At 26.5% G+C, this 65,136-nt stretch overlaps 9 protein-coding genes and 1 non-coding gene across 14 annotated transcripts; 4 read left to right on the forward strand and 6 right to left on the reverse strand.

Moving 5' to 3' along the window:
• Positions 1–251: 251 nt before the first annotated feature.
• LOC122502270 lies at positions 252–9,440 on the reverse strand. Of its 3 annotated transcripts, none has more exons than XM_043612223.1 (6): positions 8,552–9,440; positions 5,922–5,995; positions 1,175–1,293; positions 937–1,102; positions 625–741; positions 252–558 (listed from the first exon to the last, which is right to left on the reverse strand). In XM_043612223.1, the coding sequence occupies exons 1-6, from the start codon at positions 8,586–8,588 to the stop codon at positions 274–276; spliced, it is 798 nt and encodes a 265-aa protein (XP_043468158.1). In that variant the 5' UTR covers positions 8,589–9,440; the 3' UTR covers positions 252–273. The 3 variants fall into 3 exon arrangements, with proteins under 3 accessions (XP_043468158.1, XP_043468156.1, XP_043468157.1); XM_043612221.1 differs by having other exon boundaries at positions 8,483–9,440; XM_043612222.1 differs by lacking the exon at positions 8,552–9,440 and adding an exon at positions 6,362–6,424.
• LOC122502271 lies at positions 1,797–3,908 on the reverse strand. Of its 2 annotated transcripts, XM_043612225.1 has the most exons (6): positions 3,630–3,908; positions 3,413–3,523; positions 3,181–3,271; positions 2,365–2,501; positions 2,023–2,155; positions 1,797–1,876 (listed from the first exon to the last, which is right to left on the reverse strand). In XM_043612225.1, exons 1-6 carry the CDS (start codon positions 3,791–3,793, stop codon positions 1,823–1,825), a joined length of 690 nt encoding a protein of 229 aa, XP_043468160.1. In that variant the 5' UTR covers positions 3,794–3,908; the 3' UTR covers positions 1,797–1,822. The 2 variants fall into 2 exon arrangements, with proteins under 2 accessions (XP_043468160.1, XP_043468159.1); XM_043612224.1 differs by having other exon boundaries at positions 3,181–3,523.
• Positions 9,441–11,641: 2,201 nt separating the features above from the next.
• LOC122502246 lies at positions 11,642–20,977 on the reverse strand. The gene is made up of 3 exons (XM_043612191.1): positions 20,812–20,977; positions 13,836–15,176; positions 11,642–11,938 (listed from the first exon to the last, which is right to left on the reverse strand). Exon 2 carries the CDS (start codon positions 15,133–15,135, stop codon positions 13,840–13,842), a length of 1,296 nt encoding a protein of 431 aa, XP_043468126.1. The 5' UTR covers positions 15,136–15,176; positions 20,812–20,977; the 3' UTR covers positions 11,642–11,938; positions 13,836–13,839.
• On the reverse strand, positions 15,885–15,958 carry Trnai-aau. The gene has a single exon. It is a non-coding gene; the product is annotated as a tRNA-Ile (tRNA).
• Positions 16,065–18,802, forward strand: LOC122502248. Its single transcript, XM_043612195.1, has 5 exons — positions 16,065–16,193; positions 16,823–17,261; positions 17,515–17,754; positions 17,908–18,072; positions 18,275–18,802. Exons 2-5 carry the CDS (start codon positions 16,890–16,892, stop codon positions 18,698–18,700), a joined length of 1,203 nt encoding a protein of 400 aa, XP_043468130.1. The 5' UTR covers positions 16,065–16,193; positions 16,823–16,889; the 3' UTR covers positions 18,701–18,802.
• A 170-nt stretch (positions 20,978–21,147) lies between the features above and the next one.
• Positions 21,148–23,618, forward strand: LOC122502247. Of its 2 annotated transcripts, none has more exons than XM_043612194.1 (4): positions 21,148–21,844; positions 22,064–22,303; positions 22,431–22,595; positions 22,859–23,618. In XM_043612194.1, exons 1-4 carry the CDS (start codon positions 21,473–21,475, stop codon positions 23,180–23,182), a joined length of 1,101 nt encoding a protein of 366 aa, XP_043468129.1. In that variant the 5' UTR covers positions 21,148–21,472; the 3' UTR covers positions 23,183–23,618. The 2 variants fall into 2 exon arrangements, with proteins under 2 accessions (XP_043468129.1, XP_043468127.1); XM_043612192.1 differs by having other exon boundaries at positions 21,153–21,844; positions 22,757–23,618.
• Positions 23,619–23,686: 68 nt separating this feature from the next.
• Positions 23,687–29,191, forward strand: LOC122502280. The gene is made up of 9 exons (XM_043612236.1): positions 23,687–24,301; positions 24,499–24,738; positions 24,793–24,957; positions 25,046–25,467; positions 25,507–25,552; positions 26,643–27,095; positions 27,287–27,526; positions 27,827–27,991; positions 28,090–29,191. Exons 1-9 carry the CDS (start codon positions 23,930–23,932, stop codon positions 28,513–28,515), a joined length of 2,529 nt encoding a protein of 842 aa, XP_043468171.1. The 5' UTR covers positions 23,687–23,929; the 3' UTR covers positions 28,516–29,191.
• A 1,911-nt stretch (positions 29,192–31,102) lies between these two features.
• On the forward strand, positions 31,103–33,104 carry LOC122502253. Its single transcript, XM_043612200.1, has 4 exons — positions 31,103–31,702; positions 31,793–32,032; positions 32,188–32,352; positions 32,508–33,104. The coding sequence occupies exons 1-4, from the start codon at positions 31,337–31,339 to the stop codon at positions 32,931–32,933; spliced, it is 1,197 nt and encodes a 398-aa protein (XP_043468135.1). The 5' UTR covers positions 31,103–31,336; the 3' UTR covers positions 32,934–33,104.
• Positions 33,105–33,334: 230 nt separating this feature from the next.
• LOC122502268 lies at positions 33,335–34,721 on the reverse strand. Its single transcript, XM_043612219.1, has 4 exons — positions 34,563–34,721; positions 34,135–34,311; positions 33,945–34,049; positions 33,335–33,428 (listed from the first exon to the last, which is right to left on the reverse strand). The coding sequence occupies exons 1-4, from the start codon at positions 34,663–34,665 to the stop codon at positions 33,391–33,393; spliced, it is 423 nt and encodes a 140-aa protein (XP_043468154.1). The 5' UTR covers positions 34,666–34,721; the 3' UTR covers positions 33,335–33,390.
• A 1,084-nt stretch (positions 34,722–35,805) lies between these two features.
• LOC122502256 (trypsin-2-like) lies at positions 35,806–38,606 on the reverse strand. The gene is made up of 5 exons (XM_043612202.1): positions 38,468–38,606; positions 37,987–38,164; positions 37,032–37,170; positions 36,630–36,743; positions 35,806–36,208 (listed from the first exon to the last, which is right to left on the reverse strand). Exons 1-5 carry the CDS (start codon positions 38,508–38,510, stop codon positions 35,885–35,887), a joined length of 798 nt encoding a protein of 265 aa, XP_043468137.1. The 5' UTR covers positions 38,511–38,606; the 3' UTR covers positions 35,806–35,884.
• Positions 38,607–65,136: the final 26,530 nt, after the last annotated feature.

Consider the following 65,136-nt stretch of genomic DNA (forward strand, 5'->3'; position numbering starts at 1 on the left):
AATTCGAAGCTTGTACTGTAGTCTTTTATCCAATTGAAAATAGTTATGTTAATCTATATTATGTGCAAAGTTTTTAATAAACTTTCTGTAATATTCAACTATTCCTAAAAATGATTTCACCCAAAAAAAAATTTTACTTTCAATTTTATCCGAAGAAAAAATTTTACCATAAAAAATGAAATTAGGATTTTTTTTAAATCTACAACAAATTGATTAGTAAAGATAATTTTATAAATAAATTAATTATTGCGTCGTTTTCTGTTTCCAGAATTATTAATTTTGTATTGTCTTCATTATCCAATCGTACATGTCAGCTGTATTAATAAATATTGCATAAGTAATGTTTTCCGAATTAATATACGTTACAGAATTGGGATCAAAACCCACTAATTTGTTATTGAACACAACAGAAGTGCCAGGAAGAAAGTGTGAATAATTCTCACTGGAATTGTAATTATATTCAGTTGTGCAGAAGCAGTCATTTTTAATTTCCGGAAGTCTATCGTAGCACGCGTTTGTTATCGATATAAAAGCGCTTCCCAAATTTTCCGTTTCGATCTGAAAAAATTGAAATGTAAAATAAGTTCCTTTGATTTCTAAAATAAAAATTGAAGAGACATAAACCTTTCTATTGAATTTGAATCCAGTTAATTCCAGACAATTCATGTTTTCCGGTTTCTCGGTTGGTTTTGCTAATTGAATTGGCTTTTGGGACTCATCAAAATTAATGGGCTTTATCAACTGGAAATTTTATTAATATTTTTTTTAGGCTTAAAATCAGAAAAAGAAGACTTCTCACTGATCTACTAACATATGTGGAACAAGAGAACAGTATAACCAACAGATAGTCGAAGAATAACTAATAATAATTAAAAAAAAATCTTTACTTAATAATAATTTATAAAGAAAGTGTTGGGTTATTAAAACTATACTTACTTTGATTAAAGCGAAATTTTCAGAATTAACACTGATACTGTTATTTCCTAGAACTACCTTCTCAATTTTATGAGTCACTTTGTCAGTGTCAGGAGGAATAGCATCTACTTTCGTAGCAATAAAAATATCCTTAGGACAAAAGTAATCAAGATCCTCATCATCATTTCTAGAAAAGGAATGAAAATTCTGCACTAACTTTTCATTTAAATTGCTATCGATTATTTAAAAATTCTCATACTCATTTATTGTACTGAAGCATTCAGCTGAAGAAAGGATCCAATGCTCAGACAAAATAGTGGCTCCACAATATTTATCGTCAATATTACAATTCTCATTTCTTCGTACTGTCACTACGGCCTGTAAAAAAGGTTTACAGTTTATTTTATTCTGACGCGAATAATGAGTGAAGCAAAATTTGTTATAGAAAAAGTATAACAAACAAAATCTTTATATTTTTCATTTGTTAATCATAATTTTCTTAAATTCTCTAATTTCTAATAATATTTTATGAATCATGAATTTTGACGCACATTTGTAAAATTGTAATAATGATCTTATATAAATAAAAAAAAGGTATCAAACAATTGTTATCATTGAATACTATTTCAGCATTTCCGTAAAATTGTCTCTATATATAAATATATGTGAAAATTGATATCATTTTTAAACGTTATAGTCTATGATGTTAAGGTATATATGATTTCAAATAAAATGTATAACTTTCTTTTATTTTGAAAATAGCATTTATTATTCGCTTATTTATTACATTTGCAGGAGTGTGAAAAATTGAAATACAATTTTGTCTTGAAAAATATTGATGTAGTAAAATATGTACTCAGTAGTGAAATTTATTAAAAATAGTTGAAAAATATTTCTTTATAGAATCTTAACCCCTCAGTGATAGCAGAACTGTAAAGTATGATATGGACGTTTTCATCATCTTAAAATAAGCAAAAAGTTTGATTAAATTATCATTTTTCCATTTTAGAGGGTCATTCCAAGAAAGAAGAAATAAGGTAAAGTTTTTCTTCAAATACTTAAAATGACCCATTATCAAAAAACTATATAAAATAAATCCACACTAACAATACCGAAATTACTCATAGAAAATGAGTACAATTTTCCTGCTGTAAAATTAATGGGTTTTCTGCATCTCAGCATTATTATTTTCAGTAAATTTTTCGACGCTGGTGATAAATTATACCAGTAGCTTTCATATCTGAAATTTCAATATTGTTTTTAATATTGTAAATGTCGAAGCGATTACAATGTTACCGACAGAAAGTCACTAGAAAAAACCGGTTATTATTTAAATTCGCCAAGTTCGCTTTAAATTTACTTTTAGTATTTGAATTTGCCGCTCTTTCTAGTTACTTTCTGTCGGTAATGGTAATTTAAAAATTAGACATATTTTTATAAATAACTCACATATTCTGAGAAAGTTGATTACTTTGGTCAATTAAACGTTGACTGGGCAATGTTAAACAAAAGAAACGAAAGATTTGACCCATATTGTACGTAAAAGTGGCAAACGTTTCACTGGGTTCATTTGAATACATGACTAACTGAAGATTTATTAAATTTTCTCTAAACATTATATTAATACGTATATATATATATATATATAAATCCAAAAAGAAGCGTGAAATTAATAAAAATTGAAAAGTTCCTGATTAGAAAAAAATTCTGATTAAATTGGAATTGACGGTCTAGTGATAATCTAGTAACCTTTTGCCTACTTTTAATTGAAGAAAGATAAATAAGGTCAATGGAGGTTAAAAATAAGTAATCACCAGATGGCGCTACAAAATTTAGCCGATCCCAATTAATTAAATTAATAAAACTGAAACGTATAATAAATAAATAATAATAAGTATTTAAATATTTATTTTATAAAAATGATTGAATATGTAAAAAAATTTAGAATTAAACTTATTACCAGGATTATTCGAAAGTTCAAATTATTTACTCAAAAATATCTTACATTCAAGTTGTTGTTAGAAATATTTATTTCTACACCAGTTTTTCAAATGTTTCTTAATTTTTTTTTTAAATTTAAATAAAATAACTGTTAGAAAAATTATATTTTTTAAAAAATGAATAATTTTTATTAAATTTTGAAAAAAAAATCTTTTAAAGTAACAATGGCAATGAAAATTTCACATGCTAGTTTTCAATAATTTTTAAATACCTCGCTTCTTCATGGGGATTTGTATGAAAATTTTGAATTTTTTTTAACCATACCCGAACTCCTGTGAAGCTTATCATTAATACATTTAATCCCAAACTCAAAAAATGAGAAATTGAAAAACAATCACGAATCTCATTAACGAACCTTGTAAAAAATAATGTTATTACATTATAGAAAAGTAGAATTTTCTTTCTTACTTGAAAACGGTTGTCCATCCGTAGGCTTAATAATTTTGCAAATATAAAAAAAAAAAAAAAAATCAGTAATGGAATATAAAATACAAACATTATAACAGATTTGTGTCTTTCAATACAGAGCTTAATTTCCTTTTGTACAATTTTCTCGCCAGAAATTGATACACTATAATCTGTTTTAACAATATTTTTTATTTTTGCTCTGTGAATGAAAAAAAAAACTATTTTGAGACTAAATTTCGATTTTATAGAAAATTAAATGAAATATTATTTATATGATGGAAAATAAATCCACTGTAGGATATTACCCTAATATTTCCAATTGTCCACATGCGTGGCAAATAAAAACAATGAAGATTCCATCGACAGCTAAAATGAGTGTCATTATTGCAAAAGATACCGGCCAATGATGCATCGCTATTGCTATATAATTATTTTTGTCATTTTGATCTATCAAGTAATCGGTGTCCATATAAATGTTTCTTGGTCGAGATTCATTTAATGGTTTTATTATATCCAAAAAAATCGGAATCAGTGGTACAACAAGAAATTCTATCGTGGCTGTATAAAGTAAAACTAAAATACATTATTTTTGAAACTAGTGAACTTGTAAATAATTTTTTTCCCCTTATTTTTAAAAATATTTACTAATTTTAAAAATAACGCATTTAAAATTTTTTTTTTAATTTAATTTTTATTTAATTAATTAATTTTTTTTAGTTTTGCACTAAAAAATATACTTTTACCCTAAAATGTAATTTCAAATTTTGTTACTTACCAACTCGTGCCTTGTTTAGATTCTTCGCTAAAAGTCCATTTCTGTTTAAAATTTCTAATTCCACGTTTGTATTGCACAATAGCCAATCTGCCTTTATTTTAGAAAAAATTAGATGTATCTAAAAGAAATGATTTTTTATTTATTTAATTTAAATATAAAACAATTTTAAAGTTAATAACTTATATAAAACTCGAATAGAGAAAGTGGAAGTCAAATTACTAAGTTGCATCCCAAGTGAAAATTTTTTTTTTTTTTTTTGAAAATAATGTATAGAGAATTTTAATTTATTACTTTATTTTTGTTGACAGAGACAGCAATGTAGGAATTTATACTCGTAAGATTTACTAAGCAAGCTGGGAGGCATGTAAATAAAACGTCCTTTTCGTCCCAATTATTTATCACCGCCAGCAACTAAATAATATTAAACTGTTTCTTTAATTTCCATAATAATTTATTGTAAGCAGTTGTGTAACCCTTCTAGAGTCATTTTTATAAAAAATAAATGACTTTTATAAAAGTTGACAATTGGTTTGACAGCTGTCAACTTGTCAATTTGACATCAATTTATTCATAATCAGCAAAATTGCAAATGTATGCAGACTTTTTTAAAAAAAATCTTTTGAGGTAAAAAATAAATTTAAGAACAATTAAGAGTTTTTAATATTTCCTAAGGACCCTAAAAATTTTAAAATTTTTTTATCATTTTTTTATGAATTCCAAGAATTTAATTTTTTTCAGTACTTTTAATAAAGTTCCCTAACTTTTCCCTGAATTCCCTAACTTTCCTAAACTGTGGCAACCCTGATTTATAGTTTAGTTAAATATTTTCATAGGTGCATGTAGGTATTATTTAAAAACGTTTCGTCAATTATTTAAAAAATATTCAAGAAATTATTAAGAAAGCTATTGTAAAAAATTATTAAAAAATTTTGTATTGTGTACATTAGGCGCAAAATTTTACTTGCGGTATCAAAAAGCTTATAAGACAAAGCCAAAGAAAGAATGAAATTAATTTTTGAGTTGCTTTCGATTGAGAATGCCATAGTCCGATGGAACATGACAAATATTTAATGACTTTTATTTGTGAATTGTATGTTTCCATTAAGACGTCTAGTGTTGAAATAAAAGTGAATCTTTCAAACTTTTCCATACTATAGATAACATCTGATAGTTTTAAACTCCTATTAGTTTTGTATTCCAAGTACAAAATTAACCAGTCTTTAAGTGGAATTTTTGCTAGTTTCTGATGTAATATTCAGCATTGCTTAATGTAAATTTATACTGTTCTGTAAGATAATTATTTTTACCATAGAAAATTCCTGTCGGTTTTTGTGAATCTTTTAAATAAATAATGCAAATTAGTTGAGACTATGTACAGTGTGCATAATAGAGAGAAATCAATTTTTACCCCGTATGAAGTGTGGTCAGTCTGAATGCTGCCTTTCAAGGGAATCGTCTTGCGTGTTGAGGAGGAAAATCAATTTTCTTAGTGGGATTTCGGCTCATTTTTTTCACTAGTTAATACATTGTAGCAAATTTGAACATTTACTTACCTTCTTTATTTTATTTTTACAACTACAAAAGTCTGGATGATTTATCAAGTCACTTGTTCAATCACTCACCTTTCGCAATTTAAAGCACTTCGTGTACTCTATAGTACTATTCACTAATTCACTTAGTTAACTTTTATATTCGTATTGTTTATGGATTTTCACAAACAATACGAATCCTTGAACAATAGCATTTGTAACATATGAATGTCTTTTTTTTTTACCTAATTTGCATATCTACTCTTTTCATATAAGAATAATTTGTTTCTTACCACAAACGGTGATTCCTCTATAGCCATATATTGATAAGGCGCTTCTCTTTTCTTAGTGTCACAAGAGATGTTTCCTTCAAAGCAAACCAAAATTATATTATTACAGAATATAAGTTAATAATTAATTGCAAACACTATTTTACATGTCATAAGATGGTAACTTAGTTTTTTCCGTGATAATATTTATTATAAGATGGTAATTAGGTGAATTTTTTTTTTTACATATTTTTCACTACAAATTATTCTGGTCAACAACAAAAATACATCTTTTAATATAAGTTAATAATAAACACTGAACCGTGGAGCTGTTGACTCCTTGCACTAAACTAATTTTTTTTTTCTTTTTAAATGCTTTATTGAACTACATAATAATTAGAATTTATAAATGATGTCATGTAATATTTAATTTAAAAACCAAAATTAACAATACAAAAACTAACTTGATAAGAAAGCCATTGATTCAAATGTTGAAAAAATAAGAACGAAGTAAATCAACATCATGGCAATATTTTAAAAAAGACACTAATTATGATAAGATATATTGGTAAGTTTTATAAATGTATATCAACGAAGCAGGAAATTATTTTTCATATTTATCATATATTCTTCCGGAACAAATTTTTGAGATTATTCTCATCCAATTATAAGTTTTACTAGTTACTTTTAGAAACTTTTATTTATTATATTGTTTATTGTACCCGATGGCATAACATTCGAGCTCAATAATTGTGTCATCAATATTGCCGGACATTACTCAGACAACATTGCCTCGCAATATTATAATCATTATTTGGGTGATTTTCCACGAAATTATAACTTTTTTTTTTATTTGCAAAAGAGTAACTTTTGCTTAAGAAAAAAAATTTTTTTCGATTATGATATTACTAAAAAAAAATTAATTGTATAAAAGTTGAAAGCAGATTTAAAAATAATTTTTAAGTTATTAAATAGAGAACAGTAGGGAACCAAAAGTGCCCACTTTTTTTTAATATTGATGTATTATTCAACAATATCCATAAAAATGTGATACATAATAACGTAATAAATAACAAAAGAACGTTTGTTAAAATTTGTGACTTTCACATCTATATTTGGATCATTTTGTTTAATGATTATTTATAGTCGATTGAAATTTTTATTCTACCACTATGTTCTCTTTAAGAATGTAAGTTATGAATGGTAAATATAAAAAAATGACACAGGCTAACGAAATGCAAAATGTTTCTATAACTGCTAATAATGGTACATCAACAAACAGAACCTAATTGATAATCTGAATGTAAGAATCCGGTTTCAAATTGTATTACAAAAAAATTGTTTAAAGCTAGAAATTAATAAATTGTAAATTGTATCAATATTGTATTAAAAAAAAATTACCTGGATTTTTTGATTAATTTAAAAAAATTTTTAGAATACTAAAGGCGTAACGCTTAAAATTCTAAACAAACTCTACGTCAACAATCAATTTAAAGTGAAAACGGAATTTTCATCATTAGCAGAAAAATATTTACGATCATCAGTGGAAAAGATTGATTTTTCGAATAATATTAATGCAATAAATACTATCAATTCTTGGATTACAATTGACACTAATAATAAAATTAAACATCTGTTTAATGTCTTAAATTTTAAACACAGTTTTTTTTAAGGACATCAAATTGGGACAAAAAATGTCCCAATATCAAAATTGTTTAAACGCAAAGTTTTGATACTTTTTTTGTCTCAATTTAATATACTTGGAAAAAGTGAAAAAAAATCGCATTTTGAAGTGAGATTTTAATTTTAATTTAATTTGAAAATTAGCAAATAGTGATAACAATTTATTTACAGCTTTAGATAAATTTGGCGAAAGAATCAGTATGATTTTCACAATATGTCGTTTACTTCAAAAGGTAAATGAAAGGATAAATTCTTTCTTTACAAACCGAGATTTCCGAATTTCTTCAGAGTTTTTTTAGTAAATACTGTCCCAGTAATGTTTCATAAAAAAGTTGTAATTTATGGAAATCTTATTGAACTAAAAGGATCATTTGTCGAAGTACCTTATGAGGTAAAAACATGACAGAAACTTCATTTATCCACACAGAACTTAATATACTTTCAGAATATTTTCACTAACTTTAAGAATATATTATAGTTTCAGAATGTTTCAAAAAAAAATTTTATAAATATATGTACATACAAAATTTTTTGCATTAAAAACCCATTTTTACTTTTACATTAAAATTACGTGTCTATAATTTTACACATCGAGTAAATTTTTATTCTTAATAATTATAAACATACTAAAGGGTGAAGAAATATCAATTTTGATTTTTCTTCCGGATGAAATTAATGAAATTAATGAAATTAATGAAATTAATGGTCTTAAAAATATGGAAAGAAAAATGGAAAATTACAGTCTTGAAGATATCAGAAAAAAAGGATCTAGAAAATTAGTCCGTCTTCGTTTGCCTCGATTTAATGTCGAAAGCACAATACAAGTCAAAGACATCTTGCAAGAGGTAAATTTTAATTAAAGTATACTATTATTTATTTTTAAATAAAAAAATAATTATTACTTATATTGTAGATGGGTATAAAATCGATTTTTTCCAAATCAGCCAACTTCAACCGAATTTCAAACTCACCAACTTTTGTGAATAAAATTTTGCAAAAAGTTTTCATTGAAGTTGATGAGAATAGTGCCGAATCAGTTGCTACTAGTGGTAAAGTTAAAATAATATTTTTATTATTATATGTTAGAAAACATCATATTTAATTAATATTAAAAAATTTAATGAAATAAATTTCTTTTTATAGAACACCATTGAAGTTCGGCAGCATTCTTCTTTCCGAAAGATTTTAACGTTAATCATTCTAAGATTATTAAACGCTTTAGTTATAATTACAGAATTATTTTTTTGAATATTGTAAATTTCGATCAAGAGTAAAAAATAATAAATGAATGATTAAATTTGAAAATTGAAAATTGTTTAAAATTGAAAATTTTTTAATTTACAATTTACTGTTATCAAAACGAAGTAAATACAAAGAAGGACGTTGGAAGACTGACTATAGAAACACAATTCTAAAAAACGACAATCGACTTACATCCTTTTCTAGATAATAAAAATCGTTAAAAATAATTGTCACCCTTTACAGAAGGAATAAAAGATTTATTAAAAATTCATCTGTTCCATGATATTATTTCTAACCTATAATTACGTTTTACTCAATTCTATAGATCGGGAGGCGTAGGAATATTAAAATTTCTCTTTAAAGCAGTGAAGAGGGTAGCAAAGACAATGTAACTATAATTATAGATTCAGTATAATGCTTGACACAAAGAAGGAAAGAACAAGTTAAATCAAACTATTATTATTTTTCGTTAAGTTCTGTTTCCAAATAAGATCTTTGAAATGAATAAAAAATATGTTAATTTCCTCCATTTGTTCTAATTTATCGATCGACAAACTTTTTCCATAAAAAATCAGAAGTTTGAATTATTTTTATTCAACATTTAAAAAGTAAGTTTTAACTAAGAGAAGTAGGTAATAATTTAAATCATATTTTAAGTAATATTTTAAGTAATATTTGAAGTCATTTTTTAAATCATATTTCATGAAGAACATTTTTTGATAAAAACGAATGATTGTAGAAAATGGAAAATATAAAAATTAGAAATACTGACGTTATTGAAACGTTACTTCAAACAATGTCCTATGTTGGTGTTTGGAGACCAACATTTCTAACATCACTCTGGACCATTCGAATTTATACTCTTTATAGTTTTATCGTGATACTAAATTTGCTATTCTTTAGCATGACATTCATTATTATTTTATATCAAAATAAAGACAGACCAGATGTTTTTACAGAAAATATTTTTATTTCCACCTCTTTATGCCTACTGGCCTTCAAAGTAATATATTTCAACATTCATCGAAATGATGTGATAAATTTATTGAATTTACTTTTGCAAAACAATTGTACTCATTTTGGTAATAGTAAAGAAATTGAAATTTATAGAAAATTTCAGATTAAAGGAAGGTTAGTATAGGGGGAAATAATTTAATCCAATTATTACTCTTAAATATTCTCTCAAATTTTGCAGTTTTTCAGATTCATTGCACGGCTATTCTTGGCTTCTTCTTTATTTTTCTCAACAGTTTACTTAATATGGCCATTAAGAAAAGGGGAGGCAATTACTCTACCATTAAAGAGATGGCTTCCTTATTCTATTGTTTCGAGAAAGGCATTTTGGATGACTTATATATTTGAATGTATATCAGTTTATTATGGTGCTTTTACATACTCATCATTTGAATCATTATTGGCAAATTTTATGCAACAAATTTGCGCCCAACTTGATATTCTCACGGAGCGTTTGTTTCAAATTACGAAGATAAGAAATAATATTAATGAAAAGGTGGACATTTACAAAGAGGAATGTAAATTCGTAAGGGAATGTGTAAACCATCACGTTTGTATTTTTTTGTAAGTTTACATTATTTTCTAAAATGATAAAAAGAACAGAATTTTTATCAAATTCCTCGAATGAATTTTTAATTATTTTCATAAAAAATAAAATTCATCTCAAGAATTCAATTATTTTTTAAAAATTTAATTGAATTCCTTGAAACAATATTCAATTATTTTCAAAAATTTTTTATAAAAAGTTCTTAAAAAAATTTTAATAAAAATTTTTACAAGAATTCAATTATTTTCAAAATTATAATAAAAAATTAAAAAAAAACAGAGTCAACTTTTTTTGAATTCTTATTGTCTTATTTCAGAATGGAAAAAAAATTAAATGACATTTTTGGTTTTTTGGTATTCACCCAATTCTTTTTTACCACTTTCAATTTGTGTACTTGCGGATTTCATTTAACAAAAATAACCTCAAATGATGCGTATTTTTGGTTCTTTTGTATGCTTATATGGTGTTTTATATTCCAAATCTTCACTCAATGTTACTTTGGAGATGAAATGACAAATAAGGTCAAACAAATTTTGTTTATACTTTAAATTGATAATTACAAAAATATTCAGCAAATAGAAAAAATAAAATAAAAATTCAAATAATAATAATAAAAATGAAAATAAAAATAATATAATAATAATAATAAAAATTCAAATAAAAATTTTAAATAAAAATAAAAATTAAAAATCCGTATTACAGAGTTTATCTATTGTTGATAAAATATGTCAAATGGACTGGGATTTATTAAGTCTACAAACGAAGAAAAAATTGATATTCATAATGATAAGGGCTAGCTATCCCATTCAGCTTACCGGTGCTTCGCTTATTGTCTTTTCTATAGAAACATTTTGTAAAGTAATCCATTTTTCCTTTGTTTATTAATTGCAATATGTTCTATTTGTCTTTAAAAAAAAAATTAATATTATAAATTGTTATAAATTTTCTCTTTACAGATTATTAAAGCTTCTTATTCATCTTTCAGTTTACTAAAGAAAACAAATTGAACTAAATTGATGACATTTGAAATTGTAGCCCATTTTAACGACTTCAACTTTAAAATGTGAATTATTAAAAACTTCAATAAATATTTTGAAACAATATTCAAAATTTTTGGTAAAAATATAGTAAATAGATCTTATAAATATTAATTTCTCACCTTTCCATAATATTTTAAATATTAAAATACTTACTAAGTACTTCTGTCAAAAATTATAATAAATAAAAATTGGACAAATTTATTGTTTTCTATACTTGCTTCAAGTAATTTAGAAACAGTGATACAATTTTTATTTTTAATTATCGAATTACAGTAAACATAAAATAATTGAAATAATACAAACTTATATCTAGAAAAAAACTTGTTTTTAGAAAATTTTTCTGTTTAGAGAAATAATTTTAAAGTCAAAAATAAACAAAAACGGAGTTAATAACTTCTTTTAAATTTGTTAAACAAAGAAGAGAAAAATCGGTTTTACCTTTTTTTAGAAGTTAATTCATTATACCGTTTGAAAAATTCTTTTATTATTCTCAGTCAACGTGGCTCACAATCAGTCTGTAAGAAAATATTTTATTTTTATTTTATTTATATTATATTTTAAATAAAATATGAAAATATTTTTTATTTAAATAAATTTATTTAAAATACTATTTTATTCAATAAGTATTGAATGATTTATTTCTTAAAAAAATTATAATAAAAAAAAATTCTTGAAATTAGTTATTTAAAAATATTTTTAAATAATTTTTTTGAATGATAATCCCGTTTGTTGAAATAAATAAATAATTGAATTTTTTTTATGTATAATTGAAAAATTTGCAAATAATTGAAATTTGGTTTTGATGAGAACAATTGAATTTTTGGGAAATATTAAAAAAGAATAAAATTTTTGAAGAATTTCAATTGCAAAATCGAAACAAGATGATTTTTTCATAATTTTAATCATATAATAAAGCAGATTTTTAAAAATATTTTATTTATTTTTTTATAGACAATTATGTTAGTTTTCAAAAATAAATTTTTTAAAAGAATTTTTGGAAAACTTAAAAAAATAACCAATTTTTTTTGAAGAATTTTAATTAAAAATTTTGAAAATGATTGTTTTCTTCAAATTTTTAATAATAATTATAAGAATTTAGATGTTTAAAAAAATTTTAATTTAATTATTTTATGGAGATGTATTTTTTGGAAATATGTAAATAATTGAAAATAATTTAATTAATTTAAAAAAATTTGTAATTTAATTTTAACTAATTTAAAATTTTAATTTATTCTAAGAATTACTTTTTTTCAAATAATTTCTTAACATACTTTCTTTTAAACTAATTTTCATTTTGATTTTTCACTATAATTTTTAAAAATTCAATTATTTCTAAAATTTGCAATTAAATTTTTTCAAAATTTGTTTTTTGACAATTTTAAAGAAATTAAAAAAAAATAAATGATTTTGTTTTTTTACTACAATTTATATACCTAATTTTCATTTTAATTTTTCATTATAATTTATAAGAATTTAATTATTCCTAAAACTTGAAATTAAAATTATTTTAAAATTGTAATAAAATTAAAAAAAAAAATCAATTATTTTGAATTAAATTTATTTCTAAAAGTCGCAATTTAAATTTTTATAAATTTTTTTTCGAATATTTTAATGAATTAAAAAAAAAACCGATTATTTTCAATAAACTTTTACAAAATTTTAATTAGATATTTTAAAACTTTCTAAATACAAGTAATTTTTATTTTTATTTTTTCATTATAATTTTTGAGAATTTAATTATTTCTAAAAATTGCAATTAAAATTTTTAAAAATTTGTTTTTCGTATAAATTTTAATAAAATTTTAAAAAAATTATTTATTCTGGATAAAATTTTACAAAATTGAAATTATTTTAAAAGTTTTCAATTTTAATAAGTAATTTTTATTTTGATTTTTTATTATAATTTTTGAGAATAATTCAATTATTTCTAAAATTTTCTATAATTTATTTTTTTACAATTTTAATGAATTTTTTAAAGAAATCAATCATTTTGATTTTTCATTACAATTTTTGAGAAAACATTTATTTCTAAAATTCGCAATTAAAATTTTTTAAAATTTGTTTTTCGAATATTTTAATGAATTTAAAAGAAACCAATTATTTTCAATAAACTTTTACAAAGTTTTAATTAGGTATTTTAATGCTTTCTGATTCTAATTAATAATTTTTATTTTTAGTTTTCATTATAATTTCTGAGAATTTAATTATTTCTAAAATTTGCAATTAAAATTTTTGAAAATTTCTTTTTCGACAATTTGAATGAAATTTAACCAAAAATCAATCATTTTTATTTTTTATTATAATTTTTAAGAATTTAATTACTTCTAAATCTCGCAATGAAAATTTTCCAAAAAATTTGTTTTCTGAAAATTTTAATAAATTATTTAAAAAATCAATTAGTTTCACACTTGCCTTTTTAATTTTGCTGAACTTCAACTTCAACTTCAACTTTCGGTTTTGGTTTCAAAATGACCATAAAATTATTTGAAACTCCAGCTCGATTGTAATTAGTCCTGATGCTTAGATGACTCTTAAATGGATTGGAATCATCAAAAATATAATCGACATCTCCCAAAGTAGATTGAATAGTATTTTTCATTTCCTCGCGATATTCTTCCATAATTGTTGTCACTATTAAAGGACAATTATTGAATCGTGACCAAAATTTTAAAAGACTTGGCAACACTTTTACTTCCGAAACATCTGTTGTCTCAGGATCAACAATATCAGTTGCCATCAGAATATTCGGTTCTGCAATATTTCTTCCCTCACAATCTTCATAGCATGACGCCAGGAATCCGAGAGTAAGTTTCTTCTCCTTCTTTTTACATTCACGACAAATTTCCATTTGATCAGGTTTTATTCCCAATTCAGCGGCTGGATCAATGAATAAAATCGTGAGTTCCTTTAAATCAGGAATTAAATGCAACAGTGCCTCCCAGAATTCCGTGTAGTCAGGTTGATGTAAATTCTTCATGTAGATTGTCAATTTGGAAAGAGTTGTTAATTCGAGTATTTGCAAAGCATTAAAGGTTGATAGAATAGTGCCGAATGTGACGGTTAACCAATATTTCAAATCATCACCAACATTTAGAGAAAGATTCTTTGACTTTGAAAATTTTTCCAAAAAGTCCCCCATGTTGGTGATTTTTTCCAAAGTTGGGGACAATTGTATCGCGTGTAAAACGGACGTTGCTAGCATCTGTAACTGTACTTCGCCACCTTTTTTAATTCTGTTGGACAATTGAAGTCTTAGTTGGAATGATTTTTTTAAATTTGCACAATCCTTGTCGTGAATCGAACTGCTGGGATGATCCTTGCAAAAAGTCGCAACTGGACAACCCGGACAATTTTTTAATAAAGTTTGTCTACTTTCGTAGCATACAAAGCACGATCTTGGGAAATATAATAAAAACGCAGCGTTTGGATTTTCAAATAGTTTCGGGCAACGTGACTCAATTTCTTCCAATATGCGCATTTTTTCCTTACGCCATGTATGAACATCGCAACCTCGAAGCTTTTCATAGAGATGAGAAACGCCTTCTTCTTTCATCATTGCGTGAATTGTTTTACATAAATCCTTATGTTCGGGCCAATGATCCATTTGGTGCACTTCAGAGCAGTAGGAAATCATTTTACAACGACTGCATCTCTTTAAATCGTCTGTTGCTTGACAAATAAAGCAGGCATTCGGGTAAAATTCGATGTCCATTTTGTAAAATTTCCTATTTTCCTTGTTACGGCGTTTTAACTCTTAAACAAAAAAAATAATTCATTATTGATAAAAAAAAATGTAATCACTAAATAATTTATTTCAATTTATTAAACAAAGGAAAATAGGTATTACTAAAAAATTGTACATATTCCTTCTTGTTAATAGTAAAATTATTGCATTTAATGTAAATCATCTCGTAAATTAATCGTTTTTTTATAAGAAGTTTCATAATCCAAAATTTCTGCATCGTCAAAATTAAAAGAATGATTATATTCAATTTGATGTTTGTTCACAACAGAATCGAGGTTTTTGTTTTTGTTCACTAATTCTTTTTTTCAAAGTGCGTTTCGATTCACATACGTGGCTAGGCAACTATTACAATTAAATTTATAAACAATATCCCACTTTCACGTTAAGTCCATTCTTAATTTTATTACAGAGCTTAGGCTTTTTTCTACACTGCGAATCCGGGTAATAAGGCTTGAATAGAAAGGTATTAGAAATTATTTCATCATCAATAGGAAGACGAAAATTTGAAATACTTCTGAATTCCAGTTTTGTCTGCTAGATTTGAATACTTCTAATAAGGCAAATTTGAATGTAAAGCGAATCCTTTTCAATGCTCAAAGTTTACAATATTAGAAGGAACAGGCACAGGAAATCAATGGTTTGAACTTGGATCAATTAATTATTAGTGAAAATGGTAAAAAAAATTTGTTAAAATATTTTCAAAAAGAAAAAAGATTTGGCCCATGGGGGGATCGAACCCGCGACCTTCGCGTTATTAGCACGACGCTCTAACCAACTGAGCTAATGGGCCAACTGTATGATCAGGCTCCTGAATACATATTTTAGTAAAATTGAAGGTGTGGCCTTCCTCTGAGTGCACGCTGTGGAGATTCTGCTCCTTTCCCTCACTTCAAAGTGTTTCGTATAGCAACCGTTGCTATGTTGCACTAGTGACTAGACTGTAGCGAGAAGTCAGAAGTCTGCGCAATGTGAGTGAAGCCAGTTGACGCATACACGTGTACACTAGTTGGGAACGTGTTTTAAATGTAAAAAAATATAAAATTTAATAAATTATCAACTATCAAACTATCAAATTTGGTTCTTATTTCTTGTAAACTACAATCGTGATGTTTTGTGAAAAACGCTTAGTATCACTACAAAGTATTTCTCATCTTTTTGATCATTTGTATTTGTAAACATACCTAGTCTAACCTATAGCCTTCTTCTAGGCGTACATGTGACGTTGCATACATATAGATTGAAGTGTCAATTTCAAAATAATCAACATGACAGATTAATTGTTTCTGATATTTTATTTCGACTTTAACAAGTTTTTATATTACGTTTACAAATTTTTTGATATCGTTTTCTTTATTTACAACCTAAATATACCTAATTAGCATACGTGTCACCGGTTAACTACCAATATAAATTTTCTATTTTTTATTTACTTATAAATTCGAGTAAACCAAAAGTGGCCCTATTGTCTTTACTTATATTTTCTACAAAAAATAACAACTGATAACAAAAGTTAAATTGCTCTTAAACACAAGTGGTCAACATCAATTTAAACAATCTAAAATGATAGCCGGCGAAATCGTTTTCAATTGAAATTAATGTCAATAGAGATAATCTGCGATAAGTTAACATTTCTTTTTCTTTTTTTTTTTGATAGCGTAAGTGAATGAAAGTGAAAATTTCCATCAGTTGCAAAATAACGTACAACAAAAGTTATTTATTATATGCCATTTCAAGAAGCGATGGATTCATTGCAAAAACAGGTGGAGTGTCTTTTGAAAGATAGAAATCTTTCGAATTTAAAATTTAATTTTTCAAATGCTTGCAAGGATGGTGAAAATTATTTGGGTTCGGTGTATCGGGTTAAAGTTAACGGTGAGAAGAATGGTGAACATGAAGAATTGAATTTAATTATAAAATGTATTCCGGCCGATGAGGAATTGAGGGTGCTTATAAGATCTGCAGATATATTTATAAATGAAACTGCCTTCTATGAGGAGAGACTGCCACTTATTAATAATTTACTGAAAGAATATAATTTACGATATGAGGACTGTCCTGCTTACTATGGAGCGTGCAAAACACATAAGAAAGAGGTACTTGAATTTTTTAATTTTAGAACTGTTTTCTATCTACACTACTAAAAAATACATAAAAAATGGGTTTTAAAAGTCGCCAACACTAAATTTTAAGATGCTTCTTTACAAACATAACATAACTTAAGTTGTTTTTAATATATAATTTATAGAATATAAGATATCAAAGTATCTTAAAACAAGATGTCTTCTTTTCTACAATAATACTGTTATTTAAATTTATACTAATCTCACTTTCTACTTATAATTACAGATCCTGATTTTAGAAGATTTGAAACCTCAAGGATTTGTGTTGAAAAAAACAAAAATATTAGATTATCAACATGCTGTTATTACAGTACGACATCTTGGTAAATTTCACGCTTGCAGTTTTGCTCTGCGAGATAAACGACCAGCTGAATTCGAGTCTTTTCGAAAAATAAAAGAACCGCTCTTTTTCGAATCAGGCTGCTATACTAAAAATGTCGATCTAATTATGGAAGCTGCTATTATGGTAAAATTATGTTTTAACCTCTTAGTATTAAAAAAAGTATACTCTTTTTTAAAGCTTTAATCTTTAAACTAAAGATAACATTTTTGATTTTAAATTCATTTTTCTGCTATTATTTGGTATCTCTACGAAAATTAAAGTTTTACATTTCTTCAGGCGGTGGAAAATGATGAACAACATTACATCGATAAAGTTAAGCGACTCAAGAAAAATGCACAAGAAATTTTGGATTTCTCAGTTGATGGTAGAAATGCAGAACCGTATACAGTTCTTAACCATGGCGATTTATGGACTTACAATATGTTGTTCAAATACAATGAGGTAAGTATGTTTTCATTTCAAAATATAGAGCGAAACTATTGTATTCTAACATCCCATTTTCTGTCTGAAATAAATATTTAATATTTCTATTATGCCAGAGGAGACTAAATTTTATTCCTTAATTTCTTGGCAGAAAGCAGAAAAAAATTTGTTAAATGGCGATAATTTTTTAAATTATACAATGTTGCAATTATTCTTATAGAAATCAGAACCAGTAGATGTACGTCTCCTGGACTTCCAACTAAACAGATTCGTTTCCCCGGCAATGGATATTCATTACACGTTCTACACTTGTCTCACGCAGGAAATGAGAGACAATTATTACGACGAATTGTTACATCATTATCATGACTCGTTATCACAACAGTTAAAGGAACTGGATTGTGACGTGGAAAAACTATTTCCATTTGAAGCTCTTATGGAACAACTAAAACGTTTTGGCGGTTATGGCGCTTGCATGTCCATCATAGACATTTATGTTTTCACTCTTCGAGACGAAGAGAAAGCGGAACCATTTTTTTACATTGATTTTATAAGAAAACTACCGGCGCTATTGAAGACTAATAAATTTTATCATGAAATGCTGAGAAATGCAATTAAAGACATGGTACATAGGAATTATATATAAATTTTAACAGAATTTTAAATTTTAATACAAATTTTGTATTTTACTATTTGCAATTTAGTAAATTTTCAAAATCCTATATATACTACAAAAAATATCAAAAAACCAAAAAATTGGTTGATATTCAGTTTTCTTGAAAGTATCAAAGTGATGTTAAATTGGATCAAATTGATATAAAAAATTTAGATTAATTTGAGATTTGATCCACGTTGCAATTTGATACTTTTAAGTTAACAGTGTTGTAGTTATAAAGCAGTAGCTATTTTTTTTTTGCTTGTATATAAAATTTTATGTTAATTTTTAAGAAATTTTAAAAATAATCTTTTACTAAAATTTACTACAATCTTTTGTGTTGATTTATCTAATTATCTTTCTTTTTTAATTATAAATAAAACGTAGGTAGTTTCGATAAGAAAAAGATAGTTATGTTAAAAACACTTTACCGGTAAATAAATCTTGTTACATAATTGTATCAAATCAACTTTTTAATGAAAAAGCAAAATCTTTTCTAAGTATTTTGACCTTGATAAATGTTTTTATACATATAACAATATTAGATTTCATAGATAAGGTTTTATATACAAATATTAAAGTAATGTTGATTTATTTCAAAACAAACTTTTTAAGAAACAGTTGTGTTTCCTTATTACAAGATAATCTAATAACAAATATGTATTCTTTCAAATATTTGTAATAATAAAATAAGATTTTTAAAATGCGTAATTTTAATACTTTTGAATTTATTTTCAAAATTCTTAGTTTTAAATGATCGCTTTTCACGCTCGACTTTGTTACTTCTGCATTTTTATTCATAATAATAATAAATGTAATAATTATTCATTACTACAGTAAATGTTACTGTCCCATTTATTATTTGGCAAATTACAAAATTTTATATTTTCAACTAAAAACATCAATTTTTCAATAATTTCAGATTCAAAATTCAGGAAATTTACTTTATTAACTATTCTTTTTCGCAAGGATTAAATTATTTAAAAAAAGTTTTAATAAAATTCTTGATAAAGAATTAAGTTAATTTCAAAATGTTTAATAAAACATTCTTTGGAAGAATTCAATTATTTTTATAAACAGTAAAATTCATCGCAGGAATTCAATTATTTTCAAAACAATTTTAATAAAATTTCACGAAAAGATTCAATTCTTTGAAAAAAATTTTTAATAAAATTCTTGTTAAGAATTAAATTCTTTTCAATAATTTTAATAACATTCTTTCGAAGAATTAAGAATTTGATTCTTTTTATAAATAATATTTTTTGCGAGAATTCAATTTCAATACCTAAAATTTTAATTAAATTTTCTCAAAAGAATGCAAAAGAAATTAATAAAGTTTCGATATTTAAGCAAAAAGAAAAGTTTTTATTCCTTAGAAATTTTACTTTTTGAAATGTTATTTCTCCACAAAATGCTTAATTGAAATTTGATGTAAATTTGATTGATATCCACTCATGAAACTAAAAATTTGTACATACAAAAAAATCTCAAAAATGTTTAAAGTTAAAAATATTTTCCAAATTATATTTTTTTTATTTTTATAACAAAATTAAAAGTTTTTAAACTATGATTGTAAGATACGAATCGTTTTTTTAGGATTCAGGAGAAAATTTTCAAAAGCTGATAAAATCTATAATTATCAAAAAAATAGAGTTAAACATAAATTTAATATTTTAAGAGGATGACAAATTTGACCAGTCGCTGTTGAATTAAAAAAAATGTGTGAATAATTTAATTTTCAAAATATTATATTGAAAAAAAAGTTCCAAAATGATGAAAAATTAGGTACATTTGTTTTCGAAAGTAAATATTTTTCCTACTTGGAAAAGTTCAATGACGAATCTAACCTAAAATTTGAAAATTATTTCATGGTATAACCAATTTTTATTCGGATTTCTTACCCAAATGTAATATTTAATGTTTTCCTTATTATTAAGAATAACATTCTCCACATTTGTACGAAAAAATATTTACATTAAAATATTTTTTTACTACATTAAAGATCAAATTGACCAAACCATTAAAATTATTAAAGGTTTAGAACAAGTTTAAATAACATCAATTACATTGAGTGAGAATTTAGCTAAATATTCAAAAATTACCTTTTATAAACTATTAACTACTCCAGTAATTAATTTTTCGATTTCCTCTTTTCCTTTGAGCGGTCTAAGGAAAATAAAACAGCAATAAAATATTCGTTTCGCGTTCGTTGAGCAATCGTACAGAAAAGGCCAGTCCAGAGCAGAAGAGAAATATTTCAGTGTAATTCAGGGTTGTGAAAGTTATACAATTTAAGCTGATTCTACAAAACTAAGCAGTGTCGCTCCTGGACAGAGTTGGGCAAGTACAATATGCGAAGAATAATTTACTTACAACCAGCGCCATTGGTGGCGAATTTCAACAATTGTGTCTTTCTCAACTCAAGAATCACTCTCGAGTGGTATCGAGTGGTATGTATAGTGCATGACTCTACAAGTGTCAAAACAACACAATTTCACCGGTTGTAGAAAGATTTGTTTCTTTTGTTTAATTTATTTCTTCCAGGAAATTCAAAGCGGAAGCGGTTAAAGGTTTGTCAAACATTGCAAGAAAATTGGAGATCGATGCATCGCGATTATATTCTTAGCAATTTAAATGAGATTTATTAATTTGTATTCGAAGCAGAGATAATTATAGAGACCAGAGAGACTTAATTTCCGATTATCTATACAATAATTTCTTTAATTTTGAGAATTTATAAATTACCCGTTATATATATTGAAAATGTTAAATCAGGAGGTGTCGGAATTTTTACAAAACCAAATAGAATTTTACTTAAAAGACAAAAATCTTTCGAATTTAAAATTTAACTTTTCGAGTGCATGTAATGATGGTGAAAATTTTTTTGGCTCATTGTATCGCGTTAGAGTTAATGGCGAGAAGAATGGTGAAAATGAAGAGTTGAATTTAATTGTTAAATGTGTTCCAACCGATGACGAGTTGAGAGAACTTTTAAGAGATCGAGATATATTTCTCAATGAAATTGCTTTCTATGAGGAGAGATTTCCACTTATTAGGAATTTTTTGAATGAATTTAATTTACAATATCATGACTGTCCGACTTACTATGGAGGATGTAAGACACCAAAGAAAGAGGTATTTTAATTTTTAAATTTAGACGAAAAAATTTAATTTTCCTACATTTATTTATTTGATATTTGTGACGCGCTCCCAAGAAAGGTACTTGGTGTTTTGCTCCTTAGATACCATTCTTGGAAACACGGCATTTATTTCTCATTTATTTAATACAGAAGACCTTAATGTACAGCTACCTATTGAAAAAGAAGTTAAAAAAGCTATAATTTAAAATTACAGCTCCTGATTTTGGAAGATTTGAAACCTGAAGGATTTGTTTTGAAAGAAACAAAATTATTAGACTATCAACATGCAGTTATTGCAGCAAGACATCTTGGAAGGTTTCACGCTTACAGTTTTGCCCTTCGAGATAAAAAACCCAAAGAATTTGAGATTTTGCATAAAATTAAGGAACCTTTTTTCTTTGAGTCTGGCTGTTATACTAAAAATTTTGACCTCCTTATGGAAGCTGCTGTTAAGGCATAAAATTATTTTCTTGTTCTTTTACGTCTCATTTTCTTTCTATATATATAAGAGATTCTATAATTATTTATAAAGAAATAAACTCGAAAAAGAAATTTATTTTTAAAAATTAATTTAATTTCAGGCTGTGGAGAACGAAGAAAACCATTACGTCGACAAAGTTAAACGACTCAGGGAAAATGCACAAGGAATTATTGATTACGCATGTGTTGGAAAAAATGCAGAACCTTATGGTGTCCTTCTTCATGGTGATTTATGGACATACAATATGTTATTTAAATACAATCAAGTAGGTATATTTTTTAAAATAATCTAGAGAATTTAAACTTAAGTTAGTTAAATAATAATAACATAATATTCTAAACATAATGTTCCTAAAAATTTACGTTAAATATTCGAAACATTATCTGACATTCACATGGATACTTTATAAATTTTCTATTCTTGTAGAAATTGGAACCAGAAGACGTACGTTTCCTGGACTTTCAATTAAATAGATACGGTTCCCCAGCGATTGATATTCACTACATGTTCTATATTTGTCTCATGCAGGAAATGAGAGAAAAATATTACGACGAATTCCTACATCATTATCATGATTCATTAGCTGAGATGCTAAAAAAATTGGACTGTGATGTTGAAAAACTTTTTCCATTCAAAGCTCTTTTGGAACATTTGCAACGTTTTGGTCGCTATGGCGCTTGTTTGTTCGTCAGAGATATTTGTCTTGCAACCGCTCGACCTGAAGACAATCCACAACCAATTTATCATCTCGATTTTCTTCGAACCCTACCAATGCTTTTGAATACCAATAAACTCTATTTTGAAATGTTGAGAGATGCACTTAAAGACATGGTAGATAGAAACTACCTGTAAATTATATAATTTTAAAAAATAATAATTTATTGTCGAATTGAGATTCTTGTGATCACTATAGATGTCAACAATGGTATGAAAGTATGACTCATGTGTTAGAATTTTGGTAATTGAGATAAGACTTCAGTTCGATTAGAGTCGTCAAGCTGAGTGCATAAGACGATTGTTTTTCACAAATGTTAATTTTTTTTTATTTATTATTATTAAGTCCAACAGTTACAACCAATAACCAATTGTATGTCATTACAAAATCAGAAATAAGGAAGAAAATAATTATGTGCTATGGAAAGTAGAGTATTAATAATTCACAAAACTCAATATAATCTTTTTTTTAGAAATTTGAGGTTGAATATAAACTAATATAAAGATAATATTAAACCAAACGGATTGAACTGAAAACTTGTTACAATTAATAAATTCATTATTATAAACTCTATCTTTCAACCACGTCTCAGTTAAAGCAACAACTTTGTAATCATAAAATATGTCACTAAATAACAATGTTTCCAGTTTCGTATTCAAACCACGCACATTTTGATAAAATAATTTACAATCGATATCAGTGCGGTCAATATTATGAACAATTTAATGATACCAAAAGTCGTTTTCAATTGATATAAAAAAATACAGATAATCAGTGATTCGTTTCAACCAGTTTCAACATACAATCTCAGTAGATAAACAAAGTGTCATTACTTCTGAAATTCTCCAAGAGTTTAAAATTAAAACCTTGTAGGATTCATACAAATGTCTAATCAGGGAGTGCCGGAATTTTTACAAAACGAAATAGAATTTTTCTTAAAAGACAAAAATCTTTCGAATTTAAAATTTCATTTTTCAAGTGCATGCAAGGATGGTGAAAATTATTTGGGCTCATTGTATCGTGTTAGAGTTAATGGCGAGAAGAATGGTGAAAATGAAGAATTAAATTTAATTGTTAAATGTGTTCCAACCGATAAAGAGTTGAGAGAACTTTTACGAGCTCAAGATATGTTTCTCAATGAAATTGCTTTCTATGAGGAGAGATTTCCACTTATTAGGAATTTTTTGAATGAATTTAATTTACAATATCATGACTGTCCGGCTTACTATGGAGGATGTAAGACACCAAAGAAAGAGGTATTTTTATTTTCAAATTTAGACGAAAAGATTTTATAATAAATTCTTTAACGTCTTTAACGAAAAGATTTAAATTTTCCTGTATTTTTTATTTATTTATTTGTTAATTTAATTATATATATTTATTCAATACAGACGGCTTTAAATGTAAAAGTAACTATTGAAAAAGAATTAAAAGCTCTAATTTTAATTTACAGATCCTGATTTTAGAAGATTTGAAACCTGAAGGATTTGTTTTGAAAGAAACAAAATTATTGGACTATCAACATGCAGTTATTGCAGCAAAACATCTTGGAAGGTTTCACGCTTACAGTTTTGCCCTTCGTGATAAAAAACCTGCGGAATTTGAGATTTTGCGAAAAATTAAGGAACCGTTTTTCTTTGAGTCTGGCTGCTACGCTAAAAATATAGATCTCATTATGGAGGCTGCTGTTAAGGTATTAAAGCTTTTTTTACCGGGAGTATATGTTTAAAAATTAAATTAATTTTAGGCTGTGGAGAACGAAGAAAATCATTACGTTGATAAAATTAAACGACTCAGGGAAAAAGCACAGGAAATTATTGATTACGCATGTGATGGAAGAAATGCAGAACCTTGTGCTGGCCTTCTTCACGGTGATTTATGGACCTGCAATATGTTATTTAAATACAATCAAGTAGGTCTATTTTTCCTAAAAAACTGAATTTTAATATTCTAATCATTATCCACCATTTAAATTTTTTATAAAATTTTTTTTCTCATAGAAATCAGAACCAGAAGACGTACGCTTCCTGGACTTCCAATTAAATAGATACGGTTCGCCAGCGATAGATATTCACTACACATTCTACACTTGTCTCACACAGGAAATGAGAGACAAATATTACGACGAATTACTACATCATTATCATAATTCGTTAGCTGAGATGTTAAAAAAATTGGACTGTGATGTTGATAAACTTTTTCCATTCGAAGTTCTTTTGGAACATCTGCAACGATTTGGACGCTATGGCACTTGTACGTCCGTCGTAGATATTCATCTTTTCACTGTTCGACCTGAAGATAATCCACAAACAATGTATCATCTCGATTTTCTTCGAACCCTACCAATGCTTTTGAAAACCAATAAACTCTATTTTGAAATGTTGAGAGATGCACTTAAAGACATGGTAGATAGAAACTACCTGTAAATTATATAATTTTAAAAAATAATAAATTATTGTAGAATTGAGATTCTTGTGACCACTATAGATGTCAACAATGGTATGAAAGTATGACTCATGTGTTAGAATTTTGGTAATTGAGATAAGACTTCAGTTCGACTAAGAGTCGTCAAGCTGAGTGCTTTGCTGAGTGCATAAGACGATTGTTTTTTACAAATGTTAATTTTTTTTATTTATTTTTATTAAGTCGAACAGTTACAACCAATAACAGGACTACAAAATAAAACAGTAATTACAGTATATCAAAGTAATACAATTTCGTAGATTGTATGTCATTACAAAATCAGAAATAAGGAAGAAAATAATTATGTGCTATGGAAAGTAGAGTATTAATAATTCACAAAACTCAATATAATCTTTTTTTTAGAAATTTGAGGTTGAATATAAACTAATATAAAGATAATATTAAACCAAACGGATTGAACTGAAAACTTGTTACAATTAATAAATTCATTATTATAAACTCTATCTTTCAACCACGTCTCAGTTAAAGCAACAACTTTGTAATCATAAAATATGTCACTAAATAACAATATTTCCAGTTACGTATTCAAACCACACACTTTTTGATAAAATAATTTACAATCGATATCAGCGCCATCGATGGCGACTTTCGTCAACTTATCTTTTTCAACTCAGGAATACTCAATAATCGTACTTGAGTGGTATGTAGAGGACGACTGTAATCTGTGACTAAAAGTGTGAAAACAACACATTTCACCGCGGTTATGGAAAGATTTGTTTATATATTTCAGTTTTGATAGTTTTGTACCATAACAAAAAGTATAAATAGGGAAGATTTAGTTATTTAAATTAATACTTTTCTACATTAATCAAAATACAAGAATTTTAATAAACGTGTAGTAAATTGCGAACTATATTACAATACCAACAATAACATATTATGTTTCATCGAAATATTCAGTTTACTATAAAAATTTCATAAAATAGACCCTCAATTTGTAGTTATACATATTTAAACAATTTATTCCAAATATTTTTAAAAATTACTCCCTAATATTAGTGCGGTCAATATTATGAACAATTTAATGATACCAAAAGTCGTTTTCAATTGATATAAAAAAATACAGATAATCATTGATTAGTTTCAACTAGTTTCAACATACAATATTAGTAGATAAGCAAAGTGTCATTTCTTCTGAAATTCTCCAACAGTTTAGAATTAAAACCTTGTAGGATTCATACATATTTATTTAAAATGTCTAATCAGGGAGTGCCGGAATTTTTACAAAACGAAATAGAATTTTTCTTAAAAGACAAAAATCTTTCGAATTTAAAATTTCATTTTTCAAGTGCATGCAAGGATGGTGAAAATTTTTTGGGCTCATTGTATCGTGTTAGAGTTAATGGCGAGAAGAATGGTGAAAATGAAGAATTAAATTTAATTGTTAAATGTGTTCCAACCGATGACGATTTGAGAGAACTTTTACGAGCTCAAGATATATTTCTCAATGAAATTGCTTTCTATGAGGAGAGATTTCCACTTATTAGGAATTTTTTGAATGAATTTAATTTACAATATCATGACTGTCCTGCTTACTATGGAGGATGTAAGACACCAAAGAAAGAGGTATTTTTATTTTTAAATTTAGACGAAAAGATTTTATAATATATAGTCTTTAATGTCTTTAACGAAAAGATTTAAATTTTCCTGTATTTTTTAATTATTTATTTAATTTTATATATTTATTCATTACAGGCGGCCTTAAATGTAAAAGTAACTATTGAAAAAGAATTAAAAGCTCTAATTTTAATTTACAGATCCTGATTTTGGAAGATTTGAAACCTCAAGGATTTGTATTGAAGGAAACAAAATTATTGGACTATCAACATGCAGTTATTGCAGCAAAACATCTTGGAAGGTTTCACGCTTATAGTTTTGCCCTTCGGGATAAAAAACCCGAGGAATTTGAGATTTTGCGTAAAATTAAGGAACCGTTTTTCTTTGAGTCTGGCTGCTACGCTAAAAATATAGATCTCATTATGGAGGCTGCTGTTAAGGTATAAAATACCTATTTTTGATTTACAAGGATTTAAAAGGGTTTAGATAGATCACAAATTTATTCCACTTTAAAGTGATTAAAAAGTATTCACTCTAATATTGTGAACTTTGAGCATTGAAAAGGATTCGCTTTACATACGAATTTGACTTACTAGAAGTATTCAAATCTAGAGGACAAAAAAGGAATTCAGAAGTGTTTAAAATTTTCGTCTTCCAATTGATGATGACATGATTTTTAAAACCTTTCTATTCAAGCCTTCTTACTGGGATTATATTTTTAAAAATTAAATTAATTTCAGGCTGTGGAGAACGAAGAAAATCATTACGTTGATAAAATTAAACGACTCAGGGAAAAAGCACAGGAAATTATTGATTACGCATGTGATGGAAGAAATGCAGAACCTTGTTCTGGCCTTCTTCACGGTGATTTATGGACCTGCAATATGTTATTTAAATACAATCAAGTAGGTCTATTTTTCCTAAAAAACTGATTTTTAATATTCTAATCAATTCTAATCATTATCTACCATTTACATATTTTATAAAAAAAATTTTCTCATAGAAATCAGAACCAGAAGACGTACGCTTTCTAGACTTCCAATTAAATAGATACGGTTCGCCAGCGATGGATATTCACTACACATTCTACACTTGTCTCACACAGGAAATGAGAGACAAATATTACGACGAATTACTTCATCATTATCATGATTCATTAGCTGAGATGTTAAAAAAATTGGACTGTGATGTTGAAAAACTTTTTCCATTCGAAGTTCTTTTGGAACATTTGCAACGGTTTGGACGCTATGGCGCTTGTATGTCCGTCATAGATATTCATCTTTTCACCGCTCGACCTGAAGACAATCCACAGCCAATTTATCATCTCGATTTTCTTCGAACCCTACCAATGCTTTTGAAAAGCAATAAACTCTATTTTGAAATGTTAAGAGATGCACTCAAAGACATGGTAGATAGAAATTATCTATAAAATTATAAATAGACAATTTTTCGTGTCGCGGTCTGACAAAAGGTACCTAAGAAGACAAAAAATTTGGTGCTTTTTTATAATCAAAATATACAAAAAAAGAGGATCAATTTTCAATATAATTGTTTAATTCTTCGTTACTTTTAAAATTGCCTAAATGTATTAAAAATTTATTTCTGTTTTAAATTACAGAAAAATTTTTAATTAAGATTAAAATAATAAAAGTATAAAAATTAAACTTAAAGAAATACTCAACGATACTAAGTTGTTTGAAAAAGTGCGAAAACTATTTTAAACATTTATTTATTTAGTTGAACACAGTTTTATCAGTGTACCTTGTCGCTAATGACCCTGGTAGTCGAAGCGACGTTTTCAAATTCTTAGACAAAAGAAAATAGTCTTTAAATAAATTGCCTCTTAGGTACCTTTCTTCAAAAGCACATTTTATTGCAATTTAGTGAATTTTTCCGTTTATATTATTGTAAAATAATTTTAATTAACGACAAAGTATGACAAAGTTGTCTTTTAAAATATTTAAGTGTTATCTACAATACCTAAAGTGTTTATGAAAGCATTTTTTCAATTAAGTGTCGATTTGCGTCATAATCAGTTGTTATCTACCTACGATAATCGTTAATTTTTTTTTATCTAGTTAAAAAATAAAAAAATATATATTTTACATATTTTGTTTTTTTTTCTCGAAAAATTAGGTAGTTAAAATGAAAAAGAAGAACCCATTACGTCTAGTTTTTATTCGATTACTATTTTTTCTATTATAACATTTTATTATAAAATTTGTCTTTAATTTTCTATTAATAATCGACTTTTTATTATTACAGAGTTCGCACTCGATAGTTAATTTTAAAAAAGTTGCAAAAAGTAGCTTTAAAACTAAAAAAAGTGATTATCGAAAAATTAAACTTGATGACTAAAAAAACTTATTTTTAGAAATTTCACAGAACTGACAAAAATTCCATTCTATATTTTCTGAATTTTTCCTAATTTTCATAAAAAATATTTACTTCTTTCTTATCCTACTGCTAATAAATTTAATTCCTGCAACGAATTTTATTATTCATCAAAGAATTTAAATATTTATAAAAATAATTTAATTTTGCAAAGAATTTTATTAAAATGCCTCAAAATAATTGAATTTTCGTGAATAATTTTGTTATTCATCGACATAAAAAAATATAATTAAAATTGTATTTAAAATAAGTCATTGACTGCTTTCATACAATTTTATTGAAATATTTGAAAATAATTGAATTTCCGTTGGAAAATTCTAATATTTTTGTAAATAATTGAATTTTTACAAAGAATTTTAAAACGACATTTTTTTTAAATAAATGATTTTTTCGAGGAATCAAAATTAAATTTTTAAGAATAATTACATTTTTTGAGAAATTCCTTTAAAATTGTATTAAAAAAAATAATTAAAATCCTGCGATGAATTTTATTATTTATGGAAATAATTGAATAGTTTCAAAGAATTTTACTAAAATATTCAAAAATAATTGATTTCCTAAGAAGAATTTTATTATTTATTAAAATAATTGAATTATTGCGAAAAATGTTATTATAATGTTTAAAAAGAATTGAATTTCTGTAAAAAATTGTGTTATTTTCAAAAATAATTGCATTCTTGGGAAGAATTTTATTATAATCTAAAAGATGAATTGAATTATTTAAAAAAAAATGGAATTAAAATTGTATTTAAAATAATTGACTTCTTTCGAACAATTTCATTAAATTAATTGGAAATAATTGAATTCCTGAGTAGTATAGCTAGGCCGGTTCTGGCTCAAATCGGTAATGTAGATTCCTACTTACCGACCGAGAGGGTAAGTTACCGACCGTTGGTGGGGTATATGTGGGCAATTTACCCTCTCGGTCGGTAAGTAGGAATCTACATTACCGATTTGAGCCAGAACCGGCCTAGCTATACTACTTTCCTGTGAAAAATCCTAATATTTTTGTAAATAATTGAATTCTTTAAAACAATTTAAAAAAAATTTTTTTTTAAACAATTGATTTTTTCGAGGAATTGAAATAAAAAATTTTAAGAATAATTACATTTTTTGAGAAATTCTTGTAAAATTGTATTAAAAATAATTGAAATTATGGGATAAATTTTATTATTTATGAAAATAATTGAAAAGTTACAAAGAATTTAATTAAAGTTTTCAAAAATAATTGAATTTTGGGATGAATTTTATAAATTTTTTAAAAATAATTTAATTCTTTTGCTTTTTATGAAAATATTAGATATTGAAAATAATTGAATTTCGAATATTTTTTGAAAATAATTGAATTTCGAATATTTTTTGAAAATAATTATTTTCAATTAATTGAATCGTTATAAAGAATTTGATTATAATTTTTGAGAATAGTTTTTTGATTTCTATTAGCGAATTTAAAGTAGTGGAAATTTAAAAAAAGCAGAATTCGTAGGTTTTAGTGGCTGAAATCTAAAAAAGTACCCAAATAGTAGAATAACGTAAAAAAAGTACCAAATAATAGGTTTTAGTAGATGAGTGCGAAGCCTGTTATTAATATTTTTTTTTGATTGATTTTGAGTGTGCGATTAAAGAGAAAGAAGATTTTGTCTTCAAAGTACAGTTAAGAATTATAATCCGCGTGTGTGAGAGTAGAAGAGGGTCGGGAGACAAGTGATTATATGGTTGATAGCAGCCTCATTTTATTGGAACTCTTCATACACAGTTAAACAGTCATTAAATTCTACAGTTGAAACAAGTGCAAGTGTACCGAGCATATCAGTTTTATCGCGCAATTATTTTTTAATTTTACAATTATTAATATTATGGAACCACCGGATTTTGTGAAAAAGCAACTGGACATTTTTTTGAAAGAGAAAAATCTTTTGAATGGAAAATTTCAATTTTCAAATGCCAGCAAGGATGGTGATAATTTTTTGGGTACATTATATCGTACGAAAATTAACGCCGTCGAGAATAATGGTGAAAATAAAGAATTGCATTTAGTTGTTAAATGCTTTCCACTCGACGAAAGACTTCGAGGTTTTTCCAAAATTGACGATATGTTTCTTAATGAGATTGCATTTTACGAGGAGAGACTACCACTTTTTGTTAAAACACTTGGGGAATTTAAATTGACAATAAGAGGTGTTCCTTTTTACTATAAAGGTTGCAAAACACCACAAAATGAGGTATTATTTATATTTTAAGTGTTCTTAGTTCTTAAATTTTTTTTGCCTTTATTTATAAATACCTACAAATATCATTTTAATTTTTTACAGATCCTGATTTTAGAAGATTTGAAACCTCAAGGATTTGTGTTGAAGGAAACAAAATTATTGGACTATCAACATGCAATTCTTGTAGCTGAACAACTTGGAAGATTTCACGCCTACAGTTTTGCACTTCGGGACAAAAAGCCTGAAGAATTTGAAAATTTTCGAAAAATTAAAGAGCCGTTATTTTACGAGACAAATTGTTACGCGCAACAAATTGATATAATCACTGATGTTGCAATTGAGGTATTTTAAAAATAAAATAAATTTCATTTATTAGCGAATGATAAGTACATTTGTCGTACATCTAAATATTCTTTCATTTTAAGTTTATGTGATTTAACAAACTTTTTTAAAAAAAACAGTTTTTAAAAAAACTTTTTTTAAACAACATTATACAGGCTTTAAAAAATGAAGCTGAACACTACATTGAGAAAATTAGGGAGTTGAAAAAAAATATGGAAAAAATTATTCAGTATGCTTGTGATGGTCGAAATGCCGAACCTTACACCACTTTAAATCATGGTGACTTGTGGACACTTAATATGTTATTCAAGTACAATAAAGTGAGTCATTTCTTTCGTTTATTTAAATTTTAAGATAGAAGAGACCCACAGGCTTCGTACTCATTTATACTACTATTTTGATTCTTTTTTTTAGATTTGTGATAATTTAATAATAATTAATTAATTAATAAAAAATAATTAAAAATTGTTTCTAGAAATCCGAACCGGAGGACATTCGATTTCTTGACTTTCAACTGCACAGATTCAGTTCTCCGGCAATGGATATTCTTTACACTTTCTTCACTTGTCTTACTGAGGAAGTGAGAGCAAAACACTACGATGAATTACTACAGCATTATCATGAATCGTTATCTGAATTATTGACAAAATTGAATTGTGATGTGGAGAAATTGTTTCCATTTGAAGTTCTCACGGAGCATCTTAAACGATTCGGTGGTTTTGGTGCTTGTGTTTTGCTCATTGATCTTCATATCATAACTGCCCAAGAAGGCGATAATCCACAGCCTCTTTATGATCTCAATTATTTGAAAACTCTTCCTCAACTCTTGAAAACTAATAAACTTTATTACACTATGATGAGAGATTCGCTGAAATTTATGATCGACAGAAATTATTTATAATATATTTATTTAACCCTTTTGTGCCCCCGAGAAACCCAGCGAATGGATTTTATTGAAACTTATTACTCAGGGGTTCTTTGGAGTCGCTGATTACGAATTTAAAGTCAGATTTTCGAAATTTTGAAAATTCAAAATGGCGGATCCAATATGGCGGACGTTTTTTTTAAATTGCTCAAATTTATATAAAACTTTTCTTACTCGGGGGTTTTTAGGGTCGTTGATTACGAATCTGAAGTCAGATTAAAAAAATTCAAAATGGTGACCCCGAAAACTCTCGAATAACAAGTTTTGAGCGAATTTGAACAAAAAAAAATGTCCACCATTTTGAATTGTTTGTAATAATTATAATCGTACTTCGTAATTTTCAATATTGCTTGAAAACTATTTAAAAAAACATAAAATTAATTTGTTTAATAACTTTATTACAAAATATTGTCAACGACATTTTTCTAAATTATCAATTCTTCTTGTTTTGAACAGGACGCTTCTTTGGAGCTAGAAAAATATTAAAAACAATAATTAAAAATTATGCACTTGTGAGTATTGTAATAATATGAAATCATTAATAATTATTGTTAACTGTTAATAATTATTAACTATTAAGAATTATTATGAACTATTAAAAAATATTATTAACTATTAATAATTATTAATTATATTATTAATTAATATGTAACGCGCTTCGAAGAAAGCGAAGAAAGGTACCTATAAGGAGCAAACGAATTATAGGTTATGTTTGTATTAAATTTATCTTGCTTGAAACCCTTGAAATTTTCCGTTTGATTATTTAAATTTGAAACCAGTCTTTATTGAATATTTTTATTGTATTAAAGACTTGAACATCAATAATTTGCGCAATAATAATTGATTTTCTTTCTGTATTTTTACTTCAAAAATTATAAACATAACCTTAAATTTTTATTCTTGCGCGTCACGTTATTATAATTAATAAATGATAACATATTTTGGTTAATAAATAAAAATAAAAGTAATTTTTTCAATTATATTTACCGCAATATCCGTAAGTGTATGCAAAGTCTCGAATCTTCTTTCCAACTGCCAAATATTTCGCGTAGTCCGGGTATAAACGTTGAGTGTGGTAAGTTACGCGAGAGGCTAAAAAATAAATTTTATTTATTTTCAAAGTACGCTTTACACTTTTTTTTCTTATTATTTTTTGTTTCGTAAATTATAGAATTACCACAAAATCCATTATTTTCCACAAATTTTATTAATTCTTTGAATTCGTCGTAGTTCTCGAAACTTCTACTCGCCTCGGTTCCAAATTGTTCGGCGTATTTATTTAAAATTGTTGTTTGAAAAGTCAAGCAATAATAATGTCCTCCTCTCGATTGTATGTCGTGTGGCCAACAATTTCCTGTATAAATAAATAAATAAATGAATAAATGTGACTCATTTTTTCGGTAAAATGGACCTTACGCGACAAAAAATTGTAGGTTATGTTTAGGAGAGTTTTTGGTTAATTTGTAAATATTTATGTAACGAAGTAACTTTCTTCATCAGTTTTTTAAAAAATTTAAAGTTTCTTGAATAAAAAAAAAAAAAAATTGAACAGAGAAAAGAAAAAAAAATGATGATAACTTTGCTTAATAATTTTTTTGAACTTACTATTGGCATCTTGAATTGTAGAATAACCAGCACTGCTGTATGCATTCAATTCCCAGGCAAAAGATATTAAAAGAAAAATGGCGAAAATAATTTTATTTGACATTTTGAGTATAATTGTTAATTGACTGTCCTATAAAGTTATAATAAATAAAATTTTGCTTTGCTCATTTATATATACCACCAATTTTATACATTTTATTTTTAAAAATATTCTATTGTTGCAATTAAAAAATTCACAGAAATTTGCATAATTATCTAATGAATAAATGAACCAAAAACAGCTTATATAATTTGTATTTAGGTAGATATTTAATGCAAATAGATTGTATAATAAAATTACAATATAATTTAGAAAAATCTTTCATTTGTATCAAATTAGAAGATAATAGAGAAGATTGACGAAAATTATCATAATCATGTAATACAAACATAGATAAAATAATTCTTGTTGAATTCTGATTCTGGATATTCTAAAAATTTTCTAAGCTATTATATCCTAATTATAATAAATTATTAGAACTAATAAATTATTAAAATTTTTTTAATAAATTAATTAGTAAAAAATTTTTTTCAATAATTAATTTAATAAGTTAATTTATTTTTTTAAAACAGGACAATTTGTGTAATTATTGTTTATATCCGAAAAATAAAAATATATACAAATAAAAAATTTTATTATAAATATAAAAATTTAATTTTAAAATATAAAAAATGTAGATGTTGCTTTATTATACTTAATACTTTTAATATTAGATTTCAAAAAAATAAGGAAATTTGTGTTATTAAATAAACAAAAAAAACTTTGCAAACAAAGTATAACGAAAAATGGATGTTTAATAGAAATTTTTTTAAATAAAAGTTTTATAAAGTATAATTTCTGAAAGAGATTGAAATTGATAAAAAATTGAGATAAAATAAGCGAGAAAAATATTATAAAAAATGATGAAATATTATTTCAGTATTTGGATAGGTGGATGAATTTCTGCTTTTTTTCATTTGTAAATTATTTTATTGTTTAGCATTTAAACACTAAAATTTGAAGTACAAACTGGAAAAAATATTCAATATATATATATATTTATTTTTTATATTATATATATATTAAAATTTTAAAATTCATAAGCAAATTCTGAGAATAAAATTCTTTGCAGAAATTCACTTATGTTAAAAATTTTTTTTAAAATCTCTTCAAAATTTCAACTACTTTTAAAAATATATTTTCAATTTTATTAAAAAAATTTTTTTTTTTAAATAAAAATAGAGAAAAACTACGAAAAGGTTTGAAGCATTTTTCTGAATACGAATGAATTTTTTAAAGAATATTAAATTTTAGCATTCTTTTTAATCCACTTAATATATTTTGCGACGTGAGTATAAACTCCGGGATAATTTTTATTACCACAACCCTCACCCCAGGAGACAATTCCATAAAGTTTTCTATTTGCCACCATTGGTCCACCAGAATCATTGATACATGCGTCCTTGCCTCCAAATTTCAAATCACCAGCACAAATCATATTTTTAGTGACAAGACGCTTTTTTTGTTTATAATTTGTTTCACATTCCTTATGATTAACAATCGTAACTGAAACTTTTTTCAAACTTTCAGAATCATTTACGCCGCCTGCAATTTTGCAGTTTTTCTCCTAAAAAAAACAATATAATAAAAATTGTATTGTTAAAAAACGCTAAAGTAAATTATACTATTTTATAGAGTTTTTTTTTTATTTTATTTTATTTTTTTTTATATTCTATTCTATTATTTTATTATTTTATTATTATTAATTTATTATTTTATATTCATGCTTAGCCTTTTATTGACACAGCTATATTTTGCAACGCCATTGACACACTAGCGATTTTGTAATTTGACTTTAAAATTAAAATAAATTAAATTAACAAAAAATAAAATTAAATAAAATTAACCTTAAAAACTTTGACTTTCATTTTCACTCTGACTTTGATTTTGAAAGTCGAAGTAAAAGACAGAATGAAAATGAAAGTCAAAGTCAAATTAAAATTACAAGGTCAAAATGACCTAGTGTGTTAATAGAAGGTTAAAAATACCTCTGTGCATCCCCAACCGGAAACTGTCACTTCTAAACCAGAGGGGGGCTCAAAAGTTGCCTCTGGAAGCTCTACAGCATTAATGAATTCACCGAATTTAAATTCGCCCTGAATCTGATGAAAAAAATTAATTTCATAATAAATTACTTTATTGACAAGAAATTTTTTCTTAAATCATTTTATTGGTAGTAAAACTTCTTAAATCATTACTTTATTGTTTTTCAATATCAAAGAGATCAAAAAATAATAATAAATAAATTTCTTGAAACAGAAAAAATTCATTCAAACCTATAAAATTTTTAAAATAATTTATTGTAAAATGTTTGCTTTTAATATATTTTTAAAAATCTTGTTTTTGTAATTCTTTCTCTTTTTATACAAAAAAATTTATTTTTTCCTTACCTCAAGTAATGCAATATCATTATCGGCTGAAGTTGTTTTATATGATGAATGAATAATAACTGTAAGTATTTTGTAACAGTTTCCATTCTTTTTAAATTCACTGCCAGCGCCAACACTTAAGTAGTTTTTATTAAGACCTCTGCAAAAAATTTTTTAATTTTTTAATTTTTTAATTTGTTAAAATAATTCAATTCTTGAAAGAATTTAAACAAAATGTTTTTAAATAATTTGATTTTGTTCGAAAAATGTTATGAAAATTGTATTTTAAGTCCTGTAAAAATTTGATTATTTATAAAAATAATTAAATTTCTACGACGAATTTTATTAAAATAATTATCAATATAATTGAATTTATCTTAAGTATTTTATTATTTATGAAAGTAATTGAATTCCAGCGAAGAATTTTATTATTTATGAAAATAATGGAATAATTGCAAAAAATTTTATTGAAGTTTTTTGGAAAATTTTGTTAGTATAGTAGATATTGCGAAAATAATTGAATTTCAGCGAAAATTTTCATTATTTGGGAAAATAATTGAATCTAAAAAATGGATCCAAACAGTAGCAAATTCATTTCTAAAAAAAATATTTTTATATATAACGAAAGGGCATGTCCCGTTTATAATGGTAAATAAATAAATAAATAAATAAATAAATAAACAAATAAATAAATAAATAAATAAATAAATAATGCCAAATTGTTATTCTTTAAGAAAATAAAAAAAAAATTTGTCAATTCTTTTTTTGACTGTAAACTTTTTTTATTTTTAATCAGAGATAATAAAATCTAATAAAGAATTTTTGCTTTATAAAAATAAAACTCGTTGACCTTCGTACTCGAAATAACGATAAAAATATTATTTTTTTCGTAAAATTATAACTGAAATTTTTTTTTTCATAAAAAACATTTTCTTAAACAAAAAATAATTTTTTCTATATTTTATAAAATTCATACTTTATTGAAAGACAATGAGCAGCTGTAATAGACCATTTTATGTGAATAATTGAAGCACCACATATAAAGTCATTCGAATACCATAGAGAAAGTTGATATGGTACATCTTTAATTTTTGCATCTTGTCCACCGACAATTCGGCCACTTAATTGAGGAAGTTGAAATGACAGATCGAAGCCTAAAATTAATATTAAAATTAGTAATTAATAATACTAATAATTTATATTTATTTCTTTTAATTTATTTATTTATATTTATTAAAATTAATAATTAATATTAAATAAATTAATATTCAAAAAGCGCTAAAATGTTCAGTAAGAAAAAAAAATTTTAATTAGTGCACTGAGGAAATATTATATAAATAAATAAAGAAATAATTTTAAAATAATTTAGAATTAACAGTTAAATAAAAAATAAAAAGGGTAAACAAAAAAAATATTCATTAACTTAAGAATTAATTTAAAAACAAATATTTACTTACCAATAATTGCAAACACTAATATCAGTAAAGGAAATTTAATCATTTCAATAACTTTAATATTTTTAAAAATAATTTTTCTTTCTTTTTAGAAATTAGAGGCAAGACAAAATGCACATCACTAAGTAGCATTTGATATACTCTGATTTTGATAATGGTCTTATCAGATTTATATATAGTAATTTGAAGTTAGAATCATTTTCTTAAACAAAAATAAACAGTAGCGTTTCTAAAACAACTGTCACCCTTGTTGAAATAAATAAATTTTTCGTGAAAAATATTTAAATAATAATTCTAAATGAATTTGGAACTAGTATCTTATAAATTTATCTTTAGAAAATTAATTCTTCTAAAACTTTCATCAAACAATAATCGATTAGTACCAAAACGAAGAATAACGAAGAATAATTCTTTCCCTAAGTTTTATCTTATTACGAAAAAAGGTTACCATAAATATTTGAGAACGTTTTTTATGGATTAAAGAATTTGATATTTTCAACATTTACACTTGTTTGAATTCAAATGGTCATAAGTTAGTACCAAAATGAAGCTTGACTCTTTCCCTAACTTTTATCTCATTACGAGTATAGGCTAGTATAAATATTTGAGAACGTTTTTTATGATTTTAGAAATTCGATATTTTCAACAAGTAAACTTGTTTGAATTCAAATGGCCATAAGTTTTCTGGTATTCAAGATATCAAGTTCCGGTTGGTACCAAAATGAAGCTTGACTCTTTCCTTAACTTTTATCTCATTACGAGTGTAAGCTAGGACAAATATTTGAGAACGTTTTTTATGATTTTAGAAATTCGATATTTTCAACAAGTAAACTTGTTTGAATTCAAATAGCCATAAGTTTTCTAAATAAGGACTATCCGCCATCTGTGAAAAATTTAATGAAACTTGTTGAGAATAAGAATACTTAGAAACAAGTTACCATCTCTCACGGTAACTTGTCGACGTTACCTCTTAAGATAACAAATTTACAGATTTCTACTGTAGTACAGCAAGTGTACTATACAGATTTCTACTGTCTCAATAAACGGTAATGTAAATAAAGTTATTGAAAAATTCTTTTTCTCGTTTATATTTTTAACAGTTTTTTCAACAATAAAATACGGAATTTATTTTATTTATTTTTTATCATTAAAAATATTTTTAAAAACGAAATCATATTGTTAACGATCGGTAAGTATGTTCTCTATTTTTTTCAGAAAACTCGGTAGGTTGTGACCTCTGGTGATATTTTTACTAAAATGAAATCGTTGAAGAAAGATATTAAAGTAAAATGGAAATATAATTCATTCAAATAAAAACAAGAATTGTAAAACCTTCTTGGTTATGAAATTTTATCGGTATGAAATAAACTGTTATTTTGCCTTTGATTTTTTTCCAGACAACATGCCAGTTATCAAAAAATTAAGGGGAATTACTAATTTTTATTAGCAGTACAGTAAAGCACAAGTTTGTACTTCTTCTAATTTATAGTAAGTCTACAATAATTTTTTTTGATCTAGAATTTTCAAAAAAAAAAACTAATTATGAATAATGAATTATATTTTTATACAGTAGCAAAAAAAGCATTAAATATAATGTAGTAATCAAGATTTGGTACCTCAACAAAGCTCACTTCATGAATTCTTAAATGACATATACATATATAGAAACGATAAGAGAAAAAAATTATTTGATTGATGGTAAAGTTAAAAATATCTCATGTAATTTTCACTTCATAATTTCGGCATTAATATCAGCTTCCCTCTTGTCCTGAGTAAGCGTAGCTTATAATGCCGGCGTACGGTCTCACATCAACTGATTGATGAGAGTATATAGTCGACGCTCTCGACCCTTTTATATATATTTTCTTACGCTAAACTCTACTAGTATAACACACACATCATAATCCGTTATGTTTGCAATAAAAAGGGTCCAAATTTTTCTTATTGACATATATATATATATATGTCAATAAGAAATATACTTCAAAAAAATTGTATGCTCTACTTGGATATGCGGGGAATATGACACAATCGAATGTCAATACTATAGTCATTATAGTGTAGACGTACCATAATTTTAAAGGTGAGTTCAGAATATGTTAATTTCTGACACTCGGCAAGGCCACAAGTCATTTAAGAAGAAGAAGAAGTACCTAAGAAATTGAAAATTTGATGCTATGTTTGTGATATTTTTGGAATGAAAAATGAAAATATTTTTTGAAAATAATTGAATCGTTTCAAAGAATTTGATTATAATTTTTGAGAATAGTTTTTTGATTTCTATAGTATTAGTGAACTTAAAGTAGTGGGCAAGAAAATAAGACTTATTTTTCGCAGTGCATTGTTATGAATATTTTTTTCACTGTTTGTATATGGTATAAATAGCGCAAATATTTGATAAAGGAAATGCTGGTCATTCAATTATGAGGTGAGCATCAATACTCATTAATGTTTGTCACATCTACGATCAATGGATTGCGATGGAACAAAGATCTCTGATTGGCATCTCTCTCTCTCTCTCCAAATTATAACGGATGATCGGTCAGTGAGCGTGCAAGACTATTATTTTCGGAGCAGGATGATGCTGACGTTGTGTTGCACTGGTGCATAATCTTGTTGGTATTGAGATTCCATTTGAAAGCAACACAAACATATATTCAGATTCTGGCCATATAATGGCTAAAGTCCATTGAACATATATAGTATAGACCATACTATATGTACAACGCATCAATGTTTGTCAGGTAACAAGAAAAAGCAGCGGGATATCCAACTAACTGGCATAACAGAAGCGCTTTCAATGAAAAACAAGATGTAACAAATATACCAGAAATGATGATCGCCAACATTTTCACTGATCCTTTCTTAATTCTTCCCACATAGCACAATAGTATGAGGTAAGGTTATGTTGAGTACTAATCGTAAGGCACATAAGGTTACACAATATTGCTGCGGTAGACCTGAGGTGAACTAAAAACTTCCGCCATGGAGGTAAGGTTACATGTTAGGGTGTGGTGAGTATATATGATAAGGCCATGGTAACCTTACACGTTAAGGTTAAGGTAACCTTACACGTTAAGGTTGATGTAACCTTACACGTTAAGGTTGAGGTAACGTTACATGTTAAGGTTGAGGTAAGGTTACATGTCAAGGTTGAGGTAAGGTAATTATTAAGTTGTAAGGTTGAGGTAAGGTTGTGATAAATTTACCAGTTATGGAAAATATTGAAAAAATAATTAATAAATAAATATTCAATTAAAAAGTTAGTTTGTTGCTCTTCTCTATTTTGGAAACCTGACATGAAGCAGAAAATTTTAAAAACAAATTTGGGGGGACTGGGATTTGAACCCGGGATCGACGCGCATAAACCTATCATTCTAACTAACTGAGCTAAGTAGAGAACTGGTAGAAGGAAAATTAATATTGCCTTTAAGGAGTTAATCATCTTCTTGGTTCACCTTAAAGGCAACATTAATTTTCCTTCTGCCAGTTCTCTACTTAGCTCAGTTAGTTAGAATGATAGGTTTATGCGCGTCGATCCCGGGTTCGAATCCCAGTCCCCCCAAATTTGTTTTCAAAATTTTCTGCTTTATGTCAGGTTTCCAAAATAGAGAAGAGCAACAAACTTAACTTTCTAATTTAATATTTATTTATTATATTATTAATTATTTTTTCAATATTTTCCATAACTGGTAAGCTTATCACAACCTTACCTTAACCTTACAACTTATTAATTACCTTACCTCAACCTTGACATGTAACCTTACCTCAACCTTAACATGTAACGTTACCTCAACCTTAACGTGTAAGGTTACATCAACCTTAACGTGTAAGGTTACCTTAACCTTAACGTGTAAGGTTACCATGGCCTTATCATATATACTCACCACACCCTAACATGTAACCTTACCTCCATGGCGGAAGTTTTTAGTTCACCTCAGGTCTACCGCAGCAATATTGTGTAACCTTATGTGCCTTACGATTAGTACTCAACATAACCTTACCTCATACTATGGTGCTATGTGGGTTAATGTGTTTCTTTTTTTCTATTCTGATATTTCTTTCATCATTTTAATAACTTTTCAATTATTATTTTCTAAAATGTATCAAATTCTTCTTCAATTCAATTAGCAATTATTTGTCATTGATGTCAAGAAGAATTTTATACATTTTAGAAAATCAGGGAAAAGTTAGGAGAATAAAAAATTAAATTTTCTTCATTTCTTCACCTTTTATTCAGGGTTCCGAATAAGAGAAGGTGAAGAAATAGAAACTATTTGCAATTTTAGCCTTTTTGGGGTTAATCTCTGCGCCTTTAATAATCCTCCATTTAGTATTACTCCTCATTTTCCGCGGAGCAAACGCGCGGCTTCTCTTTTGGATGATCTCGCTTTCGCGCCGCAAGTGCACCACTATAATGCTTAAAGAGCAGATGAGGGATTTCATAATGCGAGATGTGAATATACATATATAGGCGGTACGTTGACGAGCGCATTGTGTAGCCGGGCAAGTAACGAGCTACACGAGTCACGCTGCGTCACGTTTATCCCAAATGCCACCCTCACTTTTGCTCATTCCTCTTTTCGCCGTTCTGTGCCATTCTGTACCATTCTGTACCATTCTGTCCCATTCTGCCATCAGAGAACAAACTAAATTTATGCCAGCGATTCGGGAATAATGCCGCACGGAATAATTGACTAAAGCTGCCGCTGTATTTATAACCAATGTGTATTTACGCGATTGCCAATGTTGTACGCGAGGATGACGCACTGTGACGTAACGACTCATCATGAGTGTATATATAATAGCACCTAATAACAGGGTTCCACTTGTGATTCTTCATCAAGGGGGTTGACACCCCACAGTGTGGGGCAATTCGTCACGGCCAGCTGTGGCGCCTCGACTTTACAAATTCGTACAAGAACATTGGGGTTACTTCCGCTTTCAATTCGATCTAATGCTTGATTTATCTGCTTTAGTCAAGTGCCATAATTTCAAAACGCGATGAGTTGTCGCTTTTCATTTTAATTTCAAGCTTCGCACTCGTTGAGTATGACAAAAAAGTGGCAAACAGTATAGCTTTAAGCTTTTTAATCATCTAGAGTCTCAATACTTAAGCGTATACAGAGCTAACGCTTTCCAAAATCATAGTGCTGCCAAATTGGAAGAGTTTTCTTCAAATCAGAAGAAAATTAGAGCATAATCTGCGATATTTGAAGCATTTGAAGAATTTGAAGAAATATTGTAAAAAATTAAAAATTATTTGAAAATTTTTCGAAGGCTGTGTTTATATCAAGTAATAATGAAAATATTTATAAACATTTAAATAATATATAAACAAACAATTTTTTAAAAATAAATTATAGTCTTTCTTCTTTACATTCTTATGCCACAATAACAATAAATATAATAATATATTAATTACTACAGTAAATGTTACTGTCCCATTTATTATTTTGAAAATAACGAAATTTTATATTTTCAACTAATAACATCAACTATTCAATAATTTCAGATTCAAACTTCAAAAAATTTTCTTATTAACTATTCTTTTTAGCAAGAATTAAATTATTAAAAAAATTTTTTAATAAAATTCTTGATAAGAATTAAGTTACTTTCAAAATGTTTAATATAAAACATATTCTTTGGAAGAATTCAATTATTTTCAAAACAGTTTTAATAAAATTTCACGAAAAGATTCAATTTTACGTGAAATTTCAATTATTCGAAAATTCTTCAATTTAAATACATTGTAAAAAATAAAAAATTCAAATAATTTAAAAAAAAATTCAATAAACCTTTTTTAAAACAAAAATTAAATCTACTGCATTGTTAGTTGAAAGTATAAAAAATTTAAATTTTCCAAAAATTTTAATTTGCAACATTTTCAAAATTTAATTACTGCTAATAATTCACGCAATAATAATTTTAATATAGTGAAGAATTTTTTAAAAATTTTTTAAATAATTTAATTCCTACTATATGACTTTTGTTCTTTATGTAAAATAATTGAATTATTAAAAAGAATTTTGTTATTTATGAAAAGATAATTGAATTCTTTCCAAGAACTTTATTTGAATGTTTAGAAAATAATTGAATTTCTGCGAAGAATTTTATGAAATTTTTGAAAACAATTGAATTCCTGCTAAAAATTTTGTTATTTTTAAAAATAATTGAATTTCTGCGACGAATTTTTTTATTTACAATGATAATTGAATTCTTGACAAGAATTTGTATTACATTTTTCAAATAATAATTGAATATTTGGGAAGAAAATTATAAAATGTTTAGAAAATAATTGAAGTTCTACGAAGAAGTTTAAATTGTTTTTGAAAATAATTCAATCATTTTAAAAATTCTGTTTTTTATGAAAAAAATTGAATTCTAATATGAAGAATTTTGTTATTTATAAATATTATTAAATTCTTGCCAAAAATCAATTTTTGAATAATTTCAGATTCGAAAATTTATAAAATTTACTTATTAACTATTCTTTTTAGCAAGAATTAAATAATTTAAAAAAAAATTTTTAATAAAACTCTTGATAAGAATTTATTTTCAAAATGTTTAATAAAACATATTCTTTGGAAGAATTCAATTATTTTTATAAACAGTAAAATTCATCGCCGGAATTCAATTAGGGGAGAGTGGGGCAAAATGGGGTACCTTTTTGAAATTGGCTGTTTACAGAGAACCAAACGAATAAATCGATTCAGCTAAACTTCAGAATTCTTCTTTGTATACTTAGCTTTGAGGAAATTATGATAATAGCGGAGAAAAAAATTTTTGAAAGAACTTATATCGTATTTTCTGAGAAAGTGCTAAAATCCCATTTTGCCCCACCCGTGGGGCAAAATGGGGTGGCATCAAATAACTATACAAAACATTGAGTATTTTTTCAAAATTCATTAAATTCTTGTTGTATGAGATTATAAATACAAACACAAAGTAGGATTCTTCATTATTATGAAAAAACAAGTAATATTTATTAGAATTTAACAAAAAAACATGGATATTGCAAAATATCGATATACTGATAATGAAACATCGATAGTATAAATTGCTCGAAGCAAAAATATCGATTCTTCTGCTGGAAACCTTTAAATATGCATAATATAATGTTTTTAAATAGTTTTAATGAAACGGCGTAGCTTCCGGCATGCCCCACACTTAGGTACCCCATTCTGCCCCACACTGCATATTAAAACAAAATGCAATGTTTACAAGTTATTGTAAACAATTAAACAATCTATTTTATTGGAAATTACTCTAGAATAAGTACTGAAAAAGATACCACACTTGCCAAATTAAATGCATTATCCCAAAAAGTTTGGTGAACACTTTAATTTTGAAAAAAATTCATATTTTTTTTGCTTAAAACTTAAAAGTTGTATAACTTTCAAAAAAAAATTTTCTTTGGAGTGTCTTCATAATTAATAACAGTTTCTTATCAACATGAATGATATATGTCGAGGATAAAAAAATTAAAAGTACCTATCATGGAAAAACAGAGGTACCCCATTTGACCCGCCTACCCCATTTTGCCCCACTCTCCCCTATTTTCAAAACAATTTTAATAAAATCACGAAAGGAATCAAATCTTTTAAAAAAATTTTTAATAAAATTCTTGTCAAGAATTAAAAATTATTTTCAATAATTTTAATAAAATTCTTTCGAAGAATTAAGAATTTGATTCTTTTTATAAATAATATTTTTTGCGAGAATTCAATTTCAATACCTAAAATTTTAATTAAATTTTCTCGAAAGAATTCAATTATTTAAAAAAATTTTTTGATAAAATTCTTCAAATGACTTTAATTATTTTCAAATTTTAGGAAAAAAACTTTGCAAGAAAGTTTCAGTGGATTAATTTTAAAATTCAAAATTATGAAAAAGAAAATTTATTAAAAAAGTTTAGAATTAAAAACTAGCTTCTGCGAACAGATTCAAACAGAACAATATATTAATTTATTTAAAATTTTTTGTGAACTTTAATTTCATTTATCATAGTTTAGAAAAAATTATAACCAAAATCTGGGGGAATGTTTTTTTGACTAGTTTAAAGATTTCTGAAGATAAATAAGAAAAGTTTGAAGATTTGTCGTTTTAATCATCTCTGTCAGCATCTGGAAGTGTCTCCAAAAGTGAGGAAAGCTTCTCCATCACTACAGAGTGCGCTGACTGCGCAACGGACTGAAATAAATGAAGAAACTCCAACAATTTGAAAATTGGACACCCCACCGCTGAAATCTATTAACAAGTGATTTTAAGTTCTCCTAAGAAAATTCAAAATTGTGACAAATTTTCAGAAACATCTCAATGGAGAATGCGGAATCGAGAAAGCATAAATGAACTTGTATTTATAGGAACGTGTGGCTCTAAGGCGGACTCTTGATGAATGTAATGCTCTTTGATCTTTGCCGATGACTTGGATTTTTTTTGTTGCTGTGTATATGTGAGCAAAGAGAGGACTGTCGAATGGCAGACGCCTTTGCAGTCGACTTCTATATAAGCCAGGGAGGCAACCACGCACGACCGATGGGGTGGCTTGCATGCCAGTACAACCCTCGACTTGTGTCCGCGGTTTCAATTCCCGCATCCGCACTCAACCCCTCATCTCTTCATTTCATGTTTTCCCGTTGCAACGTCGATACACTGCCTCGTAAACAGCGTAAAAATGCCACTCGATATACGTGTATTCCTCTCTCGACCCCCCTCAACTCAACACACACACACACTGCGAGGCGAATCGCTTTCAGCGCAGGACGAATAACACCTTCTTTAGATTCGCATTCAAGGGTATTAATCATTGAATTGGATACATCTCTTTTTAAATTTATTGTAGTGCTGCTTTTATAATGACAACTTTTTTTTCCTCGACACGAAGCAAACTAGTGTTGGAATAATTAATAATATCTAAAGGAACTGAAAATTGGGAGAATTTTCGTCAATTTTTAATGGAGCTGAAGAAACTGGCATCTATAATTATTAGCACCCATATATAATTGAGGGCCTGGATGCTATAAGGTGTTACGCACCATTTACTTAACATGGCGCGTAACACCTTATAGCATCCAGCCCCTCAATTTTGTAAATTAAATTATAAAGTTAAATAATATTATTCTTTATGAAAGCTAAAACTTGTAACCCGCTTGGTCGATTTTAAAAAATCAAAAAAATAACAATTATTAACAAAAATAATTTCTACATGCAGAGATTTGTTGATGTTTTCGGTATAATTGAATAGGCTTCGCACTGATCTATACTAAAATCTATATACTATTTACCACTTTTTTTTATACGTTATGCTACTATTTGGGTACTTTTTTAGATTTCAGCCACTATAAAAGCTACTATTTCTATATGTTTTTTTAGAATTTACTTTAAATTCGCTAATACTAGAAATCAAAAAACTTCTAAAAAATTAGAATCTCAAATTCTTTGAAATGATTCAATTATTTTCAATAAATATTCGAAATTCTATTTTCAATATCTAGTATTATATAAAAATTTAGCAAAAGAATTTAATTATTCAAAAAAGAATTGATAAAATTCATTCAAAATTCAATTATTTTCATAAAAAATAAAATTTCCAGAGGAATTCAATTAATTTAGAATAGCATTTTCAAAAAAAAAAAAAAATACGAAAAAAAATGAAATTAATCAATTATTTAACAAAATTTTTATATACAATTCTTCATAATAATTCAATTACTTTCACAAATAAAAACATTTTTCATAGAGAAATTCAATTTTTTTAAAAAAATTTTTTGATAAAATTCTAAGCAAGAATTCATTCTCATAAGAAATAAAACTCATCGAACGCAGTGAAAAAAAGGCTCTAAACTAGATTTAGATCTGAAATTGGTATTAAAATAGAACCAAATTACGATTTAGTACCAAAATTCGTCCTAAATTATAATAGTACCTTTCTTTCTATAGTAAAGAATATCAATGATTTTTTAAATTAATTAATCGAAAAATTCAATTATTTTCACAAATATATAAAGTTTTCCACAAGAATTCAATTATTTAAAATTAAATTTTTATAATATTTATTATATTTCGAATAAATTAATTATTTAACATAACATTTATAAAATTCTTATGAAGAATTGAATTACTTTCAAAACTAACAAAATTTTTCGCAGAAATTCAATTATTTTTATAAACATTTTATTAAAATTTTTCGCAATAATTCAAATATTTTTAAAAATAATAAAATTTTTCTCAGGAATTTAATTATTTTTGAAAATTTTAATAGAATTTTTTTGCAACTATTCAATTATTTTCATAAATAATAAAATTCTTCACAGAAATTCAATTATTTTCAAATAATTTAATAAAATTTTCTGAAAGAAATCAATTATTTCAAAAACTTTAATTAAATTTTTTTAAATAATTGAATTATTCTTTCAGATTTTAATAAAATTCAATTTTAATAGAATTCAATTATTTACATAAATAATTCTTCGAAAGAATACAATTATTAAAGATAAATAACAAAATTATTCCAGAAAATTCAATTATTTTGAGGTATTTTAATAAAATTCTTTGCAAAATTCAATTATTTTCATAAATAACATAATATTTATCACAAGAATTCAATTATTTTTGAAAGTAATTTTTTTCTTGGAAATTCGATTATTTTAAAAAATTCTAATAAAATCGTTCGCAAGAATTGAATATTTTTTAAAATAATAAATTTCTTCTTAGAAATTCAATTATTTTAAAAAATTTTAATAAAATCGTTCGCAGGAATTCAATTATTCTCAAAAGTAATAAAATTCTGCTCAGGAAATCAATTATTTTTGAAAATTTTAATAAAATTCTTTGCAACTATTCAATTATTTTCATCAATAATAAAATTCATCGCAGGACTTCAATTATTTTTAATATAATTTGTACAGATATTGTTAAAAAAAATTCTTAAAATTAAAATTAAAATTCTTAAAAATCTAATTTCAATTCCTCGAAAATATCAATTATTTAAAAAAAAAATTTTTTTTAAATTCATTAGAAGAATTCAATTATTTCCAAAAATATTAGACATTTTTTCAAGGAATTCAATTATTTTAAAATATTTTAATAAAATTGTTCGAAAGAAATCAATTATTTTAAATACAATTTTATTAAATTTTTTTTTGAAATAATTCAATTATTCTTTTAGATTTTAATAAAATTCTTCCATAGAATTCAATTATTTACATAAATAATTCTTCCAAAGAATTGAATTATTAAAGATAAATAACAAAATAATTCCCAAAAAATCAATTATATTGAGGCATTTTAATAAAATTATTTGTAAATTTCAATTATTTGCATAAATAACAATAATTCGTCACAATATTTAAATTATTTTTAAATGTAATAAATTTTTTCTTGGAAATTTATTTATTTTTAAAAAATCTATAAAATTCATCCAAAATTCAATTATTTTCATAAATAATAAAATTTTTCTCAGGAATTTAATTATTTTTGAAAATTTTAATGGAATTTTTTGCAACTATTCAATTATTTTCATAAATAATAAAATTCATCGATGGATTTCAATTATTTTTATACAATATTTTACAGGAATTGCTCAAAAAATTTAATTCAGTTTGATTTCAATTCTTCGAAAAAATCATAATTATTTTAAAAAAAGGTTTTTTTTTAAAATTCTTTGGATGATTTTAATTATTTAATGAAATATTAGAATTTTTTGCAGGAATTCAATTATTTTCAAATATTAAAATAAAATTGTTGGAAAGAAATCAATTATTTTAAATACAATTTAAATTAAATTTTTTTTGAAATAATTCAATTATTATTCTTTGAGATTTTAATAAAATTCTTCCCAAGAATTCAATTATTTACATAAATAATTCTTCGAAAGAATTCAATTATTAAAGAGAAATAACAAAATTATTAACGAAAATTCAATTATTTAAAGCGGCATTTTAATAAAATTCTTTGGAAGAATTCAATTATTTTTAAAAGTATTAGGTAATAATTTTTTTTTTTTGGAAATTCAATTATTTTTAAAAATTCTAATAAAATCGTTTGCAAGAATTCAATTATTTTCATGAATAATAATAATAATTTCTCAGAAATTCAATTATTTAAATTAGAATTTGCATAAAATTAGTCGAAAGAAATGAATTATTTAAAAATTTTTATACTAATTTTTCGCAAGAATTAAATTATTTTAATAAATATTGAAATTCTTTGATGAATAATAAAATTCGTTGGAGGAATTCAATTTATTAGCAGGAGAAGAAAAAAGTAAATATTTTTGACGAAAATTAGTATAAAAAGTCAGGAAAATAAAAAAATATGGAATTGAATTTTTGTAAGTTTTGTGAAGTGTCTAAAACGAGTTTTTTTTTGTCGTCAAGTTTGATTCTTTGATAGCTACTTTTTACTACTTTCTTTAGTGTGAAAGCTACTTTTTCCTACTGTTTTAAAATTAATTATCGTGTGCGAATTCTGCAATTGTAAAAAATCTGTAAAAATCCTAATTTTTTTTTTAAATTTGAAGAAAAAAGTGGATGACAATAATCATCTAGTAGTAATTATATTTAATAATAACAGACACTTTTTTTCAGACTTTTGTAATCCACTTTTCCTATTAGCATCCTTTATAGAAAAAATAATGAAAAGTGGATGAGATTCTTCTTGAAAGCATATCAGAGCTAAAGGATTTTTACCCAAAATCTCCACTTATACGGACAAGTTGATATATTTGTTATAGTCAGTATAGTAGTCGACAGATTTAGAAAAGTATTAGTTTGGAAAAACGGGATTATTAGTATCCAAATATCCAAGTCTTGAGGTAAATGAAGAACTGAAACTCTGTTAAGTGGGACTTTATCTCATTCTTTTTTATTATTCCCAAATGTTCCCAACGTCGTTTTCTCCTGTGACACTTTCGTCCTTTGTAAAAATTCATCTCATTTTTCCCCCGGCTGGATTCATTACAGTTTAACGAGGGTTTATTATTTAAAAAGGATTACGCTAATTCGTCGAAAGTTTGGTATTTACCTTTGCGGTCAAGCTGAGACGCGCACTCATCTCTCTCAGGGTTTAGGAAACAAGTGATTATCCCGTTTTTCGACTGCCTGGAGTGAAGTGTATTATAGAGAAATTGGTCGCGACGGCAGGAGTTCAACCTCAACATAATTTAATCATTTAGCCATTTTGCTTCGAAAAGTTTAAAACTAGAACCTAGAAGAGTTTCTCTTTCTCTGTCTTTTTTACTCATTTTTTCCACTCAACTTCTGGGCCTACTGTTAAATTCCTCGGCTACTGTGCGAATTAAAATAAATTAGTCACTTTCAGGCACAGAAGCGGAAAGATTTTTTTCGATGGATCAACTCTTTTGGGTTGGCGAAGAGCCGTTCCGTGTATACTCTCTAAATCTGAATATGTGAAAATTCACATATTTGTACGTTATAAGTCGTCTTCTCGATCAATAAGTGCATATACACTTATAATAAGTGAAATTTCACTCAGAATAAGTGAAAAATTCACTTATTTATAAGTGTATATGCACTTATTGATCGAGAGGACGACTTATAACGTACAATAAGTGAAATTTCACATATTCAGATTTAGAGAGTAATTCAACCGGCTGGGACCCGGCACTGTACCGACTGCGGATCTTTCATTTCCTAGCCAGATGTGCGCTGGCAATGCTGGCATTCTACCGCCTGACAACCGGCTCGGATCAAAATGATAATTTCAACAAATATCAATAAAAAATAATAATTAATTGCAAAAGATAAATACGGATGACAATTCATTGACAGTTCACTTTACACATTTTTTTATTTCTTTATACACTTAAACGCAATTTTTTATTACATACACATTTGAAAAATCCTAACGCTTGGGGGTACGAACCTACGCCTAACCGAATATTTACGCACCGAAATCTCGCACGCTAACCACTATGCTACGCTCGCATGGAACTCTCAAACCTTAAATGCTTTCAAGTCTCACTAGCTGAAATAAAAATTGTAAAATTACTACGCGGCAATAGGCAATTTGGAAATACGAACTGATGTAATACCGGTATATTTTCAATACTTTACTCTCTAAAACTGAATCAGTGAAAATTCACTTATTGAAAGTGAATATTCACTTATTTCAAACGTTATAAGTCGTCCTCTCTGAATTAGTGAATATTCACACATTACATGAGTGAAAAACAGTTCACTTATAAAATAAGTGCAAGATTCACTTTTAAATAAGTGAACTGTTTTATGTAGAAAAATTAGCAATCCTGTAACACAAATAATGACAATATTGTTTCAAAACATATAATATAAAATATGGAAACTGTGGAGCTAACAATGTTACATTTACTAGTCAAAAAGTATAAAATAAAAGTTTTTTTAAAGAAAGCATAAAATATAACCTCAAACTTATAGAGACATGAAAAACTGTGTATACGTAGACATTTACAGATGAAATATCCTTATCATTTAATTAAATTGTAGGTGCAAATAATTTATATTTTTTTAATAGTATACTTATACTAATATAAAAATGTTTATAATTACGTATATTTATTCATTCGAAAACCGGTAAACTTTTCGACGCACAGACGCTCAGAATGACGCAATGTGAAACAATGACGCCAAGTGACACTGACAAACGAATAAGTGAAAAAATCACTTATTTATGAGTGAAAAATCAATTTAACTTATTAAATGTAAAAATTTTACTTATTGATGAGTAACAAATAAATTTAACATATTATATGTGAAAATTTAACTTATTTATAAGTGAGAAATTCGTCCACTTACGAAAAAAGTGAAATTTTCACTGATTCAGTTTTAGAGAGTACTGAATGTGTATTTATGAATATTTCAATATTTCGTTTAAAAAAAATGTTATATTTTTATTATTATGTTTTTTAATATTTTATTACATAATATATCGAATAATATGAACATAACTTCACTGCAAACAATTTATAACATATAAGTAATAGTATTAAATTGAATAAAATTTTAATGCACAACACATTTTTTTAATTATTTAATTTGCAGAAAAGTGTCAATAAATAATTCCTTAATATATTGTTTAAATTAAAAAGAGATTATTAATTAATTAATAATAAATTAATTAATAATAATCTCTTTTTTATATATTGTATTTAATATGTTATTTATTGTAGGCATTATAATATATTGATCACATTTTCTTTCAAGTTAAATATATTTTACTTCTTTCAAATTAATATATTATTTATTAAAAATTATTTATTTAATTGCACATTAATAAAGTTGGATTTTTTTATATATAATGAAAAAATTAAGTTTCTTATATTCTTCCTTTGCATGAATACTATTAATTTATTTATTGGTTAAATAATAATAATAATATTATTATAATAAATGCAATTAGTTATTGTAATAATTAATTATAATAATAAAATAAATTTATGATTATACTGATAATGTAAACTATAACAATAAATGACGAGATCCACAGTCGGATCCGCCCCAGCACCGAGCCAGTACAGAGCATTAATCCCTCTTTAATTTGCGACCAAGAAACAAGGATTTGGTCGAAAATTGTTCGAGTTATAAATTTTTTTTGGACATATTTCGATATTTTCGTTTTTCTGATACGGGCGGGTGGGGACGCTGGCTATCAAAAATGTTTCAAAAATTTTGTGATTAGTCCAATGACAAGAAGCATTAATCCCTCTTTAATTTGCGACCAAGAAACAAGGATTTGGTCGAAAATTGTTCGAGTTATAAATTTTTTTTGGACATATTTCGATATTTTCGTTTTTCTGATACGGGCGGGTGGAGACGCTGGCTATCAAAAACTGGTTTAAAAAATTCCTATTGGTTCAATGACAAGAAGCATTAATCCCTCTTTAATTTGCGACCAAGAAAAAAGGATTTGGTCGAAAATTGTTCGAGTTATAAATTTTTTTTGGACATATTTCGATATTTTCGTTTTTCTGATACGGGCGGGTGGGGACGCTGGCTATCAAAAATGTTTCAAAAATTTTGTGATTAGTCCAATGACAAGAAGCATTAATCCCTCTTTAATTTGCGACCAAGAAACAAGGATTTGGTCGAAAATTGTTCGAGTTATAAATTTTTTTTGGACATATTTCGATATTTTCGTTTTTCTGATACGGGCGGGTGGAGACGCTGGCTATCAAAAACTGGTTTAAAAAATTCCTATTGGTTCAATGACAAGAAGCATTAATCCCTCTTTAATTTGCGACCAAGAAAAAAGGATTTGGTCGAAAATTGTTCGAGTTATAAATTTTTTTTGGACATATTTCGATATTTTCGTTTTTCTGATACGGGCGGGTGGGGACGCTGGCTATCAAAAACTGTTTTAAAAAATTCCTATTGGTTCAATGACAAGAAGCATTAATCCCTCTTTAATTTGCGACCAAGAAACAAGGATTTGGTCGAAAATTGTTCGAGTTATGAATTTTTTTTGAACTTTTTTCCAATTTTCGTTTTTCTGATACGGGCGGGTGGGGACGCTGGCTATCAAAAACTGTTTTAAAAAATTCCTATTGGTTCAATGACAAGAAGCATTAATCCCTCTTTAATTTGCGACCAAGACCACGAAAATTGTTCGAGTTATAAATTTTTTTTGGACATATTTCGATATTTTCGTTTTTCTGATACGGGCGGGTGGGGACGCTGGCTATCAAAAACTGTTTTAAAAAATTCCTATTGGTTCAATGACAAGAAGCATTAATCCCTCTTTAATTTGCGACCAAGAAACAAGGATTTGGTCGAAAATTGTTCGAGTTATGAATTTTTTTTGAACTTTTTTCCAATTTTCGTTTTTCTGATACGGGCGGGTGGGGACGCTGGCTATCAAAAACTGTTTTAAAAAATTCCTATTGGTTCAATGACAAGAAGCATTAATCCCTCTTTAATTTGCGACCAAGAAACAAGGATTTGGTCGAAAATTGTTCGAGTTATAAATTTTTTTTGGACATATTTCGATATTTTCGTTTTTCTGATACGGGCGGGTGGGGACGCTGGCTATTAAAAACTGTTTTAAAAAATTCCTATTGGTTCAATGACAAGAAGCATTAATCCCTCTTTAATTTGCGACCAAGAAACAAGGATTTGGTCGAAAATTGTTCGAGTTATAAATTTTTTTTGGACATATTTCGATATTTTCGTTTTTCTGATACGGGCGGGTGGGGACGCTGGCTATCAAAAACTGTTTTAAAAAATTCCTATTGGTTCAATGACAAGAAGCATTAATCCCTCTTTAATTTGCGACCAAGAAACAAGGATTTGGTCGAAAATTGTTCGAGTTATGAATTTTTTTTGAACTTTTTTCCAATTTTCGTTTTTCTGATACGGGCGGGTGGGGACGCTGGCTATCAAAAACTGTTTTAAAAAATTCCTATTGGTTCAATGACAAGAAGCATTAATCCCTCTTTAATTTGCGACCAAGAAACAAGGATTTGGTCGAAAATTGTTCGAGTTATGAATTTTTTTTGAACTTTTTTCCAATTTTCGTTTTTCTGATACGGGCGGGTGGGGACGCTGGCTATCAAAAACTGTTTTAAAAAATTCCTATTGGTTCAATGACAAGAAGCATTAATCCCTCTTTAATTTGCGACCAAGAAACAAGGATTTGGTCGAAAATTGTTCGAGTTATAAATTTTTTTTGGACATATTTCGATATTTTCGTTTTTCTGATACGGGCGGGTGGGGACGCTGGCTATCAAAAACTGTTTTAAAAAATTCCTATTGGTTCAATGACAAGAAGCATTAATCCCTCTTTAATTTGCGACCAAGAAACAAGGATTTGGTCGAAAATTGTTCGAGTTATGAATTTTTTTTGAACTTTTTTCCAATTTTCGTTTTTCTGATACGGGCGGGTGGGGACGCTGGCTATCAAAAATGTTTCAAAAATTTTGTGATTAGTCCAATGACAAGAAGCATTAATCCCTCTTTAATTTGCGACCAAGAAACAAGGATTTGGTCGAAAATTGTTCGAGTTATAAATTTTTTTTGGACATATTTCGATATTTTCGTTTTTCTGATACGGGCGGGTGGGGACGCTGGCTATCAAAAACTGTTTTAAAAAATTCCTATTGGTTCAATGACAAGAAGCATTAATCCCTCTTTAATTTGCGACCAAGAAACAAGGATTTGGTCGAAAATTGTTCGAGTTATGAATTTTTTTTGAACTTTTTTCCAATTTTCGTTTTTCTGATACGGGCGGGTGGGGACGCTGGCTATCAAAAACTGTTTTAAAAAATTCCTATTGGTTCAATGACAAGAAGCATTAATCCCTCTTTAATTTGCGACCAAGACCACGAAAATTGTTCGAGTTATAAATTTTTTTTGGACATATTTCGATATTTTCGTTTTTCTGATACGGGCGGGTGGGGACGCTGGCTATCAAAAACTGTTTTAAAAAATTCCTATTGGTTCAATGACAAGAAGCATTAATCCCTCTTTAATTTGCGACCAAGAAACAAGGATTTGGTCGAAAATTGTTCGAGTTATGAATTTTTTTTGAACTTTTTTCCAATTTTCGTTTTTCTGATACGGGCGGGTGGGGACGCTGGCTATCAAAAACTGTTTTAAAAAATTCCTATTGGTTCAATGACAAGAAGCATTAATCCCTCTTTAATTTGCGACCAAGAAACAAGGATTTGGTCGAAAATTGTTCGAGTTATAAATTTTTTTTGGACATATTTCGATATTTTCGTTTTTCTGATACGGGCGGGTGGGGACGCTGGCTATTAAAAACTGTTTTAAAAAATTCCTATTGGTTCAATGACAAGAAGCATTAATCCCTCTTTAATTTGCGACCAAGAAACAAGGATTTGGTCGAAAATTGTTCGAGTTATAAATTTTTTTTGGACATATTTCGATATTTTCGTTTTTCTGATACGGGCGGGTGGGGACGCTGGCTATCAAAAACTGTTTTAAAAAATTCCTATTGGTTCAATGACAAGAAGCATTAATCCCTCTTTAATTTGCGACCAAGAAACAAGGATTTGGTCGAAAATTGTTCGAGTTATAAATTTTTTTTGGACATATTTCGATATTTTCGTTTTTCTGATACGGGCGGGTGGGGACGCTGGCTATCAAAAACTGTTTTAAAAAATTCCTATTGGTTCAATGACAAGAAGCATTAATCCCTCTTTAATTTGCGACCAAGAAACAAGGATTTGGTCGAAAATTGTTCGAGTTATGAATTTTTTTTGAACTTTTTTCCAATTTTCGTTTTTCTGATACGGGCGGGTGGGGACGCTGGCTATCAAAAACTGTTTTAAAAAATTCCTATTGGTTCAATGACAAGAAGCATTAATCCCTCTTTAATTTGCGACCAAGACCACGAAAATTGTTCGAGTTATAAATTTTTTTTGGACATATTTCGATATTTTCGTTTTTCTGATACGGGCGGGTGGGGACGCTGGCTATCAAAAACTGTTTTAAAAAATTCCTATTGGTTCAATGACAAGAAGCATTAATCCCTCTTTAATTTGCGACCAAGAAACAAGGATTTGGTCGAAAATTGTTCGAGTTATGAATTTTTTTTGAACTTTTTTCCAATTTTCGTTTTTCTGATACGGGCGGGTGGGGACGCTGGCTATCAAAAACTGTTTTAAAAAATTCCTATTGGTTCAATGACAAGAAGCATTAATCCCTCTTTAATTTGCGACCAAGAAACAAGGATTTGGTCGAAAATTGTTCGAGTTATAAATTTTTTTTGGACATATTTCGATATTTTCGTTTTTCTGATACGGGCGGGTGGGGACGCTGGCTATTAAAAACTGTTTTAAAAAATTCCTATTGGTTCAATGACAAGAAGCATTAATCCCTCTTTAATTTGCGACCAAGAAACAAGGATTTGGTCGAAAATTGTTCGAGTTATAAATTTTTTTTGGACATATTTCGATATTTTCGTTTTTCTGATACGGGCGGGTGGGGACGCTGGCTATCAAAAACTGTTTTAAAAAATTCCTATTGGTTCAATGACAAGAAGCATTAATCCCTCTTTAATTTGCGACCAAGAAACAAGGATTTGGTCGAAAATTGTTCGAGTTATGAATTTTTTTTGAACTTTTTTCCAATTTTCGTTTTTCTGATACGGGCGGGTGGGGACGCTGGCTATCAAAAACTGTTTTAAAAAATTCCTATTGGTTCAATGACAAGAAGCATTAATCCCTCTTTAATTTGCGACCAAGAAACAAGGATTTGGTCGAAAATTGTTCGAGTTACAAATTTGTTTACATTCTCATTACATGAGAAAGTATTAGTTTTGGTCGAAAATTGACTTTCGCTAATTTAATGAAATCTCGACATTTTGGGGTCCCCTGAGTCCGAGAAACATGGTCTAAAAAAAGTGTCTGTCCGTATGTCTGTCTTCGTGTCTGTCTGTAGACACAATGGTGTCCCTACGATAACTCTTGAAAAACTTATTGCATCAACTTGCAACTTTGCATGCACAAAGTTAATGTTAAAATACAGATCGAGTTCGTTAGCCAGCAATTTTCGTCGAAAACTACGCAAACTACAGTAGTTTCAAAAGTTTAAAAATTCAATTTTTTCAAATTTCATTATTTTTAACTTTATATTACTTTAGATTAGACAAATACAAACAACTTTCCTCTACAACATTTTTTCATAGAAACTTTTTTTTTTTTTTTTTTTTAAGTTTTTGGGCCCGACCAGTTCTACCGTGTTAAAAAAATTTTATTGTTTTTTAAAATTTAAAATTTTTATAAAAATCTGTAGTTTAGAATAAATAAAAAAAAACTTTTAACTGATTTAAAATTTTTTTTTTTTGCATTATTACAGAATACTACATCTTTTTAAAATAATTAATAACTTAAAATGCGTTTACAATAAATTAATTAAACTTACTCTGTAAATCTGAATATGTGAAAATTCACATATTTGTACGTTATAAGTTGTCTTTTCGATCAATAAGTGCATATACACTTATAATAAGTGAAATTTCACTCACAATAAGTGAAAAATTCACTTATTTATAAGTGTATATGCACTTATTGATCGAGAGGACGACTTATAACGTACAATAAGTGAAATTTCACATATTCAGATTTAAAGAGTACACACTGATTACACAAAGAATTTCACTCTTTCAAATGAAAATATTTTCATGATTGTGAATTTAAAAATTTCATATTTTTAATAATAATTTTATAAACAATTTGAATTATTTATATGTTCTACCCCTCGAATTGCATTGAATTTCATAGGAAGTCTACTTAGTAGTTATTATTATTTTATTATTTTTCTTATGTAAACCACCTAAAAACTAGGATTATTTTTAAATTTTGCTAATAATTAAGTTGTTCATAAAAACATGAAGATATTTTATGATTTGATCAATTTGAGCAGCAGTTTAAACAAATAATTGTTATTTACAAATGAAGGGCTGGCTGCAATAAAGGGACGAACGCGTGGTTGAAAAGGATGATACTAGTCAAGTAGCAGTGAGCGGCTTATTTATTACATTCTCATCACATGAGAAAGTATTAGTTTTGGTCGAAAATTGACTTTCTCTAATTTCATGAAATCTTGACGTTTAGGGGTCCCCTGAGTCCGAAAAACATGGTCTAGAAAAAGTGTCTGTCTGTATGTCTGTCTTCGTGTCTGTCTGTAGACACAATGGTGTCACCACGATAACTGTTGAAAAACTTATTGTATCAACTTGCAACTTTGCATGCACAAAGTTAGTGTTAAAATACAGATCGAGTTCGTTAGCCAGCCATTTTCGTCGAAAACTACACAAACTACAGTACTTTTAAAATTTTAAAATTTCAATTTTTTCAAATTTCAATATTTTTTACTTTATATTACTTTAGATTAGAAAAGTGTTTATTACTTTAGATTTGGTGAAAAATTGACTTTTTATACCTCAGGCACAAAATAGGCGCTTTTAGATAGCATCCAACAGGAACTAAAAGCCATTCATTTGTCCACTTGAATGAAAATGGCGACCTTTTTTTCCCATGGGCAAAAAAACAGCTAGTACCATGCGTTACTTTTGCTCATGGAAAAAAAGGCCGCCATTTTCATATAAGTCGAAGAAGTGAATGATTATTATTATTTATAATAATTATAAAGTATAAGTGCACAACAAATTTTTTTAATTGTTTAATTTTGAAAAAAGTCTCAATAAATAATTACTTAATAATATTTTGATTAAATTCATTCATTAATTAATCATTATTTTCTAAAATAATGCAATTAATTATTGTAATAATTATTTAGTTATGACACATTTATTGAAAATAAATTTATAATGTGACAATAAATGACGAGATCCGCAGTCGGATCCGCCCCAGTACCGAGCCAGTACAGACTCAACATATCCGTCATTCATCCGACGCCGCAGAAGAATAAGATCCGCCGGCGGAAGAAGTCCAGTACCGAGCCAGTACTGACAATAGTGGGAAGACGGTTCCGACAGTCGGAGCATAATCTGTACCGCGCCGGTTGCTTTTTCAGATCCGAATCGGTACAGACCGTCGGTACTTGCGGTCTGTACGGGCGCGGATCCCAGCCGGTTGTAAATTCTGACATTCGTCCGACTTTTCCGCCTGGGATAAAGAAGAAGATGTGGTTGTAGAAAAATTTTTCGTATATCGAAAAAAATTTCATATATTTACAAAATTTATTGAACAGAAAAGAATTAATATTTATTTGAACCTAATAAAATTTATTTCAAACGTAAAAATATATTTCTTTGAGAAAAACAATAAGATTTCATTGGACACTAAAAAAATTCTTTGATTGAAATAACTGATTACTTGACTATTATCAATTAAATATTTAGGGGAGACTGGGATAAACCCGCTCACTAGCGATTTGACGCTATGAACTCAACTTAAGATGGAGATATTGGTACTGTGAATAGTACTTAACATTCAACTCATATATTATATATTAACGAACTTTCGTTTAGTTTCATGAATTCAACATAGAATCAGAGGCGATCGAATGTTTTTACAAGTGTCAGAAAAAAAAAACTTTTTTTTGATTTTTATTTTTTCGATCATTATTTTTGAGTCTTAATTTATTTGGCAAATTTTTTTTTATGCTAAATTCGATGTCCTTTTTCGAAATACATATATATATAGTTTTATCTCATTTCAAAAAGATTTAATTGAATTTATTCTGAAATGTGAGGAATACACTCGGGGTAAAGCCGCTCACTTAGTTTTAAATTTAAAATTTAGAATAAAATAATTTCACGTATTATATTTTAACAATAATAAAATTTATGACTTGTTAAAACCAAAATTGTATAACTACATTTCACTTTCTCTTAATAAAATATGACAGTATTTAAATCCATAGTTGTAATTCATGAAACCTACACTGAGAAAACATTATACTTAATTCAAATAGAAAAATAATTTTAAATGATTTTGTTTAATTGAAATTAGTTTGTAAGCTTAATCCCAATTTTTTAGAAAATATTTACTGCTTTGATTCAAAAATATTATTTGTTTGAATAATTGTGTTTAATTCAAACATATTTACTGTTTTGATTTAAACAAAAATTATGTTAAAAAATTGTATGTTTGATTCAAACTTAAAATTTTATTATAAATAATTTAAAATCAACCATAACTTATATATTTGAATTAAATATATTGTTTCTTTAAATGAACCAAAAAATATGTTTGAAATAAACTTAAATATGTTCGACTGTATATAGCAAAGATATTTTAAGTTTGATTTAAACAAAATTTGTTTGAACCAAATAATTCGTTTTCTCAGTGTGTATTTATTATTTATTAAACCAATTTGTTGTTTATAGAATTGTTTTGACGAATTTTAATAAAATTTTTAAGAATAATTAGATTTTTCGAGAATTTTGATTAAAATTGTATTAAAAATAATTGAAATTCTATATACGATGAGTTTCATTATTTGCGAAAATAATTGAATATGAAAATCATTAAATTTATTTTAAATAATTGAATTCTTTTAGAAAATTTTATTAAAATAGTAGATATTGAAAATCATTGAATTGTAGAAAATTTTTGAAAATAGTTAAAATTTTGCTAATAATTTTTAAAATGAAACCTTTTTTAAATTAAATTATTTCTAAAAATTTATCCTAAAATGCTCTTAATATTCAATTGTTATGTAAAATTTTAACTAAAATTCATTTTTTATTAGAAAATTCTACTAGAATTCAATTATTTAAATATACAAATATAAAATGCAAATAAATAATTTATTGAATAATTGAATGTTTCTTAAAATTCAAATATCATAAATAATTTTATAAACAAATTTTAAATAATTGACTTCTTTCGACGAATTTTAATAAAATTTTTAAGAATAATTATACATTTTTTGAAGAAATTAATTAAAATTGTATATTAAAAATAATTGAAATTCAGCAATGAGTTTTATTATTTATGCGAAAAGAATTGAATTCCGAAAAAGCATTTTATTATTTTTCAAAAATAATTGAATCCCTGCAAAAATTTTATTACATATGAAAATAATTGAATTTCGAAGAAGAATTTTATTATTTCTAAAAGTAATTGAAATTTTGACGAAAGTTTTTTGAAAATTTTATAACATAATTGAATTTCTGCGAAGAATTTTCTTACTTTTAAAAATAATAATTGAATTCTTGTAATGAATATTGTTATTTATGAAAATAATAGATTTTCTCCGAATGATTTTATTATTTATGAAAATAATTAAAATCCCTGAAAAGAATTTTAAAATTTATGAAAATATTTTAATTACTGCGAAGAATTTAATACCAAATTTGAAAACATTTGATTTTTTTTGGAAAAAATGTATGCAAATTCTATATTTTAAATAATTTAATTTCCTGTGAAATTTTTATATTCTTTGGAAAATAATTGAATGTTCGTTTAGTATATATTAACAAAATTTTTGTTTAATATTTGGATTCTTTTGGGAAATTTTATTAAAATTTTTGAAAATAATTGAATTTTATTACTTTTGAAAATAATTGAATTTTTGTAATGAATACTATTATTTATGAAAATAATTGAATTTTGCAAGGAATTTTATTAAAATTTTTCAATATAATTGAATTTCGATGTAGATTTTTTGCTATTTATGAAGATAATTGAAATGTTGACGAAAATAATTGAATTTTTGCGAAGAATTTTATTAATTTTGAAAATAATTGAATTTTTGGAAAGAATTTTAATATTTATTAGGATAGTTGAATTTTTTCAACAGAATTGAAATTAGAATTTTCCAAAAAAAAATTTGTTTTCCAATTTATAGAAATGCTTTTTTTCGTTGTCAGTTTGTCACAATTCTTATAATAAAATCAATGTGTTCTATATTGAAATTAGTCAAAAAAGTGATTAATTTAGATTTAAATTTTAGATTTAATAGACATGTCGTATTATTGAACTATAGAAGAATAAATTAGACAAATTTATGGTGCCGATAAAGACGATAATGATGACAATGGTCGCATGGCCCACTTGGCATTAAGTTGTGAGCAATAATTACAGTTCCTCGTTAGGTTTTCGAATGTAAAGCCTCGCCCACCTGCCTATCTCTGTGAATTATATAATCCGCTTCATTGCGGTTGGACTGCCACGCACGTGCCACAAAACCACAGACTTTATATTATATTCATTTCGCTCCCCTTATTTCTCACCCTTTTCAAATCTTCGCATTCACTTTCAGAATTTCGCATTTTGTCATTCGATTCTAATTTTTCGTTATTACTTAATACACACAGCCTTCGCAAAATTTTCAAAAAATCTTCAAGTTTTTACAATATTTCTTCCAATTCTTCAAATATTGCAAATTTCTTTAATTTCCTTTATGATTTGAAGAATAATCTTCCAATTTGGCAGCACTGCTTTTGATTTGTTAAATCTAGATTGCGATATTAAAGTGAATAGTAAAAAAAAAAAAAAAAAAAAAAAAATTGAAAGGAGCTGATTTCAGGTGAATGCAGTGCGAAAACGCATTTACCTACCTGCTGGGGGAACGCGATCCATCATCATGTCAACGGAGCATTACCGGTGCCCTTCTGTCGTGTCCCAAGTGGTCAAGATTTTGCCCGACACTTCCCGGAGTGCGTAATGATCGAGCAAGAAACTCGTTTTGATATCTGATTTGCAAAACAAGTTGCAAAAACGCTTCAAAAAAAAAAACAAACAAACAAACAAACAAAGAAAACAAACAAAATAACAAACAAAAAATGAAAAAAATCCAAACAAGATCGGAATATTCGATAACATTATTTTCATCTTTGCCGACTTCATCTCTGATCAAGTTTATATCGTTACTTTTAAAAAGAGATTTTTATATTTATTTTCTGAATGTTTATTCTATAGGATTTAATTTATTTATATATTTTTTAATCATATTTTATTCAGTACAAATAAAATTTTTTTGTAGCATTTGAATTTTGATTTGTGTCAAATAAAATTTATTCAGTGTTGGCCATAGTCAAAAAATTTAAAAATTTTAAACTTTGCCAATTTTTTTTTTTTTGCCTTTGCCTTTGCCAATTTATTGTTCCTGTAAGCAAATGGATGGGAAAAAGCAAGAGATTTAAAAAAAATTCGAAAGACGACTAAAAAATTTGAAACGAACCTTTTCTGGGATTATTTCTTTAAGTTTGTTAAATTAACATCTAACATGCGAAAATAT

The sequence above is a fragment of the Leptopilina heterotoma genome, unplaced genomic scaffold, assembly GCF_015476425.1.
Source record: "Leptopilina heterotoma isolate Lh14 unplaced genomic scaffold, ASM1547642v1 Lhet_224, whole genome shotgun sequence".
Taxonomy (NCBI): Eukaryota; Metazoa; Arthropoda; class Insecta; order Hymenoptera; family Figitidae; genus Leptopilina; species Leptopilina heterotoma.

What these genes read in the sequence shown, in the direction of transcription:
- LOC122502246 (XM_043612191.1), bottom strand. Translation starts at nt 15,135, where the DNA reads ATGGACATCGAATTTTACCCGAATGCCTGCTTTATTTGTCAAGCAACA.
- LOC122502256 (XM_043612202.1), bottom strand. Translation starts at nt 38,510, where the DNA reads ATGATTAAATTTCCTTTACTGATATTAGTGTTTGCAATTATTG. An exon ending in GCTCATTGTCTTTCAATAAA is followed by an intron (nt 37,171 to 37,986) that starts GTATGAATTTTA and finishes AATTTTTTGCAG; the next exon opens with AGGTCTTAATAAAAACTACT. An exon ending in ATGATATTGCATTACTTGAG is followed by an intron (nt 36,744 to 37,031) that starts GTAAGGAAAAAA and finishes TTTTTTCATCAG; the next exon opens with ATTCAGGGCGAATTTAAATT.
- LOC122502248 (XM_043612195.1), top strand. Translation starts at nt 16,890, where the DNA reads ATGCCATTTCAAGAAGCGATGGATTCATTGCAAAAACAGGTGGAGTGT. An exon ending in TTATGGAAGCTGCTATTATG is followed by an intron (nt 17,755 to 17,907) that starts GTAAAATTATGT and finishes ACATTTCTTCAG; the next exon opens with GCGGTGGAAAATGATGAACA. An exon ending in TGTTGTTCAAATACAATGAG is followed by an intron (nt 18,073 to 18,274) that starts GTAAGTATGTTT and finishes TTATTCTTATAG; the next exon opens with AAATCAGAACCAGTAGATGT.
- LOC122502247 (XM_043612192.1), top strand. Translation starts at nt 21,473, where the DNA reads ATGTTAAATCAGGAGGTGTCGGAATTTTTACAAAACCAAATAGAATTT. An exon ending in TTATGGAAGCTGCTGTTAAG is followed by an intron (nt 22,304 to 22,430) that starts GCATAAAATTAT and finishes ATTTAATTTCAG; the next exon opens with GCTGTGGAGAACGAAGAAAA. An exon ending in TGTTATTTAAATACAATCAA is followed by an intron (nt 22,596 to 22,756) that starts GTAGGTATATTT and finishes CTATTCTTGTAG; the next exon opens with AAATTGGAACCAGAAGACGT.
- LOC122502270 (XM_043612221.1), bottom strand. Translation starts at nt 8,588, where the DNA reads ATGAAAACTTTTTGCAAAATTTTATTCACAAAAGTTGGTGAGTTTGAA. An exon ending in TAGAGGAATCACCGTTTGTG is followed by an intron (nt 1,294 to 5,921) that starts GTAAGAAACAAA and finishes CCTTTTTTACAG; the next exon opens with GCCGTAGTGACAGTACGAAG. An exon ending in GATTCAAATTCAATAGAAAG is followed by an intron (nt 559 to 624) that starts GTTTATGTCTCT and finishes CAATTTTTTCAG; the next exon opens with ATCGAAACGGAAAATTTGGG.
- LOC122502280 (XM_043612236.1), top strand. Translation starts at nt 23,930, where the DNA reads ATGTCTAATCAGGGAGTGCCGGAATTTTTACAAAACGAAATAGAATTT. An exon ending in ATGTCAACAATGGTATGAAA is followed by an intron (nt 25,553 to 26,642) that starts GTATGACTCATG and finishes CAATATTAGTAG; the next exon opens with ATAAGCAAAGTGTCATTTCT. An exon ending in TTATGGAGGCTGCTGTTAAG is followed by an intron (nt 27,527 to 27,826) that starts GTATAAAATACC and finishes AATTAATTTCAG; the next exon opens with GCTGTGGAGAACGAAGAAAA.
- LOC122502271 (XM_043612224.1), bottom strand. Translation starts at nt 3,793, where the DNA reads ATGGACACCGATTACTTGATAGATCAAAATGACAAAAATAATTATATA. An exon ending in TAAGCTTCACAGGAGTTCGG is followed by an intron (nt 2,502 to 3,180) that starts GTATGGTTAAAA and finishes ATAAATCTTCAG; the next exon opens with TTAGTCATGTATTCAAATGA. An exon ending in AATCAACTTTCTCAGAATAT is followed by an intron (nt 2,156 to 2,364) that starts GTGAGTTATTTA and finishes TTGAAATTTCAG; the next exon opens with ATATGAAAGCTACTGGTATA.
- LOC122502253 (XM_043612200.1), top strand. Translation starts at nt 31,337, where the DNA reads ATGGAACCACCGGATTTTGTGAAAAAGCAACTGGACATTTTTTTGAAA. An exon ending in TCACTGATGTTGCAATTGAG is followed by an intron (nt 32,033 to 32,187) that starts GTATTTTAAAAA and finishes AACATTATACAG; the next exon opens with GCTTTAAAAAATGAAGCTGA. An exon ending in TGTTATTCAAGTACAATAAA is followed by an intron (nt 32,353 to 32,507) that starts GTGAGTCATTTC and finishes AATTGTTTCTAG; the next exon opens with AAATCCGAACCGGAGGACAT.
- LOC122502268 (XM_043612219.1), bottom strand. Translation starts at nt 34,665, where the DNA reads ATGTCAAATAAAATTATTTTCGCCATTTTTCTTTTAATATCTTTTGCC. An exon ending in GGAAAATAATGGATTTTGTG is followed by an intron (nt 34,050 to 34,134) that starts GTAATTCTATAA and finishes TTTATTTTTTAG; the next exon opens with CCTCTCGCGTAACTTACCAC. An exon ending in ATACACTTACGGATATTGCG is followed by an intron (nt 33,429 to 33,944) that starts GTAAATATAATT and finishes ATATTTTTCTAG; the next exon opens with CTCCAAAGAAGCGTCCTGTT.